Genomic DNA, 63796 nt, shown 5'->3' with positions numbered 1-63796 from the left:
CAGAGATTTCTGTATGTCGTTAGCTGACACTCTAGGATTCTTCTTAACCTCACTGAGCATTCTGCACTGTGCTCTTGCAGTCATCTTTGCAGGACGTCCACTCCTAGGGAGAGTAGCAACAGTGCTGAACTTTCTCCATTTATAGACAATTTGTCTTACCATGGACTGATGAATATCAAGGCTTTTAGAGATACTTTTGTAACCCTTTCCAGCTTTATGCAAGTCAACAATTCTTAATCTTAGGTCTTCTGAAATCTCTTTTGTTCGAGGCATGGTTCACATCAGGCAATACTACTTGTGAATAGCAAACCCAAAATTTATAGGGCAAGGCAGCACTAACCAACATCTCCAATCTCGTCTCATTGATTGGACTCCAGGTTAGCTTTGGCCGGGGTAGGCTGTCATTGTAAATAAGAATTTGTTGAGTTGCCTAGTTAAATAAAGGTTCAAATAAAAAAAAATATTTAAAAAATACAATAATTTGTGTTTTGTTAGTTTTAGCACTCTGTTTGTCTATTGTTGTGACTAAGATAAAGATCAGATCAAATTTGATGACTAATTTATGCAGGAATCCAGGTAATTCCAAGGTTCAGTTACTTTTTCTTACCACTGTATCTGTATTCCCAATCATGTGAAATCATCATATATGAATATATCATCATATATTCATTTCAATTGAATGATTCCGTAATTTGAACTGTAACTCAGTAAATTCTTTGAAATTGTTGCATGTTGTGTTTATATTAAGTGTACATTACTTACATTATTATGAATAGGTAGCCGCAGAGATCACAGCGCATGGGTTCTGAAAGTAGGCCATTTCGAGGCCTATAATTCATTTAAACAAGTCTTCATTTTAAATTGACCTCAGGCTACTAACATCAAGAGGGCTTTGTGTTGGAGCCTATTGATACCTATTCAAGAAATAAGAGATAGGCCTACCTGTTTGACAGACTCGGCCCCCTTGAACTTTGCGACCTTTTGCCACATTTCAGGCTTCAAACATAAAGATATAAAACTGTATTTTTTTGTGAAGAATCAAAACAAGTGGGACACAATCATGAAGTGGAACGACATTTATTGGATATTCCATAACTTTTTTAACAAATCAAAAACTGAAAAATTGGGCGTGCAAAATTATTCAGCCCCTTAAGTTAATACTTTGTAGCGCCACCTTTTGCTGCGATTACAGCTGTAAGTCGCTTGGGGTATGTCTCTATCAGTTTTGCACATCGAGAGACTGAAATTTTTTCCCATTCCTCGTTGCAAAACAGCTCGAGCTCAGTGAGGTTGGATGGAGAGCATTTGTGAACAGCAGTTTTCAGTTCTTTCCACAGATTCTCGATTGGATTCAGGTCTGGACTTTGACTTGGCCATTCTAACACCTGGATATGTTTATTTTTGAACCATTCCATTGTAGATTTTGCTTTATTTTTGGATCATTGTCTTGTTGGAAGACAAATCTCCATCCCAGTCTCAGGTCTTTTGCAGACTCCATTAGGTTTTCTTCCAGAATGGTCCTGTATTTGGCTCCATCCATCTTCCCATCAATTTTAACCATCTTCCCTGTCCCTGCTGAAGAAAAGCAGGCCCAAACCATGATGCTGCCACCACCATGTTTGACAGTGGGTATGATGTGTTCAGGGTGATGAGCTGTGTTGCTTTTACGCCAAACATAACGTTTTGCATTGTTGCCATAAAGTTCAATTTTGGTTTCATCTGACCAGAGCACCTTCTTCCACATGTTTGGTGTGTCTCCCTGGTGGCTTGTGGCAAACTTTAAACAACACTTTTTATGGATATCTTTAAGAAATGGCTTTCTTCTTGCCACTCTTCCATAAAGGCCAGATTTGTGCAATATACGACTGATTGTTGTCCTATGAACAGAGTCTCCCAACTCAGCTGTAGATCTCTGCAGTTCATCCAGAGTGATCATGGGCCACTTGGCTGCATCTCTGATCAGTCTTCTCCTGGTATGAGCTGAAAGTTTAAAGGGACGGCCAGGTCTTGGTAGATTTGCAGTGGTCTGATACTCCTTCCATTTCAATATTATCGCTTTCTCAGTGCTCCTTGGGATGTTTAAAGCTTGGGAAATCTTTTTGTATCCAAATCCGGCTTTAAACTTCTTCACAACAGTATCTCGGACCTGCCTGGTGTGTTCCTTGTTCTTCATGATGCTCTCTGCGCTTTTAACGGACCTCTGAGACTATCACAGTGCAGGTGCATTTATACGGAGACTTGATGACACACAGGTGGATTGTATTTATCATCATTAGTCATTTAGGTCAACATTGGATCATTCAGAGATCCTCACTGAACTTCCGGAGAGAGTTTGCTGCACTGAAAGTAAAGGGGCTGAATAATTTTGCACGCCCAATTTTCAGTTTTTGATTTGTTAAAAAAGTTTGAAATATCCAATAAATGTCGTTCCACTTCATGATTGTGTCCCACTTGTTGTTGATTCTTCACAAAAAAATACAGTTTTATATCTTTATGTTTGAAGCCTGAAATGTGGCAAAAGGTCGCAAAGTTCAAGGGGCCAAATACTTTCGCAAGGCACTGTATATTCTACCATCCATAGATTTTGTCAGCCAATTCCTTCAGTCACCATGCACTCCTTAAATATCTCAGTGTCTGTAAAGGGCTTGTTGTGCTAGGTTAAAACTAGGGCTTGAATTGAGAGGGTATGTGAGGGATTTGTGGTTTTGTTATAGAAAAATGGCTAAAAGCATTGTTAGCTTAAGATTCAGATTTTTTAATGGACCTGATTATATAAAGTAATCTAAAATTATGCTTTATTCCGCAATGGTAGGAACAAGCTGTAAAATGCCGGGGGAAAATGTGATTCTGATGCATATGGGATATCTTTGGTTTGTCTTTATGACATTGAGGCAGCGCTACAACCTTCCATAGCCAAGGAGACAAACAACTTTGCTTGGGAACTAATGTGGGATTCTGTCACTATCAATTGACACTCATCATTTGTTTGTAAAAAATAAATGTTACCCCCTTTTTCTCCCCAATTTCGATCTTGTCTCATCGCTACAACTCCCCAACAGGCACGGGAGGCGAAGGTCGAGTCATGCGTCCTCCGAAACATGACCCACCAAACCGCGCTTCTTACCACCCCGCCCGCTTAACCCGGAAGCCAGCCGCACCACTGTGTCGGAGGAAACGCCGTTCAACTGACAACGGAGGTCAGCCTGCAGGCACACGGCACGCCACAAGGAGTCACTAGAGTGTGATGAGCCAAGTAAAGCCACCTGGCCAAACCCTCCCCTAACCCAGACGATGCCGAGCCAATTGTGCGCCGCCCTATGGGACTTCCAACCACGGCCGGTTGTGATACAGCCCGGGATCGAACCCAGGTCTGTAGTGATGCCTCTAGCCTTAGATCGCTGCGCCACTCGGGAGGCCTACGTTCAACATTTCAACAGGCTATTAAACGACATACTGTACTAACTCTTAAATCAGTCAGGAGCAAGCCAGGTAGCCCGGGTGGCGCAGTGATTAAGGGCGCTGTACTGCAGTGCCAGCTGTGCCACCAGAGACTCTGGGTTCTCTGGGTTCGCGCTCTGTCGTAACCGGCCGCGACTGGGAGGTCCGTGGGGCGACGCACAATTGGCCTAGCGTCGTGAGGGTTTGGCCGGTAGGGAAATCCTTGTCTCATCACGCACCAGCGACTCCTGTGGCGGGCCGGGCGCAGTGCACGCTAACCAAGATTGCCCGGTGCACGGTGTTTCCTCCGACACTTTGGTGCGGCTGGCTTCCGGGTTGGATGCGCGCTGTGTTAAGAAGCAGTGCGGCTTGGTTGGGTTGTGTATCGGAGAACGCATGACTTTCAACCTTCGTCTCTCCCGAGCCCATACGGGAGTTGTAGCGATGAGACAAGATAGTAGCTACTAAACAATTGGATACCATGAAATTGGGGAGAAAAAGGGGTAAAATTCAAACAAACAAAAAAGAACAAAAATGAATTATTTAGGCTATATAATTATTATAATAAGCATTTCAACAACAAATCAACAACAGCACTTAAACAACATGCCTATAAATTTCACATTTAGGAGGTATAAAAAAATATTGCTTAGAAATATATAATGAAATGGATGTTTCGGAGTCTATAGTCAGTGCCTATGAATTCACTTGTATTAACACGAGTTTGGCCAGTCTTTGATTTCAGGATCCTGCATGCCTAGTTTGCTAATTTTGACTACATTCCTTAGATTCCTATGCCTTAATCACAGCCAACACAAATATACTTTGAAACCATACAATATCAGGAATAGAATAAATTAGAAGATTATAGTTTCCCAAATGAAAGAAAGTTACATGCATTTAGGCCTAACTGATTATATGAGGCTGCTGTGTTAAAAAAACAAATGTTTTTTTCTTGAATTCATTGATGATCAGATACTTCAGTTGTAACTGGTTCTGTTGCGCTCAATTTTTACAGTTGATAGACAACTTTAGGCCTGTTCCAAACTTAGACATATAGATCAAAACATCTCGGGAGCTGCAACACTTCACTCCAGCAAGCACTCATTCATTGTCATCCTCCACTGTGGTATTCTCTGCTATCCACTTTGTTTTAATTGTTATTTTCAGGGAGGGTCTGGTAAAACATATTTTACTTTCAGAGAGGTACAATTATCTCAAGGTATCCCTCATTACAAAAAACATCCAGTCCCTTAATCTTTGTCATTCCATGATCTGTTTCACCTGTCTTTGTGCTTGTCTCCACCCCCCTCGAGGTGTCGCCCATCTTCCCCATTATCCCCAGTGTAATTATCAAATCAAATTGTATTAGTCACATGCTCTGAATACAAAAGGTGTAGACCTTACAGTGAAATGCTTACTTACGAGCCCCTAACCAACAATGCAGTTTACAAAAATACAAATAAGAAATAAAAGTAACAAGTAATTAAAGAACAGCAGTAAAATAACAATAGCGAGCCTATATACAGGGGGGTACCGATACAGGATCAATGTGCGTGGGCACAGGTTAGTTGAGGTAGTATGTACATGTAGGTAGAGTTATTAAAGTGACTATGCATAGATGATAACAACAGAGAGTAGCAGCAGAGTAAAAGAGGAAGAGGGTGTTCAGCAGTCTTATGGCTTGGGGGTAGAAGCTGTTTTAGAAGCCTCTTGGACCTAGACCTGGTGCTCCGGTACCACTTGCCATGTGGTAGCATACAGAACAGTCTATGACTAGGATGGCAGGGAGCTTGGCCCCAGTGATATAATGGGCCGTTCGCACTACCTTCTGTAGTGCCTTGCATTCGGAGGCCGAGCAGTTGCCATACCAGGCAGTGATGCAACCAGTCAGGATGCTTCCAATGGTGCAGCTGTAGATCCGTTAGAGGATCTGAGAACCCATGCCAAATCTTTTCAGTCTCCTGAGGGGGAATAGGTTTTGTCGTGCCCTCTTCACGACTGTCTTGGTGTGCTTGGACCATGTTAGTTTGTTGATGATGTGGACACCAAGAAACTTGAAGCTCTCAACCTGCTCCACTGCAGCTCCGTCGATGAGAATGGGGGCGTGCTTGATCCTCTTTTTCCTGAGGTCCACAATCATCTCCTTTATCTTGATCATGTTAAGGGAGAGGTTGTTGTCCTGGCACCACACAGCCAGGTCTCTGACCTCCTCCCTATAGGCTGTCTTGTCGTTGTCGGTGATCAGGTCTACCACCGTTGTGTCGTCGGCAAACTTAACGATGGTGTTGGAGTCGTGCCTGGCTGTGCAGTCATGAGTGAACAGGGAGTACAGGAGGGGGCTGAGCATGCACCCCTGAGGGGCTCGTGTTGAGGATCAGCGTGGCAGATGTATTGTTACCTACCCTTACCACCTGAGGGCAGCCCGTCTTTAGCTTATTGATGAGCTTTGAGGGCACTATGGTGTTGAACGCTGAGCTGTAGTCAATGAATAGCATTCCCACATAGGTGTTCCTTTTGTCCAGGTGGGAAAGGGCAGTGTGGAGTGCAATAGAGATTGCATCATCTGTGGATCTGTTGGGGCGGGCATGCAAATTGGAGTGGGTCTAGGGTTTCTGGGGTAATGGTGTTGTTGTGAGCCATGACCAGCTTTTCAAAGCACTTCATGGCTACAGACGTGAGTGCTAAGAGTCTGTAGTCATTTAGGCAGGTTACCTTAGTGTTCTCGGACACAGGGACTATGGGGTCTGCTTAAAACTTGTTGGTCTGCTTACAGACTCGGACAGGGAGAGGTTGAAAATGTCAGTGAAGACATTTGCCAGTTGGTCAGCGCATGCTCGCAGTACACATCCTGGTAATCCGTCTGGCCCTGCGGCCTTGTGAATTTACCTCGAAGCGAGCATAGAAGTAGTTTAGCTCGTCTGGTAGGCTTGTGTCACTTGGCAGCTCTCGGCTGTGCTTCCCCTTGCAGTCTGTAATTGTTTGCAAGCCCTGCCACATCCGATGAGCGTCAGAGCCGGTGTAGTACGATTCGATCTTAGTCCTGTATTTAAGCTTTGCCTGTTTGATGGTTCGTCGGAGGGCATTTCGAGATTTCTTATAAGCTTCTGGGTTAGAGTCCCACTCCTTGAAAGCGGCAGCTCTAGCCTTTAGCTCAGTGTGGATGTTGCCTGTAATCCATGGCTTCTGGTTGCGGTATGTACGTACGGTCACTGTGGGGACAACGTCATCAATGCACTTATTGATGAAGCCAATGACTGATGTGGTGTACTCCTCAATGCCATCGGAGGAATCCCGGAACATATTACAGTCAGTGCTAGCAAAACAGTTCAGTAGCTTAGCATCTGCTTCATCTGACCACTTTTTTATTGATTTATACCTGTGTTCTTATACACTTATACCTGTGTTCTCTGTTTGTCTGGTGCCAGTTCGTTTTGTTTCATCAAGCCGACCAGTGTTTCTTCCCGTGCTCCTGTCTGTCTCTAGTTCCTGTTTTCTAGCTTTCCCGGTTTTGACCATTCTGCCTGCCCTGACCCTGAGCCTAACTGTCATTCTGTACCTTGCCATAACACCCTGGATTACTGACCTCTGCCTGCCCTGACATTGAGCCTGCCTGCCGTCCTGTAGCTTTCGGACTCTGCTCTGGACTACTGACCTTTGCCTGCCCTTGACCTGTCGTTTGCCTGCCCCCCTGTTTGAGTAATACACTTTTGATACTTCGAAACTGTCTGCATCTGTGTCTTCCCCTGAGCCTTGACAGTCTTAACATATTGATGTTGGTTGTTCCTCCTAAAAAAAGCCCAAGAAAGAGGATTTCTACACCCACCATCTTAGATTGTTCTGAAATTGTTTCTGCTGTTAGAAACAGATAAGATTAGCATTCCTGCAACATTTTTTTCAGAAATATAATTGACTCTCTAAGAATTTAAGCTAATTGATGCCAACCATACGCTGCTGCTACTCTGTTTGTTATGTATCCTGATTGTCTAGTCACTTTTACCCCTACCTACATGTACATATTACCTCAACTACCTCGTACCCTTGCACATTGACTCAGTACCGGTACTCTTGTATATAGCCTCGTTATTGTTATTTTATTAATCAATTATTTCTTTTTTTCTTTGCTAATCTTTTCTTCCTTTTTACTCTGCATTCTTGGGAAAGGGAGGTAAAGTCTACGGTAAAGTTCACACGTGGCGCATGAGACAAACAAAATAAAATTGTATTTGAGTTAAAAAATTGATTGCCAAATTACTTCTTATCACAATAGAAGGAAACAAATGATTCCCTACAGATGCTCTACTTCAAGGATATCAGATATGGCTTTCATCAGAGCAATTTGTCAGGACATAACACCATCTGCTTTGACAGTTGACACTATTATAGAACTTCATTTTATTGAATGATTCCAAAAGTACATCATACAGCCAGAGGTACAGACAGTGTCTAGGAACGTTTTGCTCTGCAATGTGAGTCATGCCTGGAGATCCATCAAGTTATTGACTATATTTTCCACAAGAGGACCAGACTATTTCACAAGATGCAATATATCCCCGATGTTACAAGGTTAATTCACTGTGACTCACTCAACCAGGTTCTCTAAATCCTCAAGCCCCGAAATCCGTATTATAAGGATATGTGATGTTTATTTGGGATGAGAGGCACAACTAGACGTCAATAACTTCCTCAGAGGAAGACAAAGGTGTCAATGAAAACAGCACTCAAGAAGCTTTATGGCAGAAACAGGCCAATCAAAATGGGTGCCAGGCACTTCATTTAACTAAAACTACCGTACATAAACACAGCAGCCATTATACTGACAGAGTTGTGAGCCGTGATTTCTGGCCACAACAGCCGGGGTCACGTGGTTTGACCTCAGTGATGGATGTTCAATCAGCCCCACATTGGTGCCGATGCTCAGACCTGGAGCCAAGATTGAAGAGCTCATCTCTGGGCATGGTGCACTTTATAGGGACAGAATCAATTCAATTCTCCCCGTCCAAGATTCTCCCTCTATTATTCTTAAGGAAGTAATTCATGTAAAAGAAAAGGACTGAAAGTGCCAAGAACATCCCGTAAATAGCAGGTGATAGACGACTTTCTCACTCTGCTGGCTTTGTATCTGTCGTGTTGATGAAGGGCCGCTGGCCATGGATCCAGATCGTCATATTTCTGTCAGCCACTACATGGCCCCTCTTGCAAAGGACGGTGGTCCATGGTGACTACCTATTGATTGAGTGCACTGGTGGGGGGAACCTCCTCCCACATCTGACAGGATAAAAGTATAGTTGGGATGGACCAAAGGCAGTGGATTTGCTGGGGCAGGTTGAGAACGAGTTGACACTACGGTAAGCACTTCTTTGGGACAGCTGCTTCGCTGACATGGACAGTTTTGTCTCTGTGAACTACTGGCTGGGACTGCTAGCTTTTCTGCTTCTACAAGGGGTAGTCAGTGTGGAGGGAAGAAGTATCTTCAACCCTGGTGAGTCTGCTGGTTTGGGGAATGAATGTGTGCTAGCTGCTGGCCTATTTGAGGCATAGACGACCTGAAGATGTAGGCGGTCTGAGGACGCTGGTTGCAACTAATGGGTTAATTCCCAGCTGTTTTGCATGCATTGTCAGTTGTTATAATGTGAGCATACAAAAGCATACGGATCAATATTTCGTTGGTGTTCTACGGCGAAGTCATTTAGTGTTTGCTTGGCAATTCAATTGTGTTCGTCTTAACAATACTGTTAATACTGCACTGTGAATGTGGCTCAGATTAAAGGGGATATTGTGTCATTATATTTTTACGTACACTAGGTGCTTTTGAAGTTGTTTACAGTTTTTTCCTCACATATTCAGGAAACCATGTATATCCCCAAAGAGGAGACACAGACGCTCAGAACAAGATTCTAGCGTCGTTGCTACATAGAAGCTTAGAACCTATTGAAAGAAATGACGCTTTAGGTAAGGTTTTTACAGTATATCACACACACACACACACACACACTAATACAGTGTTTGTCAATGTAAAAAATACAAGGATGTGTATATATAATAATACATGGACTGTTTCTCAGGTTTGCCATTCGTGCCAACACATTTCTTTCTCCTCTGCAGGTTTAGAGTTTGCCAACAAGCTAGCGGAGCTGAAGGAGGTAGGTCATTCAAGTGTTTTGTACACACGGAGTGCAACAGTTTAAGCACTTGTTGCGTCCTGTGCAGTCATACATTTCATCCAGCTGAGAAGACGGCAATGCTTTTAAGCAGCGTTTATGAGATGAACGGGTAAACATAGTTCTCCTTTGTAGCGAGACACTGTGTACATTCTGTGGGAAATTCCCCCTAGGATTTAGCCCTTTACATCGAGCAAATCTGCCTATTGTCTGACGGAGTTCAAATGAGAGCTCTAGCAGCATAATCTCTCATGGCCTTGGATAGTGATTACCTTACCTGAGAGCAGGCACCTCCCATAAAGACCGACACAGGGTTCCTTTGGCTGTCTGTAACCACTGTGTTCTCTACCTTTACAGATAGAGGCTTTGAAGGAGGACTTGGAGCTGGAAAGGGAGCTCTCCTCAAACACACTAGCGGAGGACAAGTCCATACTGCGGAAAAGGGTTGAGCGTACGTTTCTTATTGCCGATTGTCGGCGACGGCACTGATTTTTCCACAGTCCTAACACATTTAATTTCCTACAGTGGTCTTCATTTTACAAACAAAACAATATTCCTCCTTGAAATCGAGCAAGAGACTGAACAGTGTTTTCTCTGTGTCCACAGCCTGTTTCTGGAAGTACTGTGTATGACAGTACTTCCAGGAGCGCAGTACTGTACGTGCAGTACTGTCCTACTTAGAGAGGAGCTTCTGAGTCCCGCTGCATTGCCCTAACGCTCCAAAGACTCAACACGCACAGACAACAACACAACTCACCCATTACCAAGCGTTTGAATGTTGTAGCGGAACTAATATGCCAATACTATAATGTACTCATCACTGTGCTGTAACCTCTGCGCTTATGTCGCAATATCGGGCGTCTACAGGTGTTTATAATAGGTTCAATGATGGTTGGATCTAAATCAGGGTGGGCATAAGTGACATTTTATTTGTGTTGTTTTGCATAATTACCTTGTAGTGCATAATTACCTCAAACGACCGAAATGACTTGATCGCCAGTTCAGTACTGGATGTAACGTTTCAGATGCTTCTCTACAGGACTCCAACTTTTGAGATGACAAGGAGTTATCAGCATTTCTCTAAGAGTGGAAGGTATTGTTGTCACAGCCTAACATCGTCTGCTGACAAAGGATTTGGTCCATGTTTCCACACCCAGAGTAACTGTCCTCTTCTCAACATGTTGACTTTGTCTTCCTCTAGTGGTAAATGGGTGCAGTGACGCAATTCATGTACTTTCCATTGTCAAGTATCAGTATTGCTTTGATGAAATATCAGTATTGCTTTGATGAATGTGTTACCGTTTCCTTCATTTAATAAACTATATATTATCATGCTAGCTTGTGTCTCGGCTACCAGTGATTATGTCACTCCAGGAATAGAGAAATAAATGGTTAGATCAACCCCTGAATTGTAAGTCACTCTGGATAAGAGTGTCTGCTAAATGACAACATTTTGAAATGTAAGGACCAGGGCTGTTTTGGAAATGTTTGGCTATCTTCAGGCTATATCTTTTGCCTGAATGAAACACCTTTACAACTCAGTTGCAAAGACAAGATCTGGCAACAATCGTGTCCAGTATGAGAGCGAGAAAGTCCATTGAGGTGCACACGCCTTATAAGTACTTTTTTGGGGGGGGGGGGGTACCTGTGTAGCCTCAAAACATGGTTAAAACTATCATTTTGATATCATGGATGGTCAGTCCTTGCATCCATACCTCTGTCTACAGATGTAGAATCTTCATTTGAGCCCGTTGGAGCCAGTGCAGAAAAAATCCTCATGAGCAAAAGAGTGACCAAATTAAGATCCTACGTCTGTATGAATTAGAGAGTGGTTACATTTCTCCAACTCCATCCCGGGTGGGGAGGACACTTTGTTATTGTCTCAACTGCTGATTACCACCTTAAATACAGTATTATTTACACATTGTTATATAAATGAATACACAGCATTTAGGCTATTCAATCTTGCACCAAATTTTTTTTATTGTTTTAATTATATTTTACCAGTTTTATTTTAGTTGTGGTAACTATGCAATTTACAGTTCTACAATTTTGGCTCGGCTGAGAATTATTGCTCTGTCCAGGACTTTGTTTTTCTGCCATGGTCTCTGCCTCTTTCACTCATTGTCACTGTGGTGGTGCATCTGGGAGCCGAGTCATTGGCTCGGTCGGAACATCGGGAGTTGCACCAATGATAGGGCTCTCTGAATCCTACAGAGTGATAGATGGGAGTGGAGGGATGTCTGAGAAACCAGTAAGCCTGTGCAATCAGCTACCCTGTCAGAAAACCACAATGGAACATTGGAGAGAAACGTGCGGCTATGCAGCACCACTGATTTACCTGAAGCAGTAGAATTGTAGATCTGACTACAACAGGATAGGGTGAATTATTCGTCACTCATGGCCTAATCAAAACAAAAAACGCAGACAAACAGCTAAACTCGCAACCATACACAAATGCACGCAAGCACACCAAAATAGAACAGAGAAAACCTTTTAAACCTACTACATAAGAATGTTACGGGGAACAGCAGCATTGGCAACCATCCAGTCTATAACGGATATATTGTAATGTGGGTCTTATCTTCCCTTGTTCAGCGGCCTGTTGACCGGAACGGGGGCTTGCGTATGGTCTGCGCATCCTGCTAAGATAAATTATACGGAAATGGAGACGCATCCTATCAAGTCTCTCAGTTACCAGGCATATAAGGACCAAGAGCAACACAACAAGAGCAAGTCTGCTGTGGTGCGTCTCGTTTGAAAGGTAGGCAGAATTCCTTGCATCAGTCTACTACCACATTCCTTTTCTGTTTATTATAAAGTACAGAAACTCTAGTACTGTATATTGATTATGTGTTTGGTTAAGTAAAGATTTTTTTTGAAATACCTGAAGTCCATAAACGTATCATTCTTGTGCAGTTTATATTAATAGGCTACATTGAGGTCTTTATTGAATTGTTTTAGGCTATCTGGCATTAGTGCGTAAGCCTAAGCTTCAGGGCCTAACTGTACAGGCGCCAAGTAGCTTACACGCCAATCGCCAAATGCTTTTGGGAACAGACAACAACAAAAAAGGACAATGTCTAGTTTAATTCAATAAGAGAAATGGAGAGTTGAAGATCAAGAGAAAGGAGGGCCTGACAAGTAATGTTTGGGAAAGAATTGGTGAAATGGTTAAAGAGGATGATTGATGATTGTGAGGTGCTATAGGAATTCGACAGTCACAAGATGTCACGCCAAGGGCACTGTAGCCTACTGTTCAGACGGGTTGAATTGAAACTGAAATCTATAACCTCTGTGGGAGCTAAACTCATGACTATGATTACACTTCCATTATTAGCAGTATCTTAGACTGTCCACTTTGAAGTGCTGAGACAGAATGGCTATATAAGGAATGGAACATATATGACCAGGGCCCCTCCACCATTATAACCTAGACAGCATCAGATGCAGGCGTTATTAACAAGCAAGAACTGAGACGAAAAGATAATGGTGGAGAAAGGTCAAGGGAAGTTATTTTCATATAGAGGGAGGGGATTCTATACGTTATGCAAAGACAGAATACTATAAAGGCAGGTCTCTGTGATAAGAGAACTCAGCTGTTCCATGGAATTGCTCGACTCTGTTACTTTGTAATAAAGTCTAACTGAATCTACAGGTTCCAGTTATCTGTGCAAATATTTGACTCAATATTTTCCACAACACCTCTCACATAGCCATGATGTTAACTCCTGAAGAATTAAGCACTTCTTGCAGTAAAATTATACACCAAATGTAGGCTAAATTTTGACTGGGGAATAGGAGTGGAGAAAAAAAGGATTTCTTTCTTTCAGCATCTTGAGAGAATGTGAATGCGCAGTCAGATAGCACCTCTACTGACGGTATCCTTTATCAGCATCATAAAAACCGATAGTATTTCAACCACATAAAATATGCATCCAAGCCAAACTGAAATCTTATCAGAAAAATGTTGGGTCGTTTTCACAGCTTTCTATTTCCTCACAACCGGTCAAACTGATGTAATTTTTAGATTTTCTTTCACAGAACATATTTCCCGTATTTTTTTATACAGCTGACCAACGTACCACTAATAGGGCAACCAAGCAAAGTGTTTTTTTTTTTAATGGCCAAATCAACTCAAAACTGCTCAATATTTGGTTTGATGTTACTTAAAGGTAATATGGCCTTTAAAAAAAAAACTTTGCTTGACTATTCTGGCCCATTGACTACTTTAAAGGCTTCACCTTTAATCTAGCAACTTGTTATATACAGTACTAGCCTCATATTGATGATCAGCAGATTTTGATCTCAACACATTTCTCCCTTCAATAGGCACCATGTGGAGCATATTACTCTTTCTCCTGGTCCAGCCTTTGCACACCGACAGCATGGTCTGCCCTAACAGCTGCATGTGCAACCTGGAGGGGGCCGTCAAATGTGTGGGCAACATCAGGGACGTGCCCAAAGGCATGCCCACCAACATGTACCTACTTCAGCTGAATGGCACCAACATGAAGGTTCTGAACGAACAGAGTCTGGCCATGTTGCCCCTTATGCTGCGTTTAGGCATCAGCCACAGCCCCCTGGACACCATCCACCCTGAGGCCTTCCATGTGGCCCCGCAGCTCCTCTCCATCAAGCTGTCATCCAACGCCCTCTCCAGCCTCCCTTCCCGGGTGTTCAGCCCCTTGGTCAGCCTGGAGCAGCTGCATCTGGATGACAATCGTCTGGAGTCCATCGCTCCCGTGTTGTTCGAGTGTCTGGCCAACCTGAACGAACTGGACGTCAGTAACAACGCCATCGCTCACCTCGCCCCCAATGTTTTCCACGGACTGAGTAGCCTGCGCTATCTCAACCTGGGGAGAAACTCCCTGCAGCAGCTGCCCCCCACCTTGTTCCACTCATTGACGCGGTTGCAGTTCCTCATGCTCTACAACAACAAGCTAGAGCGGCTAGAGGTGGGTGCCTTCGACGAGCTGGCCAACCTCCTGGAGCTCAAACTGCACAACAACCAGATCGCATACATCCCCCCCGAGGTGTTCTGGGCCCTAGGCAACCTCATGACACTCACCATGTCCTCCAACCTGCTCCAGGGCGTCCCGGATGAAAGCTTCTACAACCTTCCCAAACTCACCAAGCTCACTATCTACAAAAACCCTCTGCTGTCACTGCCTGATAAGTTGATGGGCCAAATGCCCAGGATGAAGGAATTCTACCTGTATGACACCAACCTCAGCACCGTGCCCTGGAGCCTGTTTGCCAACATGAGCGGGATGGAGAGGCTCTCCCTGCACCTCAACAACAAGCTGAGGGAGCTGCCCCCTGACCTTTTTTGCTGCCTGCCCAACCTCCAGAAGCTTTCTCTCAAGTCCAATGACATCCAGGATCTACATCCAGATATCTTCTCCAAGCTGGCCAATATGAACACTCTGCTCCTGAATGATAACAAGCTTCGCTCCCTTTCTGAGGACATATTTAAGGGCAACCCCAGTTTGGCCAGCATCGAGCTGAAGAACAACCAGCTGCAGACCCTTCCGGGGGAGGTCTTCTCTACTGCAGGGGGTTTAAGGGCTGTTACTCTGAGTGGTAACCCATGGGACTGCAGGTGTGGCATCAGAGACATTGCAAGTTGGATAAAGCTTAATGAAGGCGTGGTTAGTGATCGGACGGATGTGATATGTCGTAATCCGTACCCTCTACTTCTCCGCCCACTTGGTTCCCTACTCAACGAAGAGTTTAAGTGTGACGTTACCACACCCTCGAGCAGCCGCTCCACCCGCTCTTCGACCGAACTCAGCCATGCCGTTTCCACTCCAGCTCTTGAGGAGCAAGAGGTGGTAGACTTCACAGCCACAACTACTGCACCCGAGGCTCCATCAACCCAACAAACAGAAAATCCCACTGAGAGTGTCCGGTTCACCACACCTGGGACTAGGCGCACAACAGCTGCCACACCGACCGCCGACGTTCTCGACATTCTGGACGACGACTATATATTCAAGCCTATGGGCACCGACTCGCTCCCCGTCCATGTCCTATCCCCGCCGTTCCACGACAGGCTGGTGTTTGAGAACGGCCTCGAGTTTGTGCACAACAACCGCCTAAAGGGCTGGGTTTACCTGTGGACGCTGCCACCCAATGGGGCTTACGTTGGTTTCCTCATGGCTCTCCACATCCTTCTAGTGGCCACAGGCGTGGCCCTGATTCTGGCTGCCATGTACGGGATGTACCGTCTCCACCAGGCCACAGAAGACCTAGGAGCAATACTCACAGGAAACAGGAAACACGCCATCATATCAGAGAGGAAGCAGAAAGACCAAGATAAACTGTAGCTTCGCCAAATGCGAAGATGAAGTACAGTATGTGTCGAGAGTATCATTGTTGTGAAACAGTTTTTAAAAGAATAGCGGAACAAGACCTTGGGAAACCTGTCAATGTTTAAGCACAAGCCAACGCTGTCTGCATTATTTGAAGTTCGTTAGCATTAGAAGAGTGTAACTGACAATTTATTCATTTGGCATATCTCGTCTCCTCCCAGTGGTAGGAGCTTTAAACAACAGGAACAAACAATGATCCTCTCTCAACATTGGTCCAAAGAGCCAGACCGTTATGGAGTTAGGCTAGCTCTTTTTTAATTATTATTGTGAAAATAACGGATGACGGTGTTGATGACTACGCGGACCGAGCGAACAATTTGTCAATTCTATTGGGTGAACCATATGTTCACTAAGCTGTGGGTAAATTCACCTCTGGAGTACAAGCTAAGCAACCTTGTCTTACTCATCAGGGTTTTCCAGTCAATTAATGGCCATATGGTGACCGTACGCATTCTTTCAGCAATACAACGATTGGCAACATCTAACCAGTGGAAAATAACGTTGTCATGGCTTATTAGTTAGATCGAGGTCATACTGTTTCTGCAGCTGGGGAAAGTAAGCCGAACCGCATGAATAGAAATGTCCTGATGTCATAAGATTATCTTATTCCTGTCTTTCCCACTAGCAGCTATGAGTGATCCTAATATGCCTGTATATTTTACGCACGCACGCACACACACACACACACACACACACACACACACACACACACACACACACACACACACACACACACACACACACACACACACACACACACACACACACACACACACACACGTAAGTGAGGTACTGATATCTTACTATTTAACTGCTCAGAGATATCTTGGTAGGCCGACAGTTGTGAATTATGAAAATTGGGGGACTTTTGGATGACCCCCACAAATCACAAGACCAATTGTAGTCATTTAAATGTATTAAACACATTGAAAAAAAGCGGAAAAGGGGACAAGGGGACATGAGCTTCATGTATTGTAGGTGAGCCAATGCTTTTCTTTTGACTCACGGTACACGACGGACAGATACGATGAGGCTCCTATCTCAGTCCTAAAGAATGGGAAGCTCAAGTACACCATTTGTCAATATCATAGTGTAGTAAGACATTTTTCGTTGGGAAATGTTCATTGCAAGGTTCCTTTCAAAACAAAAACAAGCATCCACAATGAAAAAGTGTTTAAGGCATTGGTATTCATTTATCATCATGTACAAAGTTGCCTATAAAACGTTTGTTTTATCCCATTACTCTTGTGTTGGCAGATAATTCTCATGTAGGCTATTTGAGAACTACGCTGTTAAGATAGAAAGACTCAAAGCATCGTCATTGTGTAGTGGAACCATGAAAAGCAGTTCACCTAAGCTGAGATCTGGTGTTTGGAGGGTGTTTGAATGTAAACCCAATGCCAGTGTTATAGTACGGTGAATGTATTTGAAAACAGAATGGGGATTCAGAAAGTGGTTCTTCAGTTTGAAGGTTGGTGTTAAGATGAAAACCATTTCTGGTGTTTCAGTGCATGTAAAAGGCAGCATCTGAACACCAAAAAAACATGTTTTGGCAGACTGACTCTCATACAATCAAATGGTTTTGAAATGACAATGGTTTATAGCGTAAATATTGATTGGTGATGATTTTATTTGAGTTTAAAAAGTTAAGATAATTATGGGAATTGAATACTTTTCCTAGGGTAGACAAGGGCACTAATTATAGGCTACTGTTGCCAGTCCCATTGTGAGATTAGAATGATGTTACAAATCAAAATGAAAACTCTTTATGTTGTCAAAACATTGTCTTAGTCCACTCAGTCAGTCTTCAGGACTAAACTGTTGTGCTGAACCACCCTTCTTGTACTGAGCACATCGGGCATGATTCAGACTTGCGATAGACTTAACATGGACTCAATAAAATATGGACTTAACTCAAAAAATGTTAAAGTCCATGTTAAATCAACTTATATTTATTTTTGTACTTTGTTTAGAAGGATTAGCAACAGGAGACTGATTAAATAGTGGATTTTACCCACTCAACCACGCACCGTGTGAAGAACTTGGGCCCCCATATCAGAATGTTTAGATTAAAGGCAAAATTTGAACTTCAGACATTGTGCTTCTTTACTGTTTAGAATTGCTCCAGTCTGGAGCATGGAGGTGGAGAGAGGGCATTCGTATCTGGTGTGCCCTCTAAGCAAACTCTATGGTCAAGTATAAAAACAGGCAAGTATGCGGGCACCTCCCCTTTATTCAGGTCCTTCACGAACTCATACAGGAAAGAGCTCAACAAACGCTGAGGTGAAATGCTCCAAAATAATCCAAGAAACTATGCGTCAATGACAATGTGAGTACAAAACGTTATTACACTGAAGAAAGAAACAGAAAAGGAATTCACTCAACAAGAACTAGCGAGCAGATCTGATCCACTTGCTTACAGCTAGTGATGTTAGGTTTCATACCGGCGCTCCAAGGTATGCGTCGAAATCGCAAAGCAGCTAACCTCGAAGATGTCTGCCGATGCGTCTGCCGACTTTATCAGCAGTACGTCATTAATGACCTCTGAAGCTTTGTTTGATCAAGTGCTTTTTCAAACCGTGTGTTGCAAAACGCAAGATCCCACTGATCATGCCGTTGTTCTGGTGCCTTTTCCGATTCCAAGCTGATTTCAGACACTGACCTCTACTGGACACTGTACATACAAATACAGTTAGGATTTTGTACAAAAAGTTTCACCTAGCCGGTAGTTTAGCAGATAGACGAGGGAACTATGTAACAGTCATGGACGTGAGGGTTCGGGTCGAATCCCGTTGAAGGCACACTATGTAGAAAACTATTCTTTCTGCACTGTTGCTCAAATTTGTTTTATATAGTATAAACTTCTGTCTTACGCATCCTAGATAATGCCATAGATTCAGTTTTTTCAAAATAGTCAAGCATGATGTAAGATGTGAACCTAGTATTCCAACTGATTAGGCTACTAAAGCCAATGACATACAGCTGTGCCACGATGCTATAATGAAAACAATGGGTGAAAAAAATATCTCTGATAATCACACACTGCTATTTATTGCTGACCAGCAGAGGTCACTAATGTGCATTGGGAACATCATAAAACGCTGCATAATTAACAGTTTATCGGCACAATTTGGTGAAAGCGCCAAAGCCTCGGTTTCCCATCACTACCTATAGCTGCACTAGGGTCAGACAGGCTTCCTGTGTAGATTAAGACACTCTGGAGCTGGCGCGAGATATGGCTCGGAAAACACACCTCAATTCAGGGAGGACAAATGTGTTGCATTCCGAATTGTCCTCTTATCCCTACTGTTACACCGAAAATATTGTTTTTATTCTCATGCTAGCTAGCAGTAGCCACAGCAGCCATTGTGGAATGGCATGTCGCATTGAACAACAAAGGAGCTGATTTGTTGACACGGCCATTCCTAAATGGCTGCTGTTGCTTCTGCTGCCTAATATTAGGACGAAAAGGACCGTTTTCTGGAAAAACTAGCATTCGTTAAATCTTCTACACGTAACAGTTGGGATAATGGGACAATTAGGAGCACAAGGCACTTCTCATGCCTGGATTGAGGTACGTTTTCCGAGCAATATCACTCCGGCTCCGCAGTGTCTTAATCTACACAGGAAGTCTGTCCGACTCTTATACAGTTGTAAGCAAGCGGGTCGGATCTGCTGGCTAAACAAGGGCGTTTGTTTTGAGTAGCATTTCGGCTGCTAACGGTTGCTGTACGCTTATAGTCAAACAGACATTTTGATTCGTTGGTTCGTTTTCTTAATGCTACATGGTAGTTAACCGACACGTCGTGCAGATGTTTTTATGCAAATGAAGGCCTGTTTTTTTGGCTTGCCAGGTATTTCTTTTGTTTGGCTTGCCTACTAGCTTTATATATTGTTTGATGCCTGCACCACATGCTATATGTTACACTAAATAGTCACTGCCAATTTAGACTGTTCTAGCGTTGGCCTGCCTCGCCACATGTTACTGCATCCCACTTTTGACATTCATATTGTTCAGTTGTTGCTATGTCTACATAGCTTCATCAATGTATATGCATTTTGCTATTGATGTTTAATAATTGTATATTTGTATAGCAATGTATGAATATTATATTAGTTAATAACTTCATTATGCATTCATGCACCATCATTATTGCTTGTTATTATTATTTGCCTGTAGAGAAACATACGTACTACGTTACCAACAGGCTGGCCATACCTAACTAAAGGAATCAAGACAAGGATCACAGACTAATGCCGTCTGACCTGTCAACTGTCAATCATATCGTTAAACTCTACTCTACTGTGATTCAATACATCTGAACAACCTTCCATGTACCATCTTCTGAATTTAAAGACTGAATTCAAATACATTAGCATAATGGATGACTGGTGTATCGCATTGAGCCCTGGGCTGAAGTTTTGTATTAGTAGTCGTTGCCTGTATTTTTGTCCAGGAATCTGAAGTATAATGGCATATTTCCCTGGATTTAGAAGAATATGATTAATACCGTACAGATCTTTGAACTGTCTTGATCAATATTTAAAAAATGTAAAAGACCTGTTAATGTTTTGTCGTCATTTGATGATTTGCAAAGAAAAGGTAAAGCATTTGAAACTTCAAAATCAGGTCTTGAAAAAGTAAATGTTGTACTCGTGAATTACCCTATACAAACGTATTAATTTGTATTATCACAAAACGATACTCTCGTATCATTTCTTTGAGCATAATACTGTACATTTGACCTTTTTGGAATTTCCAATGACGAGTTTATCATATAAGAGCAGGGGACGTACAATAAGAGGAGGTATTTTCATTTACAGTATTTTGAAATTACAGAAGAAGGGATGTAATTCTGCACTCAACAGGACTCGAAACACCAAGTGTTTACAACTTTTTCCAGGTTAGTGCGCCCAGTCTCTTGCAATGTGTAGCACAACTCTTGATTAAGTGATGTTACAACACACCATGTCATGTTTCAGAACACCTTAAATCTGTCCCATAGACCCTTACACCCATGTGTTTCAAAACTCCAGCAAAGTTAAGGTTTCGTCTCCTTAACATTGGTGGCAGCTTAGTTGCCACTAGTTTTAGTGTTACAAAACACTTAAATTCTACTTGTACTTACACACTGTTAAAATGAAGTCCCTAAAAGGGTTATAAAACCTGAAAAGTACAAACACAAAATACTTTGGAAAATGAATGACAAATTCCAAGTGATTGAATATAAAACAAAACAATGAACAAAAGAGAATGAAATGCTGAATAGCAGACAAGTTCATCGCCATGGCGACCGGTGATTAAGCCTTTCCAGTACATTGAACTCACATAACAGTGGGCAGAGATCACACTTCACATCACTGACACACACTCAAATAGTTCACATCAAACACAGGACAGGAAATAGCAACACTGGGTTTTTTACCCATAGTCTTTACCCATAGTCATAAGTCACGAGAACTGTGCCTTAAAAACAGCCATCATAGACTAGGATTCCCAGTTTGATTCGTCAGAATACTTTCAGTGAATGTAAGTCATTGTAAACTGGCCAATCCAAACATTTCAATTCACAAAAGGGAATCCCCCCCAAAATGGTCTGTGCACAGCATTTTAGCAGTAGCCAAAAATCAGACCAAAATGACACTAATGATACTGTATCAGGGCCTACACAAACGTCTGTCTGTGTAAACCTTGCACAACCCATTAACTACATAAGTTGGCCTATTGCTCTTCTTGACGAATACAACTTCCCTGCAAAACACCCTGTACAAAGGGCAAGGACCCGCCCTTTATTTTTGCATGTTCCTTAATGGTAATCAGCTACATCTGTATTTTGACCACGCTGGTCACGTTAAGTACATGTTCTCGCTGCTGCTGGGCTGAGATATACATTAACTCCACCCATGCTATCTTGTTTCGGGTGTAGTGGGGGTATCCGTGCCCCTGGTCTGCGTAGGAGTCGTAAAACAGATGGATTTCTCTTTTACAGCAACAGAGAGGAATGTCAATCAGAATAGTAAGTTAACATACAACCTTTCTTTAGGTCTAATTGAGAGCAGATGATTGCCACTTTACCTCTACTGAGCTAAAATGGTTTTTCTGCAGAAGACTGTGGTTTCTTTGGAATCTTGGAATAGAAGAAGTGAATACCCCTGGCTCTCCATCATACGTTAGTTATTATCTGAAAGGGTTGATCCCTAGTGCTGTGTGCCTCTGAGCCATGCATGAGAACCGCAGCCCCTCCCCTTCCACCCCCACGATCAGGCTTTTGGTCATCAGCGCATTGGGCAGCCCCTCCACCCCAACTGAAAGCCCACTGTCAGCATGTCAACGCCTAAAACACACGTCAACTTACTCACGCACAACCACAAAGTCCCATGCACACCTACAGTATATATATTCAGGCACGCACATTCATGCAAGTAGTTCCCCTCACACACCCTCACACAAATCCAGTCCTTTTACAGAGAGGGTGGGGCTTCCCCCTCACACAAACGCCCCACCATACTTCCCAAAAGACTGTGTGTGAGGAAGAGAAACAGACAGAGCACAGGGCAAAGGGGGAAAAGATTGATTGAGGATGATGAACGTGATGACAAAGAGCTGAACAATGTGAGGATGTGTGGTTCTGGAAGAAACTGGAATCTCTAATTAATTCACATCTGACATTTCTGAAGAGGGAGCACAGTGACAAGAGAGGATACAAGATAGCAGACACTCCCCACCAACTCATTTCTCCGTTCACTCAACTGCCAAGCGCTGTACAAGGTAAGCCCCACTCTACCATATAGCCAACAGCATCTCGTTTTACAATAGTTAGCAGTGCACTGGTTGACCTGGAGATTCCTAATCTCGTGTATTCTGTTGAAATGGCTTTTTTGCTCGTATGAGAAAGAGATGGTCAAAACCGTAATTATTATGAAAACAAATGATTATTAAGTGAGGTCGTCTACTTTATTGTGAAGTTTTAATTGTCCAAGCAAGACAAAAACTATAACGATTATAAAGTAGACGACTGTAGGAGCATGGTTTTCTGAAACTATGATTTAACCATATTATTTAGTCTTTCTGTGTGCAAATTACAGGGGGAACAAACAGAAATGTGCTTTGAAGTTAGCTCAAACGCTCCTCTTCCAACCCTTAACCAAGTTTTTTCAGGATTCGTTGCAAAAAAAAATGTCATTTTATATTACCTTTGTGATATTGTTAGTCTATGCAACTCTCCCCATAAACTCACCCTCTAATTTGCTGGATATATATTTTGTGACTGGCAAAGTGCTGATGCTTAAGTCCAGGAAATGGGGAGAGAAAAAAAATCACAGCAATTAATGGTGAACTGGAAATGTTTTACAATGTAAAATGTTCCAGCCCAGTCCAGACTGTGGTTTGGTGAGACTGGGACTGATTATATCAGAGAGGAGACAGTTTAAATGTAAGCGGCCATTCAAATAGGGACCTTGTGAATTTGTATTTTGCTGAGGAGTCAGAAGAGACATGTTTGCCAATGGTGCTGCTCAGTCATATCGGCTATGTCTTCACTCCCAACACTTCGTGGGGAACAGCGATAGGATAACATTGAACTACAATTTCCTAAGAGGAAACATCTGAGTAAGTAACTATTCTTTAATTACAGTGCATTAGGAAAGTATTCAGACCCGTTGACCTTTTCCACATTTTGTTATGTTAGCCTAACATGGATTAAATTGTTTTTCCCCCCTCATCAATCTATACACAATCCCCCGTAATGATAAAAGGTTTTTTAAATTTATTTTTTACAAATTTGCAAAAAACAACAAAAACGTAAATATGACATATTCATAAGAATTGAGACCCTTTACTCAGTACATTGTTGAAGCACCTTTGGCAATGATTACAGCCTCGAGTCTTCTTAGGTATGACGATACAAGCTCGGCACACCTGTATTTGGGGAGTTTCTCCCATTCTTCTCTGCAGATCCTCTCAAGCTCTGTCAGGTTGGATGGGGAGCGTCACTGCACAGCTATTTTCAGGTCTCTCCAGAGGATATTCGATTGGGTTCAAGTCCGGGCCACTCAAGGACATTCAGAGACTTGTCCCACTCCTGCGTTGTGTTGGCTGTGTGCTTACGGTTGTTATCCTGTTGGAAGGTGAACCTTCGCCCCAGTCTGAGGTCCTGAGCTATATGAAGCAGTTTTTCATCAAGGATCTCTGTACTTTTCTCCGATCATATCTTTCCCTAGATCCTGACTAGTCTCCCACTGAAAAACATACCCACAACATGATGCTGCCACCAGCATGCTTCACCGTAGGGATGCTGCCAGGTTTCCTCCAGGTGTGACGCTTGGCATTCAGGCCAAAGAGTTCAATCTTGGTTTCATCAGACAAGAGAATCTTGTTTCTCATGGTCTGAGTGTCTTTAGGTGCCTTTTGGCAAACTTCAAGCAGGATGTAATGTGCCTTTTACTAATGAGTGGCTTCTGTCTAGCCAATCTACCATAAAGGCCTAATTGGTGGCATGCTGCAGAGATAGTTGTCCTTCTGGAAGGTTGTCCTATCTCCATAGAGAAACTAAGGAGCTCTGTAAGAGTGACCATCGGGTTCTTGGTCACCTCCCTGACCAAGGCTCTTCTACCCGATTGCACAGTTTGGCCAGGCAGCCAGCTCTAGGAAGAGTCTTGGTGGTTCCAAACTTCTTCCGGTTAAGAATGGAGGAGGCCACTGTGTTCTTGGGGACCTTCAATGCTGCAGAAACATTTTGGTACCCTTCCCCAGATCTGTGCCTCAACATAATCCTGTCTTGGAGCTCTACGGACAATTCTTTCGACCTCATGGCTTGGTTTCTGCTCTGACACACACCGTCAACTGTGGGACCTTATATAGACAGGTGTGTGCCTTTCCAACTCATGTCTAATCAATTTAGTTTACCACAGGTGGACTCCAATCAAGTTGTAGAAACATCTGGAAACAGGATGATCGATGGAAACAGGATGCACTTGAGCTCAATTTCAGGTCTCATAGCAAAGGGTCTGAAAACGTGTGTAAAAAAAAAACCAATATATATTTATACTGCTCAAAAAAATAAAGGGAACACTAAAATAACACATCCTAGATCTGAATGAATGAAATATTCTTATTAAATACTTTTTTCTTTACATAGTTGAATGTGCGGACAACAAAATCACACAAAAATTATCAATGGAAATCAAATTTATCAACCCATGGAGGTCTGGATTTGGAGTCACACTCAAAATTAAATTGGAAAACCACACTACAGGCTCATCCAACTTTGATGTAATGTCCTTAAAACAAGTCAAAATGAGGCTCAGTAGTGTGTGTGGCCTCCACGTGCCTGTATGACCTCCCTACAACGCCTGGGCATGCTCCTGATGAGGTGGTGGAAGGTCTCCTGGGGGATCTCCTCCCAGACCTGGACTAAAGCATCCGCCAACTCCTGGACAGTCTGTGGTGCAACGTGGCGTTGGTGGATGGAGCGAGACATGATGTCCAAGATGTGCTCAATTCGATTCAGATCTGGGGAACGGGCGGGCCAGTCCATAGCATCAATGCCTTCCTCTTGCAGGAACTGCTGACACACTCCAGCCACATGAGGTCTAGCATTGTCTTGCATTAGGAGGAACCCAGGGCCAACCGCACCAGCATATGGTCTCACAAGGGGTCTGAGGATCTCATCTCGGTACCTAATGGCAGTCAGGCTACCTCTGGAGAGCACATGGAGGGCTGTGCGGCCCCCCAAAGAAATGCCACCCCACACCATGACTGACCCACCGCCAAACCGGTCATGCTGAAGGATGTTTCAGGCAGCAGAACGTTCTCCACGGCGTCTCCAGATTGTCACGTCTGTCACATGAGCTCAGTGTGAACCTGCTTTCATCTGTGAAGAGCACAGGGCGCCATTGGCGAATTTGCCAATCTTGGTGTTCTCTGGCAAATGCCAAACGTTGTAAGCACAACCCCCACCTGTGGACGTCGGGCCCTCATACCACCCTCATGGAGTCTGTTTCTCACTGTTTGAGCAGACACATGCACATTTGTGGCCTGCTGGAGATCATTTTGCAGGGCCCTGGCAGTGCTCCTCCTGCTCCTCCTTGCACAAAGGCGGAGGTAGCGGTCCTGCTGCTGGGTTGTTGCCCTCCTACGGCCTACTCCACATCTCCTGATGTACTGGCCTGTCTCCTGGTAGCGCCTCCATGCTCTGGACACTACGCTGACAGAAACAGCAAACCTTTTTGCCACAGCTCGCATTGATGTGCCATCCTGGATGAGCTGCACTACCTGAGCCACTTGTGTGGGTTGTAGACTCGGTCTCATGCTACCACTAGAGTGAAAGCACCGCCAGCATTCAAAAGTGACCAAAACATCAGCCAGGAAGCATAGGAACTGAGAAGTGGTCTGTGGTTATCACCTGCAGAACCACTCCTTTATTGGGGGTGTCTTGCTAATTGCCTATAATTTCCACCTGTTGTCTATTCCATTTGCACAACAGCATGTGAAATTTATTGTCAATCAGTGTTGCTTCCTAAGTGGACAGCTTGATTTTACAGAAGTGTGATTGACTTAGAGTTACATTGTGTTGTGTAAGTGTTCCTCTATTTTTTGAGCAGTGCATATATACACACACACAGAAATGTACATACACCTGAGCCGAATACATTTAAACTCATTTTTTCCAATTCCTGACATTTAATCTGTCTTAGGTCAGTTAGGAACACCACTTTATTTTATGAATGTGAAATGTCAGAATAATAGTAGAGATAATTATTTATTTAAGCTTTTATTTCTTTCATCACATTCCCAGTGGGTCAGACGTTTACATACACTCAATTAGTATTTGTTAGCGTTGCCTTTAAATTGTTTAACTTGCGTCAAACGTTTTGGGTAGCCTTCCACAAGCTGGGTGAATTTTGGCCCATTCCTCCTGACAGAGCTGGTGTAAATGAGTCAGATTTGTAGGCCTCCTTGCTTGCACATGCTTTTTCAGGTCTGTCCACACAATTTCTATAGGATTGAGGTCAGGGCTTTGCGATGGCCACTCCAATACCTTGACTTTGTTGTACTTAAGCCATTTTGCCACAACTTTGGAAGTATGCTTGGGGTCATTGTCCATTTGGAAGACCCATTTGCGACCAAACTTTAACTTCCTGACTGATGTCTTGAGATGTTGCTTCAATATATCCACATAATTTTCCTACCTCATGATGCCATCTATTTTGTGAAGTTCACCAGTCCCTCCTGCAGCAAAACAAAAACACAACATGATGCTGCCACCCCCGTGCTTCACAGCTGGGATGGTGTTCTTCGACTTGCAAGCCTCCCCCTTTTTCCTCCAAACATACCAATGGTTATCATGGACAAACAGTTCTATTTTTGTTTCATCAGACCAGAGGACATTTCTCCAAAAAGTACGATCTTTGTCCCCATGTGCAGTTGCAAACCGTAGTCAGGCTTTTTTTAATGAGGGTTTTGGAGCCGTGGCTTCTTCCATGCTGAGCGGCCTTTCAGGTTATGTCGATATAGGACTCGTTTTACTGTGGATATAGATATTATTGTACCTGTTTCCTCCAGCATCTTCACAAGGTCCTTTGCTGTTGTTCTGGGATTGATTTGCACTTTTTGCACCAAAGTACGTTCATCGCTAGGAGACAGAACGCGTCTCCTTCCTGAACGATATGACGGCTGCGTGGTCCTATGGTGTTTATACTTGCATACTGTTGTTTGTACAGATGAACATGGTACCTTCAGGCGTTTGGAAATTGCTCCCAAGGATGAACCAGACTTGTGGAAGTCTACAATGTTTTTCTGAGGTCTTGGCTGATTTCTTTTGATTTCCCCATGATATCAAGCAAAGAGGCACTGAGTTTGAAGGTAGGCCTTGAAATACATCCACAGGTACACCTCCAATTGACTCCATTGATGTCAATTAGCCTATCAGAAGCTTCTAAAGCCATCACATCAGTTTCTGGAATTTCAAGGCACACTTAACCAGCATGGCTACCACAGCATTCTGCAGCCATACGCCATCCCATCTGATTTGAACTTAGTTCCACTATCATTTGTTTTTCAGCAGAACAATGACCCAACACACCTCCAGGCTATGTAAGGGTTATTTGACCAAGAAGGAGATTGATGGAGTGCTGCATCAGATGACCTGGCCTCCGCAATCACCCAACCTCAACCCAATTGAAATTGTTTGGGATGAGTTGGACCGCAGAGTGAAGGAAAAGCAGCCAACAAGTGCATATTTGGGAACTCCTGCAAGACTGTTGGAAAATCATTCCAGGTGAAGCTGGTTGAGAGAATGCCAAGAGTGTGCAAAGTTGTCATCAAGGCAAAGGGTGGCTACTTTGAAGAATCTCAAATATTTTATGATTGGTTTAACCCTTTTTTGGTTACTACATGATTCCATATATGTTATTTCATAGTTTTCATGTCTGCACTATTATTCTACAATATGGACAATTTAAAAAAAATAAAGAAAAACCCTTGAATGAGTAGGTGTCCGAACTGTTGACTGGTAATGCATATTTGCAGAAATTTCTAAAAACCTGTTTTCGCTTTGTCATTATGGAGTACTGTGTGTAGGTGGATGAGGGGGAAAAATATTTTAGAATAAGCCTGTAACATAACAAAATGTGGAAAAAGTCAAGGGGTCTGAATACTTTCCAAAAGCACTATATACTGCTGCTATAGTCAATACTGACCTATTTGGACTACCAGGGGAAGCCGTGTGTTGCACACCCACCCACAGGTTGCTATGGTTATGATGAGCAACATGCAACATAACGCAAAAATGATTCAAACCTTATCCAAATGGTATGATACCAATATTTTGATAAGAAACTGGAACTAGGCTATGTTATTTCTACTTTATAGAGAGAAACTCAAAGCAAATAGGCTACATTCTGACTGAACACAAAATCTATTGAAATGGGTAACATCTGGGAAACTCCAGGAACGGTTTTATGTTCCTACTTCTTTGATGTAATAATAAAACCCAATTCCTCTGTGGCTGTGTTCAATGGAAGGACAAACACGCTGGTCTTTCAAACACTCCGTCTGCATTTTAAAATAACATTCCGCTGCCATTCAACTTTAATAATGGACCAGGGTCTATATGGAGAGAGAACCAAACCAACAATAATATTCGCAGAGCTTTGTATATGCTGCTTCCTCTGCCATTACAAACAGTCCAAACAGTCCACAGCCCCAGAATGCTGCAGTCGCCCTGTATGCTAATGCTGCAGCTATCCTTTGCCTAGAACACTTGTGGTGGTGAATTAAGCCACACTTAAAAGTATTATACAGTATTTTATGCTGAATTTTGCACTTCTTGTACTGGTTCTTTGAAACTTTGATTGAATTACTACACTTCAGAAAGGATTCACGCCTCTTGACCAATTCCACATTTTGTTGTTACAGTCTTAAATCAAAATGGATTAAAATAAAATAATTCTCACCCATCTACACAACAATACCCCATAATGACAAAGGGAACATTTTGTTTTTATACGTTTTAGCTAATTTATTGATAAGGAAATTTGCTACATGACCAAAAGTATGTGGACAGCTGCTCGTCGAGCATCTCATTCCAGAATCATGGGCATTAATATGGAGTTGGTCCCCCCCATTTGCTGCTATAACAGTCTCCACTCTTATGGGAAGGCTTTCCACTAGACATTGAAACATTGCTGCGGGGACTTGCTTCCATTCAGCCACAAGAGCATTAGTGAGGTCGGAATGATGTTGTGCGATTAGGTCTGGCTCGCAGTCGGTGTTACAATTCATCCCAAAGGTGTCCGATGGGGTTGAGGCCAGGGATCTGTGCAGACCAGTCAAGTTCTTCCACATCGATCTCGACACATTTCTGTATGGACCTCGCTTTGTGCACAGGGGCATTGTCATGCTGAAACAGGAAAGGTTGTTCCCATAATTGTTGCCACAAAGTTGGAAGCACAGAATCGTCTAGAATGTCATTGTATGCTGTAGCGTTAAGATTTCCCTTCACTGGAACTAAGGGGCCTAGTCCGAATTATGAAAAACAGCCACAGACCATTATTCCTCATCCACCAAACTTCACAGTTGCCACTATGCATTTGGGCAGGTAGCGTTCTCCTGGCATCTGCCAAACCCAGATTCATCCGTCAGACTGCCAAATGGTGAAGTGTGATTCATCACCCCAGAGAACGCGTTTTCACTGCTTCATAGTCCAATGGCGGCAATCTTTACACCACTCCATCCGATGCTTGGATTTGCGCATGGTGATCTTAGGCTTGTGTGTGGCTGTTCGGCCATGGAAACCTATTTCATGAAGCTCCCAACGAACAGTTCTTGTGCTGACGCTGCTTCCAGAGGCAGTATGGAATTCGAGTGTCGCAACTGAGGACAGACACTTTTTACGTGCTACGCGCTTCAGCACTCAAGAGGTTGCTGTTCTTTGAGCAAATTCGTGGCTGAGCTGTTGTTGCTCCTAGACATTTCCATTTCACAATAACAGCACTTACCGTTGACTGGAGCAGCTATGGCAGGGCGGAAATTTGACTAACTTACTTGTTGCAAAGCTGGCATCCTATGATGATGCCTCATTGAAAGTCACTGAGCTCTTCAGTAAGGCCATTCTACAGCCAATATTTGTCTATGGAGATCGCATGGCTGTGTGCTTGATTTTATACACCTCTCAGCAAGGGGTGTGGCTGAAATAGCCAATCCACAAATTTGAAGGGGTGTCCACATACTTTTGTATATATGGTGTATCGAATTTACATAAATATTCACGCCACTGAGTCAATATATGACTCACAGTGATTACAGCAGTCTTTTTGGTTAAGTCTCTAAGAGCTGTGCACACCTAGAATGTACAATATTTGCACATTATTCTTCAAAAACAATTCAAGCTCTGTCAAGTTGGTTGTTGATTATTATGTAGACAGGTCCTACAGTTGTTCTTATCATGTCCAATCAATTGAATTTACCACAGGTGGACTCCAATCAAGTTGTAGAAACATGTGAAGGATGATCAATGGAAATAGGATGCACCTGAGCTCCATTTTGGAGTCTCATAGCAAAGGGTCTCATGTAAATAAGGTATTTCTGTTTGGTATTTTTTAGAAATTTGGCCAAAATTCTAAAAACCTGTTTTCGCTTTGTCATCGCTGAGAATAAAATATATATATACACCCTCTGTGGAAAGGCTTCTATGTGGAACCCAAAATATTTCTACCTGGAACCAAAAGGGGTTCTTGAATGGGTTATCTCCCAATCTGGCCCTTAAACCATCACGGTCACCTAATAATCCTCAGTTTACGATTGGCTCATACATCCCCCCTCCTCTCCCCTGTAACTATTCCCCAGGTCATTGTTGTAAATGAGAATGTGTTCTCAATCAACTTACCTGGTAAATAACAAATAAAATTAAAATTAAAATGGAGACAGCCGAAGAAGCCCTTTTTGGTTCTAGATAGCACCTTTTTTTTGTAAGAGAGTAACATGTCATAAGTGTACAGGTTTTTCCTTACAATACTTGGTTATTTCACTTTCCTTCTTCTTACTTGAAGAATTTACTGTGAGTAGCTCTGGATAGGAATGTTTGCTAAACTGACAAAAAAAGCTGGTGTTAGACTGGTGAACGAGTATGTCTGTTCAGATGGTACTGAGTGTAGGAATAATTTGGTAAGAATGTCGGGTTAGAAATTAGTCTTTCTAACTTTAGACTCTGGGAATTTCCTAGAAATAATAGCCTCACCATTGTGGATCCAATCAGAGAAACAAATCACATGAAAACAAAACATCACATTCTTGGCAGTATTTTCGGTTTACCCTCATTTGAACAGAAAGTTGGTCATTTTTGCTATGATTAAGTTAACAGTCCCATTAAGCCATTAACTTAATGATTAAGTACTATTAAGTCAACAGATGGAACAGTACTTAACCGGAGATGCTAAATGTAGCCCATTTAATGGTCTATTTAGCTCACACCCTCCCATGCGCGTTATGTCCACATGATCCCAATTTAACAAGACACAATTTAAAGAATCGATGATGCAACCGTATTTGTATAATATATTTTTAACCTCACTTGAATTTGATTTATTAGGTCTTATTTTCATGTGGATTATTTTATTCGATGTCACACATATTGCTTTATAAACCTGACATGTTCTTTGGGTGTGCTAAGGCATCAAATAAAGCAACCCACTGGGCACAGACGTGAATTCAACGTCTATTCCAGGTTGGTTTAATGCCATTTCATTGAAATGATGTGGAAACCATGTTGACTCAACCAGTTTGGGCCCAGTGGGTAACCACTCTTTTGATCTTTTCTAGGAGCATCAATGGACCTGCCAATCAACCTCATCTTTCTCCTCCTCCTTGCCATCAGTGGAGTTCTTGGAGCGTGCCCAGATGGATGTCAGTGCAAAGACAACAAAATCCTTTGCCATGGCAGGTCAATCACAGTGTTTCCCTCCTCAGTTCCTGGTTCCACTACCACCTTCTACATCTCCAACACCAACATCACCGCTCTCAAACCTGATGATTTGGCTGGTTTTGCCGAGGCCCTTGGCATCTTTGTGGTCAAAGACACTGGGATCAGAGAAGTATTCCCTGGCACCTTTGACCTCACCCATAACTTGGGCGCCCTGGGTTTCACAGGCACTGAGCTGAATGACCTGCCTGAGGCCCTGTTTCTAAATCTGGTGAAGCTGGAATCTCTGACTCTGAGCGGCAACAAGTTCCTGGTGCTTCGCCCCACCTGGCTCAACTCCCTCGCTGCTCTGAGGACCCTGGACTTCAGCAAGAACCTCATCACGTCTGTACCAGAGAAGGCCTTTCGCTCTGTCACTCAGCTGGAGCATCTCACCCTGGCCAGGAACGGCATCAACCAACTCTACAGGGACACTTTCAGGGGCCTGAGCAAGCTCAAATCCCTGCGTCTGAACCGGAACGCTCTTAGGGCGATCCCTGCTGGAGCGTTTGATGACCTGGTAAGCCTGGAGGAGCTCTCTCTGCAGGATAATGCCATCACTCATCTCCCCGCTAACCTGTTCTTCCAGCTGCAGAGGCTAAAGAAGCTTTATCTCTCCAGCAACCGGCTAACTTCCCTCCCAGAGGGGATTCTCCTCAACCTCCCTAACCTGGCACAGATCTCCCTGTATGAGAATGAGCTCCAGAGTCTGTCCCCTGGAGTGTTCGGCCCCATGGCCGTGAGGGAGCTGTGGCTGTATGACAACCGGCTGACCCACCTGGAGGAACACACCTTCAGCAACCTGACCCAGCTGCGTCTGCTGGTACTGAGCCGGAACCAGATCAGCTCTGTGTCTCCCGGGGCCTTCAGTGGGCTGGCAGAGCTGGGGGAAGTGTCACTACACACCAACCTCCTCACCAGCCTGCAGGAAAGCACCTTCCAGGGGCTGCATAAGCTGGTAAACATCTCCCTGGAGCACAATTACATCCACTCCCTTCCTGCCAGGCTTCTCCAGGGCCACTCCCACCTTGGCCAGCTGGACCTCCACAACAACTCCCTCCACAACCTGCCCTCAGAGCTCCTCAGCACCCTCACGGTGGCCAATGAGGTGCTGCTCTCTGAAAATCCCTGGAAGTGTGACCAGGACATCGTGCCACTGCGGGACTGGCTGACACGGAACCCCACCAAGGCTAACCTCAGTACTGTGGTGTGCCTCACGCCCTCTGTCTTAAGCGGTGACAGCATAGCTGAACTGACTGACGAGGAGTTGATGTTGTCCACTCCGACCGCCGTCCCTGATATCACCCCGACAGAGAAGAGGAGGAAGCCCCACACCCCCGCTCCCAAGAGGAGCACCCCCTCCCCTGCTGCAGAGACCACGCCCACCCAGGAGCAAGGGGAGGACACCAGCAGTGGGCAGGGGAACGGAGAGGGTGTGTCCAGGAACACGCAGATCATTATCATCGCGGTGGTCTGCACCGCCATCATCACCAGCCTCATTGTCTGCTGCGTCTGCTGGAGGAGGAACAACAGAGGCAGCCGCAACCTTGGCCGCAGGAACAAAAACAACTCGGTCATCTAGACTGGCCCAGAGGCCTGAGAACCACATAGGAGGTGTACTGTACAGTTATGCTGAGCATGCCAGAGCAAACATCCTGATGCAGCTGTTCCCAAACATCTTAGCACAGGAACCCATCATGTCTCTATCATGTCTCTTCAAGAACTCATGACCAAGGACAGACTAGCTGGGGCCTGATCCTTGGGGAACTCTACTTTGATCGAATAAGTTATTCTGATTGGGATCCCATAATATTATAACTTAACAATTTTGCAAGTCCCTCTTCAGCAAGCTTTCTGAGGTTTGAACAATATCTTGCACAAATAACCAAAAAGAACATCTCATAAACCAACAATAATCATCTGGAAATTGCATGGATGGTATGCACAAAATGCCATTCATATTTGTTTTGATACTGGTAAAAAAGTTGAACGTATACAAATGAAGTCGGAAGTCACCATTCATGTGGGTTGGAGTCATTAAAACTCATTTTTCAACCACTCCACAAATTTCTGGTTAACAAACTATAGTTTTGGCAAGTCGGTTAGGACATCTATCACAATTCCAGTGGATCAGAAGTTTACATACACGAAGTTGACTGTGCCTTTAAACAGTTTGGAACATTTCTGAAAATCATGTCATGGCTTTAGATGCTTCTGATAAGCTAATTGATGGATGTATTTCAAGGCCTACCTTCAAACTCAGTGCCTCTTTGCTCGACATCATGGGGAAATCAAAAGAAATCAGCCAAGACCTCAGAAACAAATTGTAGACCTCCACATGTCTGGTTCATCATTGGGAGCAATTTCCAAATGCCTGAAGGTATCACGTTCATGTGTACAAACAATAGTACGCAAGTATAAACACCATAGGACCGTGCAGCCGTGATACCGCTCAGAAAGGAGACATTCTGTCTCCTAGCGATGAACGTACTTTGGTGTGAAAAGTGCAAATCAATCGCAGAACAACAGCAAAGGACCCTGTGAAGATGCTGGAGGAAACAGGTACAAAAGTATCTATATCCACAGTAAAACGAATCCTATATCGACATAACCTGAAAGGCCGCTCAGCAAGAAACAAGCCACTGCTCCAAAACCACCATAAAAAAGTCAGATTATGGTTTGCAACTGCACATGGGGACAAAGATCATACTTTTTGGAGAAATGTCCTCTGGTCTGATGAAACAAAAATAGAACTGTTTGGCCATAATGGAGGAAAAATTGTGAGGCTTGCAAGCTGGAGACACCATCTCAACCGTGAAGCACAGGGGTGGCAGCATCATGTTGTGGGGGTGCTTTGCTGCAGGAGGGACTGGTGCACTTCACAAAACAGATGGTATCATGAGGGAGGAAAATTATGTGGATATATTGAAGCAGCATCTCAAGACATCAGTCAGGAGGATAAATCTTGGTTGCAAAATGGGTTTTCCAAATGGACAATGACCCCAAGCATACTTCCAATGTTGTGGCAAAATGGCTTAAGGACAACACAATGCCCTGACCTCGATCCTATAAAAAACTTGTGGGCAGAATTAAAAAAGCGTGTGCGAGCAAGGATCCTACAAACCTGACTCAGTTACACCAGCTCTGTCAGGAGGAATTGGCCAAAATTCACCCAATTTATTGTGGGAAGCTTGTAGAGGGCTACTCAAAACATTTGACACAAGTTAACCAATTTAAAGGCAATGCTACCAAATACTGATTGAGTGTATGTAGTCTTCTGACCCACTGGGAATGTGATGAAAGAAATAAAAGCTGAAGTATATCTTTCTACTATTATTCTGACATTTCACATTCTTAAAATAAACTGGTGATCCGAACTGTCCTAAAATGCAGGAATTGTGAAAAACTGAGTTTAAATGTATTTGGCTAAGGTGTATGTAAACTTCCGACTTCAACTGTATACTGAACACATGTAATGTTCAGCATAGTCTTATCACACACCTGCTGTTTTTTTAGAAGCTCTTTTTGTATGATTTACTGACTGGAATTAGGCTACTTACTATGTCATTTTTCTATAGTGTAATCAGTAGATAAAGGCTGGTTTCATCTACTTGCAAATGATTATGCTCCAGACACAAATCAAGTCAAATGACGGACTGTTATATTAAATAAATACACTATATAGTAGTGATATTCTGAAATACTCAAGAGACAAGTCTTCATTGTGTGGCACTGTGTGATAAAGAGCTATTATCTTTCCACAACAACAATGTGTTGAACTGATGTGGGGGGGATTCCCGTCTTCTTCAGCCCATTGTATTTGGTCCAGTTGTATAGCAAAATCACTTGTTCCTCGGGTAAACATTGAAGTTTTAAGCCGGCCTATTTGAATGAGAAGTTATCACACTAGCCAAATTTGGTATGCACCCTGAGTAGGCTACACAAAAAAAGATTGATGATCATGTTTATGCCAATGGTTTGTGATGGGGTTGGGAGGGTATCAGATGAAAAACTCTGCCATGACCTTGGCACCCAGAGTTTGTGTGTGGGGGAGATTCTGACTTTATCCTTGGTACATTCTATGTGTTTAACGCAGATTGATGGTATAGGCCTACACTTAGCATTGAAATGTAAGCCACCCATCTAACTGAACACACTTAACAAGATAGAGAATAGATAGAGTTTTGTTGATGCTGAGAATGGAATGTGTTTTTAAATATATGTTTTTAAATAACATTCTCTGAACATAACTAAAGTTTTCTTGTGTTTTTTTTTTGTAGAACAATTCCTTTACGTTCTGAGAACGGAATGAATGTGTTAAACAAAATTCATAGAACGTTGCTAAACTCTTCTTGTGGTTTTTATGGAAAGCTTTCTTAAAACCCTTTACACTCGTGGGAATTGGCCTAAATGGATAGGGATACATTGAAACGTTTCTTACAGAAGAAACATGAAAAGCATTGAGGAACTAGAGCAAGCACACTTGTAGCTGTTTTGTTTGGAACTCAGCCCTGCATCCCCGCCATCACACAATTACTGTTGTTGTTTAGGCAATCCAAGAATGGTCCATTATAAATCGCAATCTGGGTCAGGTTGGCATCATTTGAAAGCTTGTTCTATTGCCAACTAGCTAAGTTATAAAATACAATATTACAGTGTTAGTCTTTCACAATGCAATTTGGGGAAACAGATTCTAATTTTGGTGCGCATAGAAAGGAGTCATGAGTGCAGTGTTGTAGTACTCGGGAACGGTTGCGGACTTACAAAAAAAAGATTGCTGTTTTGAAAAAGTGCAGTACCTGCAGTCAACGGTGGTATTTTGGACACAGTATTTGCAGCATACTGCAATTATCCTTCACTAAAACTGCAGTTATACTGCAGTGTACGTTACAGCCTTGTTATAAAATAGATTAAATAAAAAACATTTCCTCACCAATCTACACACAATACCCAATAATAACAAAGCAAAAACAGGTTCTTAGAAATTTTGGTAAATGATTAAAGAAGTAAAACCGAAATGCCTTATTTACATAAGTATTCAGACCCATTGCTGTGAGACTCGAAATTGAGCTCAGGTGCATCCTGTTTCCAGATGTTTCTACAACTTGATTGGAGACCACCGTGGTAAATTAAATTGATTGGATGTGATTTGAAAAGGCACACACCTGTCTATATAAGGTCCCACAATTAACAGTGTATGTCAGAGCAAAAACCAATCCATGAGGTTGAAGGAAATGTCTGTTGAGCTCCGAGACAGGATTGTGTCGAGGCACAGATCTGGGGAAGGGTACCAAAATATTTCTGCAGCATTGAAGGTCCCCAAGAACACAGTGGCCTCCATCATTCTTAATTGGAAGAAGTTTGGAACCACGGAGACTCTTCCTAGAGCTGGCCGCCCGGCCAAACTGAGCAATTGAGGGTGAAGGACCTTCGTCAGGGAGGTGATCAAGAATCCTGATGGTCACTCTTACAGAGCTAAGGGAGATGGGAGATCCTTCCAGATGGACAACCATCTCTGCAGCAATCCACCAATCAGACCTTTATGGTAGAGTGGCCAGACAGAAGCCATTTCTCAGTAAAAGGAACATGACAGCCCGCTTGGAGTTTGCCAAAAGGCACCTAAAGGACTCTCAGACCATGAGAAACAAGATTCTCTTGTCTGATGAAACCAAGATTGAACTCTTTGGCCTGAATGCCAAGCGTCACCTGGAGGAAACCAGGCACCATCCCTACTGTGAAGCATGGTGGTGGCAGCATCATGCCGTGGGGATGTTTTTCAACGGCAGTACAGAGAGATCCTTGATGAAAACCTGCTCCCGAGCGCCCAGGACCTCAGACTGGGGGCGAAGGTTCACCTTCCAACAGCACAACGACCCTAAGCACACAGCCAAGACATTGCAAGAGTAGCTTTGGGACAAGTCTCTGAATGTTCTTGAGTGGCCCAGCCAGAACCCGGACTTGAACCCGATCAGAGACCTGAAAATAGATGAGCAGAGACACTCCCCATTCAACCTGACAGAGCTTGAGAGGATCTGCAGAGATGAATGGGAGAAACTCCCCAAATACAGGTGTTCCAAGCTTGTAGTGTCATACCTGACCGTGTGGTGCAAAGACAACAACCTCTCCCTCAACGTGATCAAGACAATGGAGATGATTGTGGACTACAGGAAAAGGAGGATACAGGCCTTGAACAATTAAACCAACACACAATTACACACAACTGCAAAAGGATGGACTCTTTTTAGTTTGAGGTTTAGGGGCTTTAAATCTAGAAAAATACACATACACGCTTAATTTCTTTCAAATGAAGCGTTTAAGCTTTCAGTAAACTTTCTGCAGGTAAAGACATCGCCACCTAAAGGCTACTTTCCTAACTAAATTAAACAAACTCTACTACTATTACCTAAACCTGCTAGTTCATGAAGAAAGTATGTCAATTCATCATTATTCGTTCTCTGAATCAATCTGCTACACTTAGAGAGGAATAATGTCCCCTGCTGCATGTGACTTTCTGGAGCGGGGCCATACCATACAAAATGGTGCATTGTTTAGATCAGACCAGTGACCTTTGACACAGCGCTACTGTATTCTGTATCTCATAGTGCGTTCTGGAACTCACTGGATCACTGATCATGGCATAACCAACCAAAGAGCGCTTACACATTTCAACTGGAAGTTAACATGACAAAACAGAAACCGTAGCTACTGTAATTGAACCTTACTGTATATGGACACATACTGTGTAATAGCCTAATTGATTATTAGAAAATAAGAATAAAGAATACAGTACTAAAGCATACATAACACCACTGCCATAAGATTCAGAGTTCTAGTATAGCCCCCAATATGTGATCTATGGGCTCACAGCTCTGTTCCTTCTTATCTCTGACAGCAGAGGGTTCTCTAGCCAAGCCCCATGTTGCCTCCGGTAGGCACCTAGCGCACTGGTAGCCTGCTGTGGGAGTTAAATCAAAGATAGGCGAGATCAGGTGAGTCCATTCCAGCCAATGAGAGGGCAGATACGTCTGTGAACAACAGGCACAACGCCGACATAAAGTTGTTTTATTCAAAAGTTGCCAAAATGCCACGTACATCCACTTACATCCGTGCATTCTTAAAAACTGAACCATTACGAAATTTATATTCGATCATAAAAGCCTCACGTAGCAAATGAGCAATTACACTTTATGTTGACAAAATTTGTCACTCTGTCATTGACATCCATGCAAAAAGTTTTGGAACAAAAGTCAAAAGTTTTGGAACACCTACTCATTCAAGGGTTTGTCTTTATTTGTACTTTTTCTACATTGTAGACATCAAAGCTATGAAATAACACATATGGAATCATGTAGTAGCCAAAAAAAGTGTTCAACAAATCAAAATATACTGTATTTTATATTTGAGATTCTTCAAATAGCCACCCTTTGCCTTGATGACAGCTTTGCAGACTCTTTGCATTCTCTCAACCATCTTCATAAGGAATGCTTTTCCAACCGTATTGAAGGAGTTCCCACATATGCTGAGCACTTGTTGGCTGCTTTTCCTTCACTCTGTGGTCCGACTCTTCCCAAACTATCTCAGTTTGGTTGAGGTCAGGGGATTGTGGAGGCCAGGTCATCAGATGCAGCACTCCATCACTCTCCTTCTTGGTAAAATAGCCTTTACACAGCCTGGAGGTGTGTTTTGAGTCACTGTCCTGTTGAAAAACACATGAAAGTCCCACTAAGCCCGAACCAGATGGGATGGCGTATTGCTGTAGAATGCTGTGGTAGCCATGCTGGTTAAGTGTGCCTTGGATTCTAAATGAATCACAGACAGTGTCACCAGCAAAGCACCCCCACACCATCACACCTCCTCCTCCATGCTTTACGTTGGGAAATACAGTTCATCCGTTCACCCACACCGCGTCTCACAAAGACACAGCGGTTGGAACCAAAACTCTCCAATTTGGACTCCAGACCAAAGGACAAATTTCCACCAGTCTAATGTCCATTGAGATCAGGTGCGGCAGGTAGCCTAGTGGTTAGAGCATTGGACTTCAAGATCAAATCCCCAAGCTGACAAAGTTAAACAAAGGATCAAATATTTCATTAAAAAATCTGTCGTTCTCTCCCTGAACAAGGCAGTAATAATACATAAAAATATGTTCTTAACTGACTTGCCTAGTTAAATAAAGGTAAAATATATATATTTTTTAATTCTCATGTTTTTTGGCCCAAGCAAGTCTCTTCATCTTATTGGTGTCATTTAATAGTGGTTTCTATGCAGCAATTCAAACATGAAGGCCTGATTTACACAGTCTCCTCTGAACAGTTGATGTTGAAATGTGTCTGTTACTCGAACTCTGTGAAGCATTTATTTGGGCTGCAAGTTCTGAGCCTGGTAACTCTAATGAACGTATCCTCTGCTACAGAGGTAACTCTGGGTCTTCCATTCCTGTGGCGGTCCTCATGAGAGCCAGTTTCATCATAGGGCTTGATGGTTTTTGCGACTGTACTTGAAGAAACTTTAAAAAGTTCTTGAAATATTCCGTATTGACTGACCTTCATGTCTTAAAGTGATGATGGACTGTCATTTTTATTTGCTTATTTGAGCTGTTCTTGCCATAATTTGGACTTCGTCTTTTACCAAATAGGGTTATCTTCTGTACACACCCATACCTGGTCACAACACAACTGATTGGCTCAAATGCATTAAGAAGGAAAGAAATTCCACAAATTAACCTTTAAGAAGGCACACCTGTTGATTGAAATGCATTCCAGGTGACTACCTCATGAAGCTGGTTGAGAGAATGCCAAGAGTGTGCAAAGCTGTCATCAAGGCAAAGGGTGGCTATTTGAAGAATTGCAAATATAAAATATATTTAGATTTGTTTAACACTTTTATGGTTACTACATGATTCAATATATATTATTTAATAGTTTTGATGTCTTCACTATTATTCTACAGTGTAGAAAATAGTACAAATAAAGAAAAACCCTTGAAACTTTTGACCGGTAGTGTATATATATTCGTGGACAAATTTTGGGCAGAGTAAACCCTCTACAAAACTGTGCGTTTGCCTGACTCTCTCTATAACTGTCCTGGTCGCCTCTCTCAGTTATAAGCCTCAAGACAAGAGAAAATAATCAGGCTCAGCTGTTTTTTTATGTTGGACAGCATATAAATGACCTAGCATTAAATGGCTCCAGTGTATACTGTCGTTGCTCTGCTTAGCACTTAGCGTTTTGCTGCAGGTATCAATTTAGAGATCCCTTTTCTTTGTGAATAAATGAAACTTTTGAATATATCAAGTTAAATGCCATATCAAAACGAAATCTTTCCATAAAAAGTTAGATATATTTTCAGGAAAAATGGCTAGAGGGCACATAATCTGTCTTCTGCCTTTGTGGTTTGGGTATCTAGTGGTTAGAGCGTTGGACTAGTAACCGAAAGGTTGCAAGTTCGAATCCCCGAGCTGACAAGGTACAAATCTGTCGTTCTGCCCCTGAACAGGCAGTTAACCCACTGTTCCTAGGCCGTCATTGAAAATAAGAATTTGTTCTTAACTGACTTGCCTAGTAAAATAAAGGTAAAATAAAAAATGTAAAAAAGTCTCAGTCCTGTGAGAAGGAGACTTACTGCCCCAAAGAGAACCAGGAAGTTGATGGCAAGGATGTATCACAGATCCCGGTAACTCTGAAAGCAGGTGCCACAGAGGTATTCTTTGTGGACAGTCAAATCACTGTCATCACAAAAGGGGCCTTCACCACCAACCCCCAGCTGGAATAGGAGGAGTTTGTTGTCTGGACATAGGATCGTATGATGGCCTTAAGAAACCGAGAGAACTCCACTTACACATAAACGAGATTGACACCATCGAGGAGGGATGTTTGATGACCTTGAAAACATTCAAATCTTCCATCTGGCCAAAAAAACACCTACGCCCTGTTCTCAAAGCTGTACAAACTGCAGGTACTGAGACTCAGTATGACAACCAATTGACCTCCGTTCCGGACGGGATATTAGAAAGTCTATCCAAATATGAAGGAGATCACTCTACGCGGTAACAATATCACCGCAATCCCACCCAAATTGTTCCCGCATACATGTAAAGACAAATTAAACAAGGTACTTTCGGGCAATAATCTTTTAACTGAACAGTCTTTGAGATGTTTGTGGGCTTTCCTCTGCTTAAAACATTGACACAACAGGAAAATAAACTTGGAAGTCTACCTCCTGTCCTCTTTGGAGAGATGTCCAAACTCAAAACAGTCTTACAAGACTTACACAGGGCGTATTGAGACCTCTTAACCTGTTAAGACTCGGGACAATACTGCCCCCTTTGGATGAATTGCATGCCCATAGTAAACTGAAAACAAATCTGTCCAAAATTGCTAATATATGCATATAATAATAATTATTGAATAGAAAACACTCTAAAGCTTCTAAAACCATTTGAATTATGTCTGTATGTATAGCAGAACTCAAACTAATCTCCCAAACTATTTTTCTCATCAGGAAAGTTGGGCCAACTTTGACGTCATCGCCCCCACCCTTCCCAACCAGCTATGGATCTGGGATCAGTTTCTGTGTCTTCCGCGAGATGTCTTCTTCCAATAGAGTGTGTCATTGTGCAAATCCCGCAAGCTTTGACCTTTTGGCAGGCAAAATACTAGGTGTCGCGAGAAAATAGATGTGCGTTCTGGCGCGAATCGTACACAGTCATTCCTTCGTTCCAGATTGTCTGAGAGGAGTTGCTTTTGTCCGGTCGAATTGCCAATTGTTTTGTACGTTAACAACATCATAAAGCTTGATTCTGCACTTAGTCTGACCAGTTTAGTCGACATATAATATGTAATTTTGAAGTTTTGATGCCCAACTGTGCGGGACCAGAAGTAATTTTGGGTGCATTTCAGCTGAAGCTGTTAGCATATTCTAATACAAAGACACACGACTTGAAACCAAACGATGTATTGGGTAAGTATGACTCCTTCCACTACATTCTGATCGGAGACCATCAAAGGTAAGGGAATATTTATGTTGTAATTTTGTATTTCTGTTGACTCCAACATAGCGGAGAAATATTGCTTACGTCTGAGCGCCGCCTCAGATTATTGCCTAGTGAACGAATTCTGTAACGTTAAAAATAAATGTAACACAGCGGTTGCATTAACAGTGTATCTTTCTAACTATATGTAGAACATGTATATTTAGTCAAAGTTTATGATGTGTATTTCTGTTATCTGGCGTTATCTGGCGGAGCTTTCTATAATTTCTCCGGACATTTTATTTAGCATTTTTTGAACATAGCGTCAATGTAAACGGAGATTTATGGATATAAATTGCATATTATTGAAAAAAACATAAATGTACTGTGTAACATGTCATATTACTGTCATCTGATGAAGATTTTCAAAAGGTTAGTGAATGATTTTTATTTTAATCCTGTGTTTGTGATTGCATCTTTTGTTCGACAAAATGGCTGTATATCATCTGTGTCTTTGTGGTGGTTTGACATAAATATGTACTATGTTTTCACCGTAAAACATTTCAGAAATTTGACTCGCTGGGTAGATGAACAAGGTGTTTATCTTTCATTTGAGCTATTGGACTTGTTAATGTGTGGAGGTTAAATATTTCTAAGAATATTTTTGCATTCCATGCGCCACCGTTCCACTGAACGGGGAGTGGTGGCGTTCCCCGAGGGGAACGTCTCGCGTCAATCCGCTGTGTCAGATTAAAAAAAAATCTTTCGGAAACAGCAAACCATGCAATAATCTGAGACGGTGCTCAGATAAATAATTAAATTAGTCAACAGAAACCAGATATTACATGATAAATACTCCCTTACCTTTGATTATCTTCATCAGAATGCACTCCCAAGAATCCCAGGTCCACAATAAATGTTTGTTTTGTTCGATAATGTCTGTTATTTATGTCCAAATACCTCTTTTTGTTAGCGAGTTTGGTATACATATCCAAACACTTGTTCTGGTCGAGCGTTACTTCGGCCAAAAACTTCAAAAAGTTATATTACAGGTCGAAGAAACATTTCAAACTAAGTACAGAATCCATCATTAGGATGTTTTGATCATTTTATCATTTTTATCATAAATCTTCAATAAAGTTCCAACCGGAGAATTCCTTTGTGTCTTGAGGAGCAAAGGAATGCTAGTAGATATCTTGCGGATTGCGTGTGACCAGGAAATGGCTGACTGCCAGACACATGGCTCATTCAGTCCCACAACACAGTAGAAGTCTCAATCAATTTCTATAGATGCTTGACATCTAGTGGAAGCCCCAGGAAGTGCAACTTCATTCATATCTCAATGGGATTTCAATTGGAACTGTGTTGAAATTTGGAACTGTGTTGATTTCTTCTCAGGTTTTTCTCAGGCCTGTCATATGAGTTCTGTCATACTCACAGACATCATTCAAACAGGTTTAGAAACTTCCGAGTGTTTTCTATCCAATACTAATAATAATATGCATATATTAGCAACTCAGACTGAGGAGCAGGCCATTTAATCTGGGCACCTTATTCATCCAATCTACTCAATACTGCCCCCAGCCATTTAATCAATTGATAGTGAAGGAACTAGATTACTTCCCAAGCAAAGTCAATGTTTTGTCTTCTCGGCTATAGAAGGTTGTAGTTCAGCCTCTGAATGTCAAAGAAATGAAACAATGATATCCCCATGTCTTTCCCTGGTATTTTACAGCTTGTTTCTAGCTGAAGCATTGCGGACCAAACCACTGTACGTAATATAATTGGATCTGTTTTATTTTCTTAAATCTTAAGTTAACAATGGGTAGGTTTGTGCTTTTTGCCATTTACTTTCATAAAAGGTAGGCCTTTGGCATACCCTCTCATACCCCTTCAATTCGAGGCCTTGTTTTTAACTTAACAGCCCTTCACTGACATGGAGGTAGGCTATTTAAAGAGTGCATGGTGGGTGGAGGAAATGAACAACACATCTATGTATATAGCAGTTTATGGCCTTATTTAGTCTGTCAAACAGGTAGGCCTACCTTGTATGTCTTAAATAGGGAGAAATAGGCTCCAACACAAAGCTTTCTTGTTGTTAGTAAAGTCTAATTAAAATGAAGACGTTCAAAATGAATTATGCCTACCAGAACTTGCCTACTTTCATCATCATGCTGTCCGTTTCAGAGTGAATGTCACCATTATTTAACCAGGTAGGCCAGTTGAGAACAAGTTCTCATTTACAACTGCGCCCAGGCCAAGATAAAGCAAAGCAGTCCGACACAAACAACACAGAGTTACACATAAACAAACGTACAATCAATAACACATCATTGTTTCATTTGAAAGCTATGTACAGTGTGTGCAAATGTAGAAGAGTGGGGAGGTAGGCAATAAATAGGCCATAGAGGTAAAATAATTGATAGCTGTGCTGATGATGATGTGCAAGTAAGCATAATAAGCATTTCTCTAATAAGCATTCCTCCTAGCTACCCCAAACCTGGCCAACAGCTTTGCATCCCCCGTAGCTACTTTCCCAAGCCTCCCCAGCTTCTCCTTCACCCAAATCCAGATAGCTAATGTTCTGAAAGAGCTGCAAAAACCTGGACCCCTTCAAATCAGCTGGGCGAGGCAATCTGGACCTTCTCTTTCTAAAATTATCCTCCGCCGTTGTTGCAACCCCTCTTTTGTATCGTCCGAGACCCCTAAAGATTGGAAAGCTGCTGCGGTCATCCCCCTCTTCAAAGGGGGTGACACTCTAGACCCATACTGTTATAGACCTATATCCATCCTGCCTGTCTTTCTAAAGTCTTCGAAAGCCAAGTCAATAAACAGATCACTGACCATTTCGAATCCCACCATACCTTCTCTGCCGTACCTTCTCATTTTTCGAGCTGGTCACGGGTGCACCTCGGCCACGCTCAAGGTACTAAACAATATCATAACCGCCATCGATAAAAGACAGTACGGCGCAACTGTCTTCATCGACCTGGCCAAGGCTTTCGACTCTGTCAATCACCGTATTCCTATAGGCAGACTCAATAGCCTCGGTTTCTCAAACCACTGCCTCGCCTGGTTCACCAACTACTTCTCAGATAGAGTTCAGTGTGTCAAATCGGAGGGCATGTTGTCCGGACCTCTGGCCGTCTCTATGGGGGTACTTGGTTCAAAAATGTTTGAATTGCGCATGCTTATTTCACGGTGAGGAAAGCACATTTGAAGAGCAACAAGGCATCCTCTACTGACGGGATGAGGTCAATATCCTTCCAGGATACCCGGGCCAGGTCGACTAAAAAGGCCTGCTCACTGAAGTGTTTGAGGGAGCGTTTGACATTGATGAGGGGTGGTCGTTTGACCACGTACCCATTACGCACACAGGCAATGAGGCAGTGATCACTGAGATCCTGGTTGAAGACAGCAGAGGTATATTTAGAGGGTAAATTGGTCAGGATGATATCTAAGAGGGTGTGTGATTGAGGGCATCTAATTTAGATTAATTTAGATTGTAGGAAGGCCGGGGTGTTAAGCGTGTCCAAGTTTAGGTCACCCAACAGTACAAACTCTGAAGATGGATGTGGGGGCGATCAATTCACATATGGTGTCCAGGGCACAACTGGGGGCTGAAGGGGGTCTATAACAAGTTACAACGGTGAGAGACTTGTTTCTGGAAAGGTGGATTTTTAAAAGTAGAAGCTCAAATCGACTGCTGCTTTAAGTTTCAGAACCACAATGTAAGTTACTTAAATTGTAATGTCTCTGACTCCTATAAATACATAATGGACAAGAAACATGTTGTTTATTAAAATCAATTATAGTAGTAGGTATCAAAGTTGACCTCCGGTCCTCCTCATCTTCACACTCTCCTTCTCAAACCTAACAGAATATACAGTGAATTCGGCAAAGTATTCAGACCCCTTGACTTTTTCCATATTTTGTTAATTAAGTTACAGCCTTATTCTAAAATTGATTCAACTGTTTTTTTTTGTTGTTGCAAATTCTCCCATTCTTCTTTGCAGATCCTCTCAAGTTCTGTCAGGTTGGATGGGGAGAGTCACTGCACAGCTATTTTCAGGTCTCTCCAGAGATGTTCGATTGGGTTCAAGTCCGGGCTTTGGCTCCTGCGTTGTCTTGGATCGCTTAGGACCATTGTCCTGTTGGAAGGTGAACCTTCGCCCCAGTCTGAGATCCTGAGTGCTCCGGAGCAGGTTTTCATCAAGGATCTCTCTGTACTTTACTCTGTTCAACTTTCCCTCGGTCCTGACTAGTCTCTCAGTCCCTGCCGCTGAAAAACAGGCGTACCCCGGTTTGGCTGGGGTAGGTCATCGTTGTAAACAAGAATTTGTTCTTTAAAAAATTAGCAATCAGACGGTGACATTGTTGGCATTAGCATTCTCATAGACTTTGAATGGTGGGTTAGCTAGTTAGCTTTGTGCCACAACAGATTGCAAATATCCTAATGTTATCAACATAAAACATTTACAGTTGAAGTCGGAAGTTTACATGCACCTTAGCCAAATACATTTAAACTCAGTTTTTCACAATTAGGTCAGTTAGGATCACCACTTTATTTTAAGAATGTGAAATGTCAGAATAATAATAGAGAGAATTATTTATTTCAGCTTTTATTTCTTTCATCACACTCCCAGTGGGTCAGAAGTACATACACTCAATTAGTATTTGGTAGCATTGCCTTTAGATTGTTTAACTTGGGTCAAACATTTCGGGTAGCCTTCCACAAGCTTCCCACAATAAGTTAGGTACATTTTGGCCCATTCCCCCTGACAGAGCTGGTGTAACTGAGTCAGGTCTGTAGGCCTCCTTGCTTGCACACACATTTATAGTTCTGCCATGACATAATTTTCGGAAATTTTCCAAGCTGTTTGAAGGCACAGTCAATTTAGCGTATGTTAACTTCTGAGACACTGGAATTGTGATACAGTGAATTATAAGTGAAATAATCTTTAAAATTGTTGGAAAATGACTTGTGTCATGCACAAAGTAGATGTCCTAACCGACTTACCAAAACTATAGTTTGTTAACAAGACATTTGTGGCGTGGTTGAAAAAGGAGTTTTAATGACTCCAACCTAAGTGTATGTAAATGATAAGAGAATTGTGTTCTCCAGGTACATCACCAAATTTAATTATATTACTCTGTGTGCAAACCAGAATTTGTAAAATCCTGGTCGAATGAAACAAACGGAGGCCCAGCTAAATAGTCAAAGGTTTATTCACGGAATGTTCTGAAGTCAAGAATACAAATCAATTCCTTTTATACTGACTTCTCACGCCCACACATACACACAAACATACGCACACACATACACACAAACATACGCACACACATGTCCTGCTAAGCACACACTGACTGTCTCACTTCCCAGCCGACAGAGATGGTGACCTTGTCCTTGAGATGTACTCCCCGTTCTCTCCCAAATCTCTAGTCAGGTCGGGACCAAGCTCAGGCAGTCTGAGTTTGAAATACCATAAAGGCACATTGTTTTACCCTAATTCTGACTAGGACTACACATTTATTGATTATGATTTTATACATTCTAATCAATTCCATACAAGTATATGTTTCAGGTCGGAATATTCTAATCATTCAATTAACAGACAATCCTCACCTATCAGTAAACTTCCGACTTCAACTGTAGGCCCCGTTTCTCTCTTTTGAAATGGCAGGTCTGTGTCTAACAACATTGCCAGTTCAAGCATTGACTTTTGATTGAAAAGGTATACAGCCTGTATGGATAACAACCATTAGATACAGTCTAATATGCTTACTACCTAACCCGCCATTCAAAGTCTACGAGAATGCTAATGCTAACAATGTCGGCTTCCGAGTGCTTACACAAAATGTTTACATTTTGTCTTCAAGAATTATCCTCAACCTAGAATTAACATAGCTTTCAAATTATGTCCACCTCATTTAATAGTTTTGACAAATATAGTTTATATTTATCTAAGTTTGTGAATGGGCAAGAAGGAGGAAGGAATCACGTTTGATCAGGAACTGGGTCAATTACAAGGTGATAGGAGTAGCAGGCCTATATTTCCTTCATAACGTTACATCTTAAATGGCAAAGTAATATGTGCCATTTACAATAACTTTGTTAGACTATATATATATATTTTTTTATATATTTAGTTATATTCTATAACTAATTCCCGATTGGCTTAATTTAGTTACATATTTCAAATATTGACAGTGCAGGGATATCTTTCCCGATAATGATAAGAAATGACCATACTTTTTAGGACAAATTGTAATTAATGGATTACATAAATTAGAAACAACATTTTTAGTTGAGTAGGCTAAACCAACACTAAACCAACACCATTCATAAAACGTGTCGGGTCAATTGCCGCAGTGCATTTCCTTTGGTAAACAAGGAAATATTTGATTTAAATTGTAAAGAATCATTTTCCAATAGTTAAATATATCCTTGGTCTGTAAAAAAAAAATCTGTTTTAATTTATAAAGATGATAATAGCCATCGGAGGGGCGAAAATATCTTCAAAGATGTTGACAGCAAGCAGGACAAAAAAATTAACAATGACATCAGCTTTAGGGAGCTGTAGTTTGGTGGCCAATGACCGTTGAAATTGAGATCAGGTGTTCAGGTGATATTTAGCATATATTGACGCTTTAACGAGAGATTTGTTAGTACACTGGCCAACGCTGGTTGCAATCGGCCCAATGTGTTTACTCATGACTACAAAGTTATTTAACATACCTTTTTGCCACGGTGTGCCGTACTGAACATGAGTCCGTGAGTGAAACATCATGTTGCTTTTGACACAGGGTCCATCTGACACAGGGTAACTGAGCAGTCACACCGCCTAATTCTAAATCCGGGACAGAGGGAATTGTGCGGTTTTGTAAGATTGTCATCAGCGGAGATGGTGTAGATTGACAGAGTACCGGTCGGCCAGTCCAGGTACACTCCTACTCTGTCGGAGCGTGAGGCGTTGACACGTACAGAAGTTTCCTTTCCTGCTTGTGCCAGGAAATGTACCAGTCATCAAAGCAGCCCAGGCTCCAGGACTTGTCATTGTCTCCAGGCCCAGAAGTCATTAAGCAATCCTCTCCTGCTGATTCCTGAATATGCTACTCCTATAACAGCTTCTCTCCCTCTCTACTCTGCCTCCCATTAACAGCGGCCAGTCAGACCCGCCCTACATAGCACCTGTGCATAGCCCTCAAACCTTTCTGGGTGATCATGATACTGGTGTTGCACTGTTAGACACGTCGCCTCTCTGTTCTCCTCAGACAGGACACAGTATGTACAAATGAATCATCATTCACATTCTCATTCACCCACTCACAGCATGTTAAATGTGCCTACAGTGAGGTCCAGAAGTATTTGGACAGTGCCAATTGTTGTTGTTCTGCTCTGTGCCCCAGCATTTTGGATTTGAAATGATACAGTTACAATGCAGTTAAAGTGCAGACTGTCCGCTTTTATTTGAGGGTATTTTCATCCATATTGGGTGAACCGTTTAGAAATTACAGCACTTTTGGTCCCCCAGTTTAGGGGACCAAAAGTGTTTGGACAAATTCCCTTATATGTGTATTAAAGTAGTCAAAAGTGTAATATTTGGTCCCATATTCCTAACATGCAATGACTACATCAAGCTTGTGACTCTACAAACTTGTTGGATTCATTTGTTTTGGTTGTGTTTGTGCCCAAAAGAAATTCATGCTAAATATTGTTTTGTGTCATTTTGGACTAATTTATATTGTAAAAAATAATAAAATGTGTTTCTGAACACTTCCTACATTTAATGTGGATGCTACCATGACTACAGATAATCCTGAATGAATCGTGAATAATGATGAGTGAGAAAGTGAACTTTAACCTCATATTCAATGTATAATTTCAAAACAACAAAAAACACGTCATTGTCCAAAGATTTTTGAACCTCACTATTATTAAAGGACATTTAAGACGTGTTGAATAATAATGATGATGCTATACTGTGTGGCCATGTAAAATACACACACACACACACACACACACACACACACACACACACACACACACACACACACACACACACACACACACACACACACACACACACACACACACACACACACACTTCTGTATAAAGAAAGCTTGTAATTGACGTGACCAAGTAAGCCATGAATGAGAGATAATAATAATGAAAGAGTTAATAATAAAAGACTTATTCTTCAAAGCAGTCAACACTCACATTTTTGTAAACCTAGGCTTCGACCATGCACTCTCCACCATAGCCGCGGCAAGTAGGGGTGCTGAGGGTGCTGCGACACCCCCTGAAAAATCTGGGGGAAAAAAAGTAGTGCACTGGGCTTCACTAGTCCTGTAAAAGTCCAGACAAAACACAATTCTACACCTCCCCCCATCCAGCGGCTGTCCTCCATCACATTCCACACTATAGAGAAATGTAGAGGACAGTCATTGAGCACGACACACGAGACGCGTGCCCGAGCACACACGCGCGCGGTCAGCATATAACATTGTCCAGGTGATGGTAACGATGTTTGGGTTACAGTAAATGATGATAAATAGCCTGATTATTCAGAACCATGTCTGATATGAAGATGGGTCGACATCAAACCCTCTACATACCCTCTATATCTCCAGTGTGGATCCTCTAAAGTAGAGAGCAGTCGGACACCTGTGTCTCCTGGGTGATTATTGCTCAGGCCCAGCTCTCTCAGGTGTGAGGGGTTTGACTTCAGAGCTGAGGCCAGAGAAGCACAGCCTTCCTCTGTGACTACACAACCTGCATTTAACATGATTTGAGAACAACCACCCTCCCCCAAGACTTTCAGTAATAGCATCCAGAAGCAATGGCTTTATCTACTGTCAGTCAAAAGAGACACAATAAGACGTCAGATTTGGATTGCATTGGCTATATTGATATTTGTAAAAAGTTATCATTTGTGACCCGTTGCAGGTCACTACTTCACAGGAGAGCCATTTGATATATATGTTTTAATCAAAATGCGTTTTATGGCATAAATGCCTTCTGGAACATGTGAACTTTCATATGCCTTAATAACAAACTTGTATGCCATCTGTAAATACGAATAAAATTGTTAAATTACGAGCCTAGTTGGTTTAGCCACAGAAAAAGACAGCAACCTTCCCTCTAGCCCATGATTGGCTGAGAAATTGAGTGGGCTGGACATGCTGAGAGATGAGTATGGATTGGTCTGCCATATAGCACCCTTCTGTCTATTTCAGCTGGTCAGTCTGTGTTGGTAATCCTGTCTAACGCAGCTTTTCATTTATTTATTTTTGCGTAGTAGAACTGCATAAGTGTTGCTCTACACTTTCTGGAGGACAGAGTTTTGAAATCAGTGGAATTCGAGTGTGATAACTAAGGAGACGGAGAAAACATATCCCAGAGATAAAACACATCTTAGGCCATATCCCTGGATCATTTCTACCGAATATTTACTGGCTACAAGTGCGTATTAACGTCCTGTTTGAGGAAGACTGTCACTAACTAAAATGAAGTAACTTAAATATCACTCGTAATCCCTTAATCCAGGTAATCACTCTAATTAACATTTATCCTTTACTCTCTCTAACAGTATAAATATATTGCTCTGTGTATTCACGCTTCTCTTAGACTAGCAACACAGTACCTTACAGGTTTATTTTCTGAAGTACTTACCGTGTCTGTTCTCTCTGTTTTAAACACGATGCTCTCCTCAGTCTTCTCAAAATGTATCCGGAGATTTGAGATGTATGTAGAGACGAACATTCCTTTCATTGTCGTCTGATGTAATGCACATAATATCTACTGTATATCTCTGCATTCTAAAACATGATAATAATCGTTTTCTTTATACACAGTTGAAGATACTATATATTTTTCTAAAACGACATACATTTTCTTCCTGTAAGCCACAGTCACGGTAGTAAGGTCTGTCTGCATTGTCTAATCAAATCAAATTGTATTGGTCACATACACATGGTTAGCAGATGTTATTGCGAGTGTAGCGGAATGCTTACACTTCTGGATCTGACAGTGCAGCAGTATCTAACAGGCAATACCTAATATCTAACAAATTACACCACAAACCTAATACACACAATCTAGTAAAGGAATGGGATGAGAATATATAAGTATAAAATATATGGATGAGCAGTGACAGAGCGGCTAAGATGCAATAGATAGTAAGAATATATAGTTAAGGATACAGTATACTGTATATACTGTACATATAAGATGAGTAATGCGAGATACAGTGCCTTGCGAAAGTATTCGGCCCCCTTGAACTTTGCGACCTTTTGCCACATTTCAGGCTTCAAACATAAAGATATAAAACTGTATTTTTTTCCCATTCCTCCTTGCAAAACAGCTCGAGCTCAGTGAGGTTGGATGGAGAGCATTTGTGAACAGCAGTTTTCAGTTCTTTCCACAGATTCTCGATTGGATTCAGGTCTGGACTTTGACTTGGCCATTCTAACATCTGGATATGTTTATTTTTGAACCATTCCATTGTAGATTTTGCCTAATGTTTTGGATCATTGTCTTGTTGGAAGACAAATCTCCGTCCCAGTCTCAGGTGTTTTGCAGACTCCATCAGGTTTTCTTCCAGAATGGTCCTGTATTTGGCTCCATCCATCTTCCCATCAATTTTAACCATCTTCCCTGTCCCTGCTGAAGAAAAGCAGGCCCAAACCATGATGCTGCCACCACCATGTTTGACAGTGGGGATGGTGTGGTCATGGTGATGAGCTGTGTTGCTTTTACGCCAAACATAACGTTTTGCATTGTTGCCAAAACGTTCAATTTTGGTTTCATCTGACCAGAGCACCTTCTTCCACATGTTTGGTGTGTCTCCCAGGTGGCTTGTGGCAAACGTTAAACAACACTTTTTATGGATATCTTTAAGAAATGGCTTTCTTCTTGTCACTCTTCCATAAAGGCCAGATTTGTGCAATATACGACTGATTGTTGTCCTATGGACAGAGTCTCCCACCTCAGCTGTAGATCTCTTCAGTTCATCCAGAGTGATCATGGGCCTCTTGGCTGCATCTCTGATCAGTCTTCTCCTTGTATGAGCTGAAAGTTCAGAGGGACGGCCAGGTCTTGGTAGATTTGCAATGGTCTGATACTCCTTCCATTTCAATATTATCGCTTGCACAGTGCTCCTTGGGATGTTTAAAGCTTGGGAAATCTTTTTGTATCCAAATCCGGCTTTAAACTTCTTCACAACAGTATCTCAGACCTGCCTGGTGTGTTCCTTGTTCTTCATGATGCTCTCTGCGCTTTTAACGGACCTCTGAGACTATCACAGTGCAGGTGCATTTATACGGAGACTTGATTACACACAAGTGGATTGTATTTATCATCACTAGTCATTTAGGTCAACATTGGATCATTCAGAGATCCTCACTGAACTTCTGGAGAGAGTTTGCTGCACTGAAAGTAAAGGGGCTGAATAATTTTGCACGCCCAATTTTTCAGTTTTTGATTTGTTAAAAAAGTTTGAAATATCCAAGAAATGTCGTTCCACTTCATGATTGTGTCCCACTTGTTGATTCTTCACAAAAAAATACAGTTTTATATCTTTATGTTTGAAGCCTGAAATGTGGCAAAAGGTCGCAAAGTTCAAGGCAGAATGACAGATTTGTACCTTGTCAGCTCTGGGATTTGAACTTGCAAACCTTTCAGTTTGCTAGTCCACCGCTCTAACCACTAGGCTACCCTGCCACCCCAGCAGGATAAGGGGTGCTGCCTTTGCTGTTTTCTGAAGTCCACAATCATCTCTTTTGTTTTGCTGACATTGAGTGATAAGTTATTTTCCTGACACCACACTCCGAGGGCCCTCACCTCCTCCCTGTAGGCTGTCTCATCGTTGTTGGTAATGAAGCCTACCACTGTAGTGTGGTCTGCAAACTTGATGATTGAGTTAGAGGTGTGCATAGCCACTCAGTCGTGGGTGAACAAGGAGTACAGAAGGGGGCTGAGAACGCACCCTTGTGGGGCCCCAGTGTTGAGGATCAGCAGAGTGGAGATGTTGTTTCCTACATTCACCACCTGGGGGCGGCCTGTCAGGAAGTCCAAGACCTAGTTGCACAGGGCGGGGTCGAGACCCAGGGTCTCAAGCTTAATGATGAGTTTGGAGGGTACTATGGTGTTGAATGCTGAGCTGTAGTCAACGAACAGCATTCTTACATAGGTATTCCTCTTGTCCAGATGGGTTAGAGCAGTGTGCAGTCTGATGGCGATTGCATCGTCTGTGGACCTATTGAGGTGGTAAGCAAATTGGTGTGGGTCTAGGGTGTCAGGTAGGGTGGAGGTGATATGATCCTTGGCGAGTCTCTCAAAGCACTTCATGATGACAGGAGTGAGTGCTATGGGGCGATAGTCATTTAGTTCAGTTACCTTAGCTTTCTTGGGAACAGGAACAATGGTGGCCATCTTGAAGCATGTGGAGACAGCAGACTGGGATAGGGATTTATTGAATATGTCCGTAAACACACCAGCCAGCTGGTCTGCGCATGCTCTGAGGACGTGGCTAGGGATGCCATCTGCGCCGGCAGCCTTGTGAGGGTTAACACATTTAAATGTTTTACTCACATCAGCCACGGAGAAGGCAAGCCCACAGTCTTTGGTAGCGGGCCGCGTCGGTGGCACTGTATTGTCCTCAAAGTGCACAAAGAAGTTGTTTAATATGTCTCGTGTTTGAGCCGTTGAATTGCGACTCCACTTTGTCTATATACTGACGCTTTGCTTGTTTGATTGCTTTACAGAGGAAATAACTACACTGTTTGTATTCGGCCATGTTTCCAGTCGCCTTGCCATGATTAAATTCACGGTATCTAGTTAAGGAAGGTTTTAATAGCCACAGTGGGTACAACATCTCCTATACACTTCCTTATAAACTCGCTCACAGAGTCAGCGTATACGTCAATGTTATTGTCCAAGGCTACCCGGAACATATCCCAGTCCACGTGAATCATGAAGCTTAGACTCACTGGTCAGACCAGCATTGGATAGACCTAAGCACGGGCACTTCCTGTTTTAGTTTCTGCCTATAGGAGGGGAGCAACAAGATGGAGTCATGGGCGAATTTGCCAAAAAGAGGGCGGGGGAAGGCCTTGTATGCATTGTGGAATTTAGAGTAGCAATGGTCGAGGGGGTTACTCGCTCGTGCACTGCAATCAATATGCTGATAGAATGTAGGTAGCCTTGGTCAAAAAAATTACCTTTGTTAAAATCCCCAGCTACAATAAATCCAGTCTCAGGATATATGGTTTCCAGTTTGCATAAAGTCAAGTGATGTTCCTTGATGGCCTTCTTGGTATCCGCTTGCGGGGGGATATACACGGCTGTGATGTTAACCGAGCGGATTCCTCGATAATATGGTTGGTATCTGATTGTGAGGATTTCTAGGTCAGGTGAACAAAAGGACTTGAGTTCTTGTATGTTATTACAATTACACCATGAGTCGTTAATCATGAAACATACACCCCCGCCCTTCTTCTTACCGGAGAGATGTTTATTCCTGTCGGCGCGATGCACTGAAAATCCCGTTGGCTGTTCGGACTCAGACATCATGTCCCCAGCTAGCCATGTTTCCGTGATACAGAGTATGCTACAATCCCGGATATCTCTTTGGAAAGCAACTCTTGCCCTATTTCGTTGACTTTGTTAACTAGGGACTGGACATTATTAAAGTTATAAGACTAATATACTCAGAAGCGGTGGGTGCATACGGAGCCTCACTAGAAGACCAATCCGGCACCCTCTCCTCCGGCAGCGTTGTTTTGGGTCGGCCTCTGGAATCAGTTCAAATGCCCTGGGAGGTGCAGGCAAAGGATCCACTTTGGGAAAGTCATATTCCTGGTCGTTGTGCTGGTAAGTTGACGTCTCTCTGATATCCAATCATTCTTCCCGGCTGTATGTAATAACACTTAAGGTTTTCTGGGCTAACAATGTAAGAAATAATACATAAAAAAAATATACTGCACAGTTTCCCAAGGACTAAAAGCGAAGCTGCCATCTCAACACTAAAGGAGCATTAGATGATGTATTTGGACCATTGTTTTATATATCCACACAACTAACAAACCTTACACATAACAAATAAATCTGTGTCAGCTCCCTGCGGATTCTGGAAGTTGTCACAGTGGCACAGCTGGCATCCACATGGCACATCTGTAGCACGTTACACACAACTTTATCCTCTAGCTATAAACTTTCCCCAGGAAACATTACATGGAAACATCTGCTTAGATGGTTTGCATGTCTGCAATATACTTCAGAAAAACACATATAAGTACTGAGACATTCCTAATATGTACACCAGTATGTGGCATGCAATGTCATTCCTCATCAGCAGGTGGAGCCAGAGATTCATGAGAGGTGGTTCATGGGACAATGAATGGGAAAACTCAGCATGCTGATACCGCACTGTATTTATGTCATCTGAAGTAGACCAATAATCCTACTCGTTACAATTGTGTATAGGGGATGCCTCGGAAAGACATTTGTTCAAAGCACAGATGTATGAAAAGACTGGTTCAGTTCTCAAACGAAATCAGTTCACTGAGCACTTTTAACCACATGGATAAAGTAGTGAAGAAACTATATAGCACAAAAACATGTTTTGAACCTTTCAATCACACAGGCTGGGGAATCATCAAGCACAAGGTACTTGAGTGGAACCCCTGAGAAGAGCTGTGTGTTGGCGGTGACCCAGGTCAGTGCACGGGCATGGCCCTGGAGGGAGGGCGTCTGCTAGCCAACCGCTAAACACCTCAATTAAGCCTTTTATGACGAGCTTAGCTAGCAGCTAGCACAGGTGCAGGACAGGAAGCCAGCCTCATTAACCAAGGAAGAAGAAGAGGGGGAGCATGGGTCAGCGGTGAGGCCACTGTCGTCACATGTTATTGGAGGGCTGAATGAATGCCATTGTCCTTGCTCACAGAGAGGGAGATGGGGGAGAAAGTGGAGGGGAGAGTTGACCAGTCTTAACCTCTTGCGGGATAGAGCTGCGACTCTCTCAAGGACTCTTCAAAGCTCTTCAAAGTGCCTGGGACTGTCAGCTGTGTGGCTGACAGGGCCCAGGTCACATCATCCCAAATGGCACCCTATTCCCTATTTGGGGCACTACTTTTGACCAGGGCTCTGGTCAAAAGTTGGTTTGTGGGAAATGAGCGGTAGTAGTGCAGGCTATGTCATCCATTTCTCCGACTGCCGTCGGCATCAAAGATTATACGACCAACTTGAATAAACACTTGGAGGTAAGGGCAGCACTGGTGTAGAATATGAGCGATATAGATATCACTTTGACCTATTATTGATATCCACTGTAGCAATTGTGTGAATCACACTGCTGCTCTCTCAATGATTTGCACTTTACTGTGGTTGTTGTAGATGGCTGTTCCCAACCCGTGGACAGTCAGTGAAAAATGCGCTCTTGCAACAGCTGCAGATCCCAGCCTATAGACTAAAGGTTTAAGGGAGTTGCTCGCTTGTAAACTTCTCCATGGCATTGTGCTCCACACATACTGTCAACAACAAGTTTAATTTAAGGAGACCACAAGAAGGGCTTTTATTTCTCAATCTAATTCATGCTGATTAAAAGAATACAATTCATAGGCCTAACGGACACGTGCTTAAACCCGCACACTTTTGATAGACTTTAGTAGCTGCAAATTGTCGGGATATCGAACTTGTCACCCATAGAGATTCTATTAAATGAAGTATTCTGATTCCTAAATCTATGGTGCCACCAACAAAAAATGTAATCAATAGGCCTATAGTAAATGCAGCATATGGAATTCATTTTTCCCGTCATGCAAATGACACTTTTTGGTACTGCTCAACGCATGCCATTCTAGGAGAGCAGCATTTCTCTTTGAAATGTTTTCAACTAATGACAGGAAACGCGACAGAAAGCATCTTCAGAAAGCATTCACATCCCCTGACTTTTTCCACATGTTGTTGTGTTACAGGGTGAGATTCAAATGGATTGATGGATAATGGTGAATTCCACTTTGATCTTATGGGGTGCTGTGTGTGTCGATCAGTGACACAAAATAAGTGACACAAAATTAGTGACACAAAATTAAGTGACATAAAATTAGTGACACAAAAATCAGTGACACAAAATGAATCCATTTCAAACTCAGGCTGTAACACAGGAAAATGTGGAATAAGCCAAGGGTTGTGAACACTTTCTGAAGGCACTCATCGTTTAGCCTAATATTTCTATTCTCCGTATTGAAGTAGAACGCAACGGGTTGGAAGCCTACATCACCCAGGAAGTAAAATGCAAACATCCCATTCATAGCCATCTACGTAAACTCTAACATGGATTTATCCTGCGACAGATGTCGTTCAATTGGTAACATTCATTTGTTTCTTCTTCTAATGCCTCTTAAGGGGAAAGTCGTCTAAAAGTGACTGAAAGTGATCAGATTATCTTACGGAGGTTACAATGTAAAGGTTACATTACTGATGAACATTTTGGACAGGTAACTAGTAACTGTCGTTTCCATTTAGATAGTAACCTACCCAACCCTGGTCAGTACTGTATTAAATAATCAAATAACTTAAAGCTGGAATCCTTAATGGTGAAACTGCCACGTCCGTTTGCGATGTTACAACAAACAAAAAGTTACTGCAAACAACGAACACTGGTTGGTCCCTCGGACATCACTGAACACAGGATAGAACAGCAGCATATGTACTGCAATTTATTATTACGATTCCCCAACTAAATAAAAAACAATGTGCAGCCGTGAGGTGGCCGTGAGGCGGACAATGGCACTGCTTCCCCTACTGCGGATTCCATCTTGAATGGTAAGGTCAAAGAGTACAAGCAGAGGTATGCACATTTAGTAGGCTATATCTTTCCATTCTCTTGATTTTATGGAAATTGCTTTCTGACATTATAGTATAGAATAGCCATTAGATGGCAGGATTAGATCATCCTTTCAGAATGACAGCTGACATTGGCTTCATACACACACTCAATAGAAATGGCTTTGTAAAATGTGTATACGCATATCTCTTAGACTCATGTTATATTTAACATAAAGCATAATCATTATTGATGCTGTATGTGTTGAGTTCATGTCAAGTTATGTTCCTCCTATTTCATTATTCAATCCAGCATAAATACAGCTGACATACTGTCCCCATTCCCATTCTTTCTGCTAGGTGGTGCTGTCTTCCAATGACAACCAACAGAGTTTGCGAGAGATACAGTTCCTCCTGTCCATTTTCAGTTACCACTGCTATGTCAAAGATGCAATCAGCTCAATTAGAGGAAACGCTAGAGACCCGTAGACATGTACAAATATCAATATGCACGACACCACCGGAGAGCAGCTATAACTCAGAGTACATCTGAGTACATCTGCCAGAAGACCACCAGGAGAAGCTGGATGTAAAGGGCGGATTGCTATGTTTATAAAGCCATTCGCATTTCAGCAAAGATCACTTGCATTCCAATCACCGAACGTTTCTATAAATGCCTACACCCCATTGTACGTTCTTTGCAGCCAAACGACACGTATGGCGGAATGGCATGTATGGCCATTCTGTTTGGAAAATGATTTCCATATATCTTTATGGGCTTTGAGTGTTCATGCCTGAAGATGATACATCCCAGATTGAAAATGTCATCGCTTGGTGTCCTAAATGGCACCCTATTACCTGTACAGTGCACTACATTTAACCAGGGCCCCCAACCAAAAAGTAGTGCACTACGTAGGGAACAGGGTGCCACTCGGAACACAGGCGTGGCTGTGTGTCACTGCCATGTTCTCCATCTGCAAGGGTTTAGAGTGAGGGGATGGTTCCGTTGTTGATTTGTGCAGTGATCGTCCCAAACGAACCACAGAGACGTCAGAAGCATCCCTAAAGAGGACGCATCCCAGTTTCACGGTCTACTCAGCGCCTTTCCCCTCGCACGTCAACAGTCAAAACCAGCACATACTCGGAATGCTTGGGAAACTCAACTGCAGATTTGAAAGAAGCACAGACTCAAACCCACTTGCTCGGATGAAATCACACGCCTGCAACTTCACGCTACCCCATCCACAAACTTGGATGTGTGCAAACAATCCCACGTGTACATGAGCGCGCGCACACTCCCCACATGCGCACACACACTGTATCTGCCACTAGAGATCCATCAAAAAGTGGCCTTGGACATTCTAACGGCTCTTTTTTTTATATACATATATTTTTTTAAGGTTGAAGGTCATGCGTCCTCCGATACACAACCCAACCAAGCCGCACTGCTTCTTAACACAGCGTGCATCCAACCCGGAAGCCAGCAAGAATATCCCTACCGGCCCAACCCTCCCTAATCCTGGACAACGCTGGGCCAATTGTGCGTCGCCCCACGGACCTCCCGGTCGCAACAGAGCCTGGGCGTGAACCCAGAGTCTCTGGTGGCACAACTGCCGCTGCAGTACAGCGCACTTAACCACTGCGCCACCCGGGAGGTCCTCTGGCTCTTTTCTTTGAGTGAAAGTAGCCGAAAGTAGCCGAAAGTAGCTGAAACCGTGTGCTTACGAGGTACGTTCTGGGTATGGAGAACCTAAACAAATACAAGGATTCTCAAAGGAGTTTGAGGGGTTGAGGAGTTTGACAAAGGCAAACAAAATAAGGGCACAGTAAGCAACTTTTCCACGCCAGCAGCCCTGGACACAGCATGTAGCCTGGAGAAAGAGGGGTGGAGGGGGGACAGAGTCAGTCATAGGGGGGGGGGGGACACAGATGGTAACACCTTGAATACGTAGGACTAAACCCACAGTGTGGCTCGGGGTCAAAGGGCACCGGAGTCGACAAGCGCACACAAACCTGAATGGAAGGCCAATTGTAGCCCCAATTGAAACAAGAGAACAGACAAACAATCCTCACTGGACTATAGTCAAAATCCACATGCAAATAACACCCAGTGGAAATAACTCTTATTGGCATGTTAAAGGGAGAGTTAACCTAAAATACAAAATGACATGTGACGTATTCTGTAAGGAGTCTATGGATAAAGTAAGACAGCAACCCATTGGGTAAGGAAATCGATATGTCATTTTGTACTTATCCCTTTAACTTTGGTGAAATTTCACTGAGTTGCTTGGAGTTTTGGAAGGGTTTTATAACGGGTTTATCGAGACCTGAGCAATAAGACTTTCTCGTGTCATTTCCAAGGTTCATTCTCTAAATGGCATCGCTGATCAAAAGTCCCGCCCCAACCCTTACGTCTTGGCGAATGTAACTGTGGGGTGTTTTGTTTTGAGTCTTGATCGAAGTACTCTCCACTGAATAACAGTACATCCACAGGTGGTACAAATCCATTACAACCTTACAGTATATCATTCTGTGTGACCTCCATGGACAATCCAATGAGATACTGATGGGATACTCCCCCCCCCCCCTTTGTCATTTGCTGTGCGTGAATTACCCTTCGGGGACACTAAAGATCTATTGAATTGAATTCGATTGAACTGACATTGAATTGAAAATCCTGGTATTGAAAAGTCTAGCACAGTAAAAAAAAACAAAAAAACATGTAGATGTGTCTTTATGATAGATTTACATGACAATATGGGGTATAGCTGTAGCCATGGAGATGTCCTCGTTTAGCAGTGTATGTACGTATAGCTCCTCGTTACCAACATTCAATGGATCAAAAGTGATTAGACCTTCGGCTGCAAAGAAAAGCTGCAGTTTTACAATGCAAATCACAAACACGCAAAAAAAATGGGGGGGGGGGGGGGGGGAGTTGATTTGCAAAACTGGGATTCATTAATGGAATTATCTCCCGAGTCTGAGCTGGAGGCATGGCGCCACATGCAGAATGGGTCCTGAGTCCGAAATTGCACCTTAATCCCTTTATAGTGCTCCTCTTTTAACCCGGGGCTCAAACAGCCATTTGGGACTTATAGTCTGGGCCTTTGAGAATCAGCCCAGTCAGTACAATCACCAACCTGACCAACAGAGTACTCTGACTGGGACCCATGTTAATAGAGGGTCTCAGAATGCTGTTCTAGGATCAGGTCATCCCCGGCCATGTGTTCTTATCCATTATGATCTGAAAGGCTAAACTGATTGTAGATCAGCACTCCTATTCTGATACAATAATCAGGTGTTCTCAACCAGACAGCCAATAAGCCCACTTTAAAATAATACAGGCTGATGATCAGAAATAGTCTAACCAACATTCTGAAATTACTTTTTCAGTTGGCAATGTAAATCAATAGTTTTAAAGTAGCCATGCAAAAAAGAGTTTTAAAGTAGCCATGCAAGGTTTGATGAGTCATGACGATGAGTAGCAACAGATAGCGTTTTAGCCTCGAAACCTTTGTTATATCGTCCAATTTCCCATACACACTCAGCACCAACGGTTGGATAG

The 63796-nt window shown here is 42.6% G+C and overlaps 3 protein-coding genes across 4 annotated transcripts; all 3 read left to right on the top strand.

Moving 5' to 3' along the window:
- Positions 1–8820: 8820 nt before the first annotated feature.
- Positions 8821–10231, top strand: LOC135511425 (urotensin-2B-like). Its single transcript, XM_064932934.1, has 5 exons — positions 8821–8920; positions 9286–9390; positions 9544–9581; positions 9957–10050; positions 10206–10231. Exons 1-5 carry the CDS (start codon positions 8821–8823, stop codon positions 10229–10231), a joined length of 363 nt encoding a protein of 120 aa, XP_064789006.1.
- Positions 10232–12285: 2054 nt separating this feature from the next.
- Positions 12286–20538, top strand: LOC135512550 (platelet glycoprotein V). Its single transcript, XM_064934696.1, has 2 exons — positions 12286–12363; positions 13932–20538. The coding sequence occupies exon 2, from the start codon at positions 13937–13939 to the stop codon at positions 15929–15931; it is 1995 nt and encodes a 664-aa protein (XP_064790768.1). The 5' UTR covers positions 12286–12363; positions 13932–13936; the 3' UTR covers positions 15932–20538.
- Positions 20539–22503: 1965 nt separating this feature from the next.
- lrrc15 (leucine rich repeat containing 15) lies at positions 22504–36677 on the top strand. 2 transcript variants are annotated; one of them, XM_064934694.1, is made up of 2 exons: positions 22504–22745; positions 32295–36677. In XM_064934694.1, exon 2 carries the CDS (start codon positions 32303–32305, stop codon positions 34013–34015), a length of 1713 nt encoding a protein of 570 aa, XP_064790766.1. In that variant the 5' UTR covers positions 22504–22745; positions 32295–32302; the 3' UTR covers positions 34016–36677. The 2 variants fall into 2 exon arrangements, with proteins under 2 accessions (XP_064790766.1, XP_064790767.1); XM_064934695.1 differs by lacking the exon at positions 22504–22745 and adding an exon at positions 23466–23585.
- Positions 36678–63796: the final 27119 nt, after the last annotated feature.

Source organism: Oncorhynchus masou, chromosome 24, assembly GCF_036934945.1.
Source record: "Oncorhynchus masou masou isolate Uvic2021 chromosome 24, UVic_Omas_1.1, whole genome shotgun sequence".
NCBI classification, from domain to species: Eukaryota; Metazoa; Chordata; class Actinopteri; order Salmoniformes; family Salmonidae; genus Oncorhynchus; species Oncorhynchus masou.
The sequence above is the reverse complement of the archived record's forward strand: the minus strand, read 5'-3'. Positions and strand labels throughout refer to the sequence as shown.

Bases quoted from the DNA above. Each gene is read 5' to 3' on its own strand.
- LOC135511425 (XM_064932934.1), top strand. From the start codon at position 8,821: ATGGACAGTTTTGTCTCTGTGAACTACTGGCTGGGACTGCTAGCTTTT. The intron at 9,391-9,543 runs GTAAGGTTTTTA...TCTCCTCTGCAG, and splicing joins TGAAAGAAATGACGCTTTAG to GTTTAGAGTTTGCCAACAAG. The intron at 10,051-10,205 runs GTACGTTTCTTA...CTGTGTCCACAG, and splicing joins ACTGCGGAAAAGGGTTGAGC to CCTGTTTCTGGAAGTACTGT.
- LOC135512550 (XM_064934696.1), top strand. From the start codon at position 13,937: ATGTGGAGCATATTACTCTTTCTCCTGGTCCAGCCTTTGCACACCGAC.
- lrrc15 (XM_064934694.1), top strand. From the start codon at position 32,303: ATGGACCTGCCAATCAACCTCATCTTTCTCCTCCTCCTTGCCATCAGT.